This window comes from Scylla paramamosain, unplaced genomic scaffold (assembly GCF_035594125.1).
Source record: "Scylla paramamosain isolate STU-SP2022 unplaced genomic scaffold, ASM3559412v1 Contig75, whole genome shotgun sequence".
NCBI lineage: Eukaryota > Metazoa > Arthropoda > Malacostraca > Decapoda > Portunidae > Scylla > Scylla paramamosain.
This window is the reverse complement of record NW_026973740.1, coordinates 43,935-100,000: the sequence shown is the minus strand read 5'-3', so window position 1 is coordinate 100,000 and position 56,066 is coordinate 43,935. Positions and strand designations below refer to the sequence as shown.

The window sequence follows — 56,066 nt, the reverse complement described above, 5'->3', positions numbered from 1 at the left end:
CTCTCTCTCTCTCTCTCTCTCTCTCTCTCTCTCTCTCTCTCTCTCTCTCTCTCTCTCTCTCTCTCTCTCTCTCTCTCTCTCTCTCTCTCTCTCTCTCAATCTCTCTCTCTCTCTCTCTGATATTTACTGCGATGTGTTTCCCGTGGCCCCTGTGCATGGAAATAAAAGTATAATAGCGAATCAAAAAACACAGCCAAGTATCTACACATGACACAAAATACGCACGTGCACTCAGATGGGGTGTACACGTGTGTCAAGAAAACTACAAAGTGTTTTCTTTCCAAAGCTAATTTCCGTCACCCTTTTTATTTGTCATTATTTTTTGTTGATGTAGGTAATTAATTTGTTATAAGAGAAAAATGCAAAATGACAAGATAACGTCAATATTTTGTCTGTGTGTTAAGGATTTTCGCAACCTGTTTATTTATTTATTTATCTATTTATTTATGTTACTTGGTCAGACGGTACTTGTAAGAAAAAACTGATGAAAAAAAAAGAAACAAACCTTTCATCCTCGCCTTCTTTTCTTTATTCATATGTTTATTTATTTTCATTCACGTTCTCTTTTATCTATTAATTTATTTAATTATTATCATTATTATTATTATTATTATTATTATTATTATTATTATTATTATTATTATTATTATTATCATTATTATTAATTATTATTATTATTATTATTTTATTTATCTATTTTATTATTATTATTATTATTTTTTTTTCTATGTTGATGTCGTGTAGCGCATTGAAGGCATTTCTTGCCAGCGACAACGTAATCTTCCGAAGCGTACATTTCCTATCTTATATATATGCGGAGGGCTTACTTGATCTGCTACTCAGTTCTTCCAAAGCAGCGTGAACGAAGAAATTAACGGGCGCATTTCGTCACGTAATTCACTCACACGTACACAAAAATCTACCTAGGAAAGAAAACCAAGCCCACCAGCCATTCCCTAATTCTTTACGCTCTATTTTAAGCATTGTTTTTCAACCGCGTATTTTCCACTACATTAATCAACACGAGTGACTGAATATGCGCCACGTGTTCACTGACTGTTAAGAAGCAAACAATATTCCCTCCACATCAGAAGAGAACGACAAACAAGGAGATTCATTCACTGGAGCATTCATTTCCACCCTCGTGTTTCCTGTTGCATTAATCACCATGAATGAATGAATGAGTGTGTTAAAGTACTCAACTGGTCACTTCATAAAAATTCTTACTATCAAATAAAGACAGCATTAATACAGGGTGTACACGCATAGTCCTTGGTGGCTTCTTGCGGCTGAACCTATAAAAATCAAAGAACCTCTATAACTCCTCTAAATCAAGAGCAGAAAATGTGCCACAAAGATATACATGAAACACAAATGAAGCCTGGAGCTGTCACGTGTACACTTGCTGGCTTCTTGCAACTGCCCTTTATAAAAATCAAAGAATCTTAAATATAATTAACTTAACTCCACTACAATTCAGAACAGAAAATACTCTATGTACCGCAAAGAGACGCAGAAAACTGGAATTAAAATAATGACAGCCACCTGTAGACCTGCGAAATTCATGCAACTGATAATAAAAATAAAAACAAAAAACAAAAAAATATCCAAGAACGTAAACAATTCCTATTAATTCCAGAGAAATTCAAAACAGAAAACTTACCACACCTACACCACAGAAAGACGAAGACAGAGGATGTAACTCCCCTTGCCGCTCCTGCAGCCTCTCAGAACTTCCGTACAACTTGAATAACTTACTTAAAGCAAGGAACGGCGGTTAAGATCAAGTCACACACGTAGAAGATCCTCACAAGTGGTGGTGGAGAGGGTCAAGGGGAGTGAGAGGGGAGAGTAAGAGGAGGCAAGTGGAGAGATGATTGGGTACACAAGACGCGGAGAGAAAGGGAGGACGAGGTATGGGGTGAAATAATGGCTTTTTTGTAAGATAAGGGGAGAGAGAGAGAGAGAGAGAGAGAGAGAGAGAGAGAGAGAGAGAGAGAGAGAAGAGAGACGAGGGAGAGAGAGAGGGAGCAGGGGAGTCATCTAGCGGTATCACAACAAAGCACACCCACACACTTTTTCTTTCTATCTTTCTTTCTTTTTTCTTTCTCTCTCTCTCTCTCTCTCTCTCTCTCTCTCTCTCTCTCTCTCTCTCTCTCTCTCTCTCTCTCTCTTACAGCTCATACGGAAAAGGACGGGAATAATTACATTAGCGGATGCATTTAAGCCATCCATCACCGTCTCGCGGCCTAAATATTTTGCCTGGATGTTGATGTGCTTAGGAGCCTTAGCCCACCCCCTCTCCTCCCAGTGCCCAACACCCTTACCCCCATCCCCTCCCACCCATGCAAGTGCCCCAGAGCCTTCCCCCTGCCGCGCCCCCTTGGGAGTGTGAATGCCCCTTAGAGCATTCACACTCCTCCCTTCCCAGTGCGTGTAGACTTCGTCCTTCCCCCCTCGCTCTCCTCCCACCCCACTCCCAGTTCCTCAGAATCTTCCCCCCATCCTCCTATCCCCCTAGTGCGTCTCTGCCTTCCCCCTCCTCCCCCCTCTACCTCCTTGCGCGACAACACTTATCTCTTTCCACCTCCTGCCCACACCTCAGGCTGAGAGAGAGAGAGAGAGAGAGAGAGAGAGAGAGAGAGAGAGAGAGAGAGAGAGAGAGAGAGAGAGAGAGAGGAACTACACCTCACAGAACAGAGCACCATTACACAGAATTAGTAAACCTCCTGCGCTGCGTGACAAGTTATAAGAGCGACGAGGCACAGTTGGTCTCCGTGACAAGTTGTAAGAGCGACGAGGCACAGTTGGTCTCCGTGACAAGTTGTAAGAGCGACGAGGCACAGTTGGTTTCCGTGACAAGTTGTAAGAGCGACGAGGCACAGTTGGTCTCAGGAGGCAGTGTTTAGTTCTGACGAAGTGTTCTTGTTGTTCCCCTTCACGCTCTCCGCGGCCACAAGATGGGGTGGGGCGGGCGGGAATGGCTGGAGGAAGGACTGGGAGGGTAGGAAGGAAGTTAGGGAGAAAGAAAGGGTTAAGAGTGTGAAGGAATAGGGAAATGGGCAAAGAAGAAAGGGTGCTTGAAGTCAGGGTACCAAATGTGAAGGGGTGGAAGTTATGTGAGATGTGACAGTTTAAATATACTGCTCTCTCTCTCTCTCTCTCTCTCTCTCTCTCTCTCTCTCTCTCTCTCTTGAGGTGTGGATATATATATATATATATATATATATATATATATATATATATATATATATATATATATATATATATATATATATATATATATATATATATATATATATATATATATATATACTCGTATATATATATATATATATATATATATATATATATATATATATATATATATATATATATATATATATATATATATATATATATATATATATATATATATAATAATATATATATATATATATATATATTCTCTATCATTTTCTTCTCTTTTACCAACAAGAATAAAGCTACAAGGATAATGAAGATATTGCTCTCTCTCTCTCTCTCTCTCTCTCTCTCTCTCTCTCTCTCTCTCTCTCTCTCTCTCTCTCTCTCTCTCTCTCTATGTGTGTGTGTGTGTGTGTGTGTGTCCCAGTCTCCCATGCACTTGAGACTACAAATAACACTGTTAATTTTGGATCTTCCTCTCGCCGTGTCTTGAAGAATCGCCTGCGCATCACGAACGGCGAGAACTCTTGGGAAGAGGGCTTAAGAAGAGGGCTTGAGCGACACAGACAAGAAGGTGTTTGTGTGGCAGAGAGGAGACCTGCCCCCTGCTGCATCTGGGACGAGGAAGAGGAGGAGGAGGAGGAGGAGGAGGAGGAGGAGGAGGATATTTGTGGTGGGAGTGAAGAAAGGGTAGACAATATTTGGGATGATAGAGGAGGGGAGAGTCCTTGAAAGGATGTGAGTTTTTGAGGCTGCCGGAGAGAGAGAGAGAGAGAGAGAGAGAGAGAGAGAGAGAGAGAGAGAGAGAGAGAGAGAGAACAATGTCTTGATAATGTAGACAAAATACATACGTTGCTGTGTTCAGTAATAAAGGAAATAATATTCAATGACTTTAAAGACTTTTCTTTACCTGCTTGGTAAGTGATGCTTGTTGGGCTATTCTGTTGTTCTTACACGATGTACTGCAAAAATTCCATGATGGTGCACAAAAATATATGCTGCTAAGCATTCTATGATGTGAGTGTTTGTTTGTGTGTGTGTGTGTGTGTGTGTGTGTGTGTGTGTGTGTGTGTGTGTGTGTGTCTGTGTGTGTGTCAGCATCCTACATGTGTAACAGTTATGGAAATAATACTTGTAACTGCTGTCGTTGATAGTGATGTTGACGAATTGTGAAAAACACTGTGCATCTAATATTTAAAATATGAAATGTACAATGAAGGTACTATTACTTCAGATTTTATACATTTTGTTACTTTCACGTTTGCTGTTGACTGTTTTGTAGGTGAAAAGTGTTGGACTATCTTGTTGTTGTTGTGTCATGTAATGCACCGGTACAGCCCCATTCTACTGCACAACGTTTTATAAAGTGTCATGTAATGAATATCACATACTCATAGAAATTAAGAATCAAGTGATTTTAACTTAGAGTCTGTTCAGATGCTTGTAACGCCAAGGTTTAGAAGTTACAGGACATTTGAATATGAAGGTGCTAACAACTATTGAAGGGGAGGGTAGGAAGAAGGAAGTGAGGTGAGGATAGGAGCAAGGAAGGGCAGCAATGGTGGTCATTGCCATCTTGAGTGTGTTATTTTATTACACATAAAAATTTTCGTAAATAATGATAAAAATAAACTAAAGAACACAATGTATTGCTGAAGCAAATAAAAGCGTAAACATGATATACTCCATATGGCAACAACGATTAGCTGGATGTTGCGGGACAGGTCTGTGTAGTCACCTGTCCCTGGTGGGCGTTCATACTTAAATGTTCTGTAGCTTTTAAACCATAGCGTTAAAACCATCGGATCATAGAATGTCTCCGACTTAGAATAATTTGATCTTTCATTTCTGTAAATATGTGACGTTCCTCACCGGACAACCTGCATGCTGACATGAGTTCTACGTTTTATAATGACAATATACAACCTTAATTAAGCTAACTTGAAACAAAGAACAATAAACTTTTCTCAGGATAATCCGTAACTAACGATGTATGCAAGATACTATGAAAATGTGGGAAAGGTGTGTGTGTGTGTGTGTGTGTGTGTGTGTGTGTGTGTGTGTGTGTGCGCGCGCGCGCAGGGATAGATAGATAGATAGATAGAGAGAGAGAGAGAGAGAGAGAGAGAGAGAGAGAGAGAGAGAGAGAGAGAGAGAGAGAGAGAGAGAGAGAGAGAGAGAGAGAGAGACCTGCTGGCCACTAATGAAAGTAACTAGATATATATACATACTATTGATAGTAAACAACGTGGCGGGGAATAAGATACAAGAGATGAAGCAAGTTCCCCCACCTCTGACTCGTGTAATGTGCTGCCAGAAAACAGTTGAAACAATATTAACCTTGTGGAAAACACGTACATACTGATATTAGAGAACATGCAATACTTTGTAGGTCACCATGAGAGATGGATGGAGAGAAAAAAGTGGGTGGGAAGGGTGCCTGAGAAGAAGAGAGAGAGGAGGGAGAGGGAATAAAGAGGAGAGAGAAGGAGAGATGAATAAGGGAGGCGATAGAAGGAAAGAGTGAGGAGGAAAGTGGCTCGAGAAGGGCGCCTGAGGAAGAGGCGGGGAAATAATGCGAAGGGGATTGCTAGGAAAAAGAAAAGCATCACAGGCAGAAAGGAAAGAGACAGAGGGGAGGAAAAGTGGAGGAAGAACAGGGAAGCGGTCTGAGGGAGAGAGGGAGAGATGGTGCGTGGTGATACAGAAGCAGGAATGGGGTGATGGGGTGATGTGAAGCTGGGAGAGATAGGGAGACGAGCGCGGGAGGGGAGGGAGAGGGGAGATGAAGAAAGATGATGAGGTGTGTAGGGTACGAAGATAAGAGGGAATGTTTACATGAGGGAAAGAGGTGTGTGTGTGTGTGTGTGTGTGTGTGTGTGTGTGTGTGTGTGTGTGTGTGTGTGTGTGTGTGTGTGTGTGTGTGTACTCTTGTAATTTCGGATAAGGCATTCATAATCTCTGGAGTATTTCATAGCAATCAATCGCTAATGAAGGAATAGTTCGAGGACTATATAACAATAAATCGTAACCTTTGACAGGGCAATGGGATCTGAGCGCCTTAACTACACACGCGTACGCTTTCCTGTTATACCAAAATGAGGGTTCAACGTTCAAAATGATAAGCATGTAGACGAAATTTTCCTTACAATGGTCAACCTGCTGGAAACAAACCTTTCAAATACAATCCCATCTTCCCTCATACATTCATCAGGAGAAATACACAGTGCGAGGCTCAATGCAGACCACCCGAGCGGTGCCGCCTTTGTTCTTTTGTCCCTTTGCCTCCGTGCTCCAGAACTGATGCCCACACACCACCACCAATACTGACTGATCTCATTACCTGTTTGAGTGATCTGATCTAATTCAATATTAACGGCACGAGGAGGGGACGCACAGCTGGGCTCGGCCACATCACAAAGCTGATGACACAAGGAAGGCTTGGGACGGTTCCCGGGACGTGTGTTCGAGTGTAACCTTTGTGTCTTTTCAAGGATACGAGTATTTCAAAGGTAAAAACTGTAAAAAAAAAATACGCAAGATTTGTACATATAGCTGTGAAATTAAATGTTTTGCATTATTTCTATTTGAAGTGGGTGTGTGTGTATTTTTAAGTTTGTATATATATGTATATATATATATATATATATATATATATATATATATATATATATATATATATATATATATATATATATATATATATATATATATATATATATATATATATATATATATATATATATATATATATATATATATATATATATATATATATATATATATATATATATATATATTTTGCAATATGCTGTATATGTATGTAACGCAAGAAAAAAAGTGTTCTGCAGCTCCGTGAACAAGTTAATCCTGTGGTTTGTGATATTATTGCAATATCTCTATGTCTTGATTTCACCACGCGAAAATGAAGCCACATACCCTCCTCTATTTCAACCAGATGGCACCACTGCTATCACATCTATTTCTAAAGCTGAACTCTTTGCTCAGACCTTTGCTAAAAACTCTACCTTGGACGATTCTGGGCTTGTTCCTCCCTCTCCTCCACCCTCTGACTACTTCATGCCACCTGTTAAAATTCTTCGCAATGATGTTTTCCATGCCCTCGCTGGCCTAAACCCTCGGAAGGCTTATGGACCAGATGGGGTCCCTCCTATTGTTCTCCGAAACTGTGCCTTCGTGCTTGTACCTTGCCTAGTCAAACTCTTTCAGCTGTCTGTCTGTCAACATCTACCTTTACTTCTTGCTGGAAGTTTGCCTACATTCAACCTGTTCCTAAAAAGGGTGACCGTTCTAATCCCTCAAACTACCGTCCTATTGCTTTAATTTCCTACCTATCTAAAGTTTTTGAATCTATCCTCAACAGGAAGATTCTTAAACATCTATCACTTCACAACCTTCTATCTGATCGCCAGTATGGGTTCCGTCAGGGCAGCTCTACTGGTGATCTTCTGGCTCTCCTTACTAAGTCTTGGTCATCCTCTTTTAGAGATTTTAGTGAAACTTTTGCTGTTGCCTTGGGCATATCAAAAGCTTTTGATAGAGTCTGGCACAAAGCTTTGATTTCCAAACTACCCTCCTACGGTTTTTATCCTTCTCTCTGTAACTTCATCTCAAGTTTCCTTTCTGACCGTTCTATTGCTGCTGTGGTAGACGGCCACTGTTCTTCTCCTAAATCTATTAACAGTGGTGTTCCTCAGGGTTCTATTCTGTCACCCACTCTCTTCTTATTATTCATTAATGATCTTCTAAACCAAACTTCTTGTCCTATCCACTCCTACGCTGATGATACCACCCTGCACTTTTCCACGTCTTTTCATAGACGTCCAACCCTTCAGGAGGTAAACATATCACGCAGGGAAGCCACAGAACGCTTGACTTCTGATCTTTCTAAAATTTCTGATTGGGGCAGAGCAAACTTGGTATTGTTCAATGCCTCAAAATCTCAATTCCTCCATCTGTCAACTCGACACAACCTTCCAGACAACTATCCCCTCTTTTTCAATGACACTCAACTGTCCCCCTCTTCTACATTGAACATCCTCGGTCTGTCCTTTACTTATAATCTGAACTGGAAAATTCACATCTCATCTCTAGCTAAAACAGCTTCTATGAAGTTAGGCGTTCTGAGACGTCTCCGCCAGTTTTTCTCACCCCCCCAGCTGCTAACTCTGTACAAGGGCTTTATCCGTCCATGTATGGAGTATGCTTCACATGTCTGGGGGGATTCCACTCATACTGCTCTTCTAGATAGGGTGGAATCAAAAGCTTTTCGTCTCATCAACTCCTCTCCTCTAACTGACTGTCTTCAGCCTCTTTCTCACCGCCGCAATGTTGCATATCTAGCTGTCTTCTACCGCTATTTTCATGCTAACTGCTCTTCTGATCTTGCTAACTGCATACCTCCTCTCCTTCCGCGGCCTCGCTGCACAAGACTTTCTTCTTTCTCTCACCCCTATTCTGTCCACCTCTCTAACGCAAGAGTTAACCAGTATTCTCAATCATTCATCCCTTTCTCCGGTAAACTCTGGAACTCCCTGCCTGCTTTTGTATTTCCACCTTCCTATGACTTGAATTCCTTCAAGAGGGAGGTTTCAAGACACTTATTCATCAATATTTGACCACTGCTTTGACCCTTTTATGGGACTGCAATTTCAGTGGGCATATTTTTTTATTGGATTTTTGTTGCGCTTGGCCAGTGTCTTTCCTACATAAAAAAAAAAAAGAAAAAAAAACTAACAACCTTATTACCGAGTGTGTTCCATTCAGCTATCACTCCACATTATCTGACAGGCGTTAAGTTCAAAGACCAGCCACGTGCCTCAAGATAAGCTAAACCCGGGGATGCTAACACTGCAAAACCACACACACAGTGAGGCATCTTAAGGCAGTAGAGTCTCGGGGTAGGTGTTGAGTACGGCGTCTATTGCAAACATGATGAAGGCAGCGAGTGAAGCGTGAAATGCGTGAAGCGAAAGCACGGCACGCGCCATTACAGGTACACCCAGTAACGGAAAGTCTAGTCTGGCTGAGGAGGCGAGGCTGATCATGGAGGAGATACTGGCCCATGTTCTGAAACGGTTCGCTTTCCCACCATGACTATTTTCAAAGGCCACAGATGATTACCCGGATTCAAGAGTGTTTCTCTTGTTAATTATGTATAAAATATTGTTACTCTGTCTCTAGAAGCATAAAAAGATTCTTAAAAAATCCTCTACCTTCAACTATAACTTTCTGAAATTACGGAAGGTGCGGCGCTGAAGGGTGTCAGAACATGGTCCATTACCGCCTCCGTCACAACACCTGGGTCACTGCAGCCAGTCAAGGAAGTATTACTTTGATAAATCTGATACGACTTGATGCTGCTGAGGACGAGATGTTCATTGCCACCCTGTTGCTGTGGCGACTTGTGTTAGCGAGTCTTGTTCGAGGCACTGACACTGGCAAACGTCTAACACCAACAACGTGCTATAAAGAATATCAGCAACAACCAACCCTATGATATCACTAAGGAAGCTCTAATACAAATAAAATGATACACCAAAGCACATCATTAGAATATACAGCTCAGTGTGGCGTCCTCGTCTAACCGAGGTGTTATTCGTTATCCTTATTGTATACTCGTACCTATTCATTATCTGTTCTGCTCATGGCGTGTTGAAGAGGATAAGAACGATGCGACAAGACAATAGGCCTACCTGACGCTGTCTCTGTAGAATACATGGACACGTTCTAGAGCATATGAAAACATAACTGTCAGTTGGGTAGACCAGTAGGGCTATCATCCTTGTCCTTGAATTTATCTGGTATTAAACCGAAGCAAAACATGGTGACTGCACACCAAAGACAACAAACATGAATCAACAACTGTACCTCGCTCCTACTGCTGTCCGGCGCCGCCACGGAGGAAATCAGGCAAGGAACACCAGACCTGCAGCACCACACTCCCCGCTGCCGGCGCTCAGTACCCACGCCCGCTGGCTTCTCCCGGCAAAGTCTGCACCATGGAAGCTAGAGAGTTTAAACCTTCCTTGGTCTGCACTACTGTCACGTACAATTAACGATCACTACACAAACTAATAACACAGGTGTTCCATTACTGGGGTGATTAACGCGCAATTCAGATCTCCACGTAACCGCGCGACGCCTCGATCCTCAAGTGGTGACGCCAGCGCGTGGGACCTCCGCCTGGCCAATCCGAGACTCGGTTCGTCCTCGAGGTTCACTGCTTCGAGTCTTGGTCATATCTTTTCTTTATTTCCGGTATCTGGTATGCAGGGATATGCCACTCAATTGCTGTAGTGTGTATGAGGCAACAATAATATCACACGGTATACAAAGGACGTATGAGAGCATGGCAGGTCTACGAAAGGCATATCTCAGCTCGGTTTCAAACATCTACGCTGACTCGAATCCCTACCTCAAACGTCACATTGCCAGATTCACCACCACACTGTACTCCTGCAGTGTGCACGAGGCAAGGATCAGATTACACCTCATACAAAGAACATTTAGCAGCACTGCAGGTTCAAGAAAGGAGAATTTTAGCTTGGTTTCAAACGGCGATCCATCACGACCCGAGTCCTCAACTTAAGGCGTCACTTTGCCAGATCCACCACCACACTGTATAATGTAGTGTGTAGATAAGATAAGATAAGCTTTATTGTCACACTGAATACATATTCAACATGAAATTCTTTATGGCCTCCGAGCTCTCCAAAAGATATAAAACTTAATTTTAAAAAGTAAATAGTGTTATATTAAAAGTGTAGTAAGTTAGCTATGCTGAGATGCTAAATAGTTATACAATTTTATACTCTTTGGAATAAAAGAATTTTTAAACCTATTTGTGTGTAGCCTTGGGACAGCCAACCTTTTGCCTGATCTAAGGAAGACATAATGTTGATGCAGTGGATGGCTTACATCACTCATAATCTTTTTCATGTGTTTCCTTACATAAGTGTTATACAATTCATCTAATAACACAGTTTTTGCATGAAGTTTACCAGCAGTTTTAACAATTATCTTCATTTTGTTCTTATCTCTACATGTTAACTTTCCATACCATATTGTAATGGGGAATTTTCAGAACGAGTGGTTGTCACCAGGTGGCAGACCAAACCTTTCTCTCACATACAAGTAATATCAGATATACCTACAGTGTTATTCTATTTGCATGAAGATGCAATGGGCTTATATAATATTTTTTTTTTCTAGGTAATCCCTTCTAAGTAGTAACACAAGTAAAATCAAACTCTTTTCATGAACAAATGTATACAAGTTGATTTTCTAGTGAATCGGCATTTAGGTTTATTTGGTCATCTTAAGATTTCCAAATGAATACACTCTTGATTGGAAACGTCTTAATCTAGACGACAGTAAACATAAAGGCAACATGTCTGTGACAGTCAAAAGTTCAAAGTACATACATCTCCTTCCTAGTTTATGGAAACGGCAATTTTAATAAAAAAAAAAAACTGGCAACTCGAGTGTCCTGGCGATAGTAATGCTGTATCTCTAACCAAAACAAACACCTGACTCGGCCGCGCTCTTGAACTTAAGAAACACGTTGTTGGACAAGAAGTTGAATGTTGGTGCGGTGCCCATCTCCACTACGCCCTAAGCAATGGATTACGGCAGCTGGACACTACAGCAGCACCAGGATCGCCTGAGAGATGTTTGTTTTGGTTCTCGATTACTTTGCCTTGTCGCTCGCTTCGTGAGAGGGATGCTAAAATACCCTAAAAAAAAAATAAATAAATAAATAAATAAATAAAAAAATAGAGCCATATATCACGATGTTAGTGAGTAGGTTGTGTCATGCTATATAGTAGAGTGTGATTTTTTTTTTTTTCGTCCAAATCAATAGTTTTTATACTTGTAATATGCTTTATTCAAGATAATGCTAGCAGTTTACTCGATAATCACACACAAAAAATAAATAATTTGACCACATTCTGTCAATATTATCCATACCGGATATTGAAAAGTCGATACATCATTTCAATAGTATCATGATGATCAATGTTCTGTGCATCTTTACGCACCTGGGATTTACTACAACAATATTTTAGCTCTCTTTCCTACAGTTAGATGAGCACCAACGACATCTAGTGGTTGAGTTCAGAAAACTCCCCATTGAGAAACACAAGACTGACTCTACCACACTTATAAAATAGTGATAATATTGTCCGATCTACGTGAGTATTTCTCACTATTCTAAGAAAAAAATACGCTGTTGACATTTGTTATAAACCTGTTGTGAATTTCCAGATCCTGTTAACTTTTTATCAATTACCACACCTAAATATCTATATTCCTCCACTCTTTCAGCCTCTTCATTAGCTATAACAATTGTGTCAGGTACTCTATATGAGCTGTATTATGATCACCCACTTGCTGCTTGCATATCGAAATAAACGTTGAGTTTTCTTGGCATGCTCGTATGGCGACGATTTCTCCCTGTCCAGATCTGCCTTTTTACTGGTCAGATGTACACTGTCAATTGTTTCCTGTTATTGCTTGCCACCTTAAATATTGATTGCACTTCATATATAGATACAACAAAATTCATTTGTCACATATACGTTGATTGCTCGGGAGCTGCGGATTTTAAGCGAAGAACCGCCATCACTATCCATTGGTCTTCACTGTGTTGAGGCTGTCGCTAACTCACGAAATTTTATCATCGGGCCCCCTTCAAATTGATTTTCAGGATCCGCCCCTGTCTGAGTGCAGTGAAGGTGCGGCGCGAAGACGTTTCAGAATATTGTTATACATGGCGGTGCGTGCGGCGTGAGTCACGGGGCGCGGCTGAAGGCCGTGAAGGAGGAAAGGGTTCAGGGATGGAGTTAAAGGGGAAGGAGTAAAGGGATGGAGTGAAAGATAAGGGGGTTAAGGGTAAGCTGTAAGAGTTGGTGGATTAAGAAGGGAGGAATGAAAGGGGAGCAAAGGGGAGGAATTAAGGGAAAGGAGTCAGGGTTTTGGAAGGGGAGGGCAGGGATGGGTAGGAAGGTAGAGGAGTGGAGTAATTAGAAATAGGTAGAAATTAGGAAGGGAAAGAGTTAAGAGAGAGGTAATAATGGGAAGAAGTAGGAAGGAGAGAGAGGTAAAGAAGGTACTTTCTCTCTCTCTCTCTCTCTCTCTCTCTCTCTCTCTCTCTCTCTCTCTCTCTCCCTGTAACAGACAAAAATTAGTGTAAAAGAATACGGCACGTGGGCGATTTAAGCAGTGAGAACGAGTGATATTTCCAGTGAACGTTGATAATTGCACATGATGAACAGTGACGCTAAATTATAAACACTGGCCAAGGACAACAACAAATTAGAAAAAAAAAAAAAAAAACGTCCAATGGAGTGCCAGTCCCAAACAGGTCGAAAGGGTTATCCAAAATTACAACATAAGTGTCTTGAAACCTCCTTTTTGAAAGAGTTCAAGTCATAGGAAGGAGGAAATACAGAAACAAGCAGGGAATGCCAGAGTTTTACCAGAAAAAGGGACGAATGACTGAGGTACTGGTTAACTCTTGCACTGAAGGTTAATGAGTAGCATTGATAATACAAACCACCAACACTGACACCAAACGATGAAAACTGATCACAAAAAAAAAAAATAATAATAATAATAATAATAAAATAAATAAATAAATGAATAAAATCTCTATGAGCTTTGAACACTGGAGATATAGACAATGAACACTGATGGCAGATGATGAATGCTGAGGCAAATTTTATCCATGCAATATTTGGTCGTAAATGTTCATTTGACGAGTGGCGCTGCTCGTGTTGCAAAATAAATAGATGAGTTAACATTTTGTGCAGTGATATCTGATCTTTTGAGATGGATGAGAGGCGTTACTTTTGTGGTTCAGTACAGGTAAAAATTAATGTAAAAAACGAATATTAGATTTATTTGTTTATTTTGTATTAATTAATTCAACCAATTTACTTCAGGTGTTGCAGGAATGGTAGACTTTTTTTTTCATTTAATTAACTGGTGTAGGTGTTTATGAATGATGGTGACGTGCGTGATGGTGATGGCGGTGATGGTGGTGGCGGTGGTGATAATGATAACAAAACTGTATAACGATATCTGCAGCCGAAACTCATGTCGTCTCCATACTAACACACACACACACACACACACACACACACACACACACACACACACACACACACACACACACACACACACACACACACACACACACACACACACACACACACACACACACACACACACACACACACACACACGATAAAAGAAGCAGGGAACAAAAGAGCAAACATAAGACAGCCGGCAAATAGACACAAGAAACAATAAATCAGGTAACAAAGGAACGAAGTAAAAACAATTATTTACAAAAAACTCCACGAGAACACTTGACTGGCTGGAGAATAGAAGGACGTGAAATATTAAACAATGGCGGCTAATGATCAACTATGCCACACAGACAGACAGACAGACAGACAGACAGACAGAGGGCGACGAAATAACACATAATAGCAAGACCACACTTCCAAAAAAAAAACATTGCTAAGGTATATAGAAAAGAAAGTGTTAGGAAAAATAACTTGAAATCTCATCGGAAAGTAAATTTTTGCAAACGGCGCCCTGATGGTTGAGAGGAGAGGAAATGACTCGTAGTCTGCACCAAGGGAAGGGACGAATGTGTCAAGGAAAATTAATAGGAGGAGGAGGAGGAGGAGGAGGAGGAGGAGGAGGAGGAAGGAGATGAGATAGGACGATAATAATAATAATAGGGTAAGAATGATGAAAAAGCGCCAATCACTTCCATTCCAGTAGAGGTAATGACGTATTCCTTAACACACACACACACACACACACACACACACACACACACACGAGAGAGAGAGAGAGAGAGAGAGAGAGAGAGAGAGAGAGAGAGAGAGAGAGAGAGAGAGAGAGAGAGAGAGAGAGAGAGAGAGAGAGAGAGAGAATCGCCACATTAGTTCCAAAACACTGCTATAATTCGTCAAAATTTATGGCAACTCCCTCCTCCTCCTCCTCCTCCTCCTCCTCCTAATACAGTGTGTTTTAAAATGGAGTGGTAGGTGGAGAGGAGCCTCCTGCTGTATTACCCTTCATGCTTCCTTCTCCTTGTGCTGAGAGAGAGTGACCGTCAATGGAATGTTACCGTTAATATATATAGGACCAGTTATATTATTGTCATCCTCCTCCTCTTCCTCCTCCCCTTCCTCTTTCTCTTCCTTCTTCTCTTGTTCCTCCTGCATATGTGAAGGCGTGACCTGACCTGACCTCCTCTTCCGCACCTTTCTGCCTTCCTTAGGTGACCTATCTGCCGCAGTGCCTAGCCGTCAGGTCATTCTGTGTGTGTGTGTGTGTGTGTGTGTGTGTGTGTGTGTGTGTGTGTGTGTGTGTGTGTGTGTGTGTGTGTGTGTGTGTGTGTGTGTGTGTGCGTTTTGTTTGTTTGTTTACTCCTCGTATTCTTCTTCTTCTTCTTCTTCTTCTTCTTCTTCGCTATCGTCATTATCATCGTTTTCTTCCTTTTCTTCTCCTTTGTTGTTGTTTTTTGTTGTTGTTGTTGTTGTTGTTGTTGTTGTTGTTGTTTTTCCTGTTTCCTTCCCTTTTCTCCTCCTCCTCCTCCTTCTCCTCCTGTGCATAGTCTCAGGCCACCCTTGGACAAGGTGTTAACCTGGTAAGTCCCCCGGGCCAGGGTTACGGTGAAGCCACTGGGCAGCAGCAGTGGTGGATTGGACTGCAGGCAGATGATCCCTTGACGGGACAATGGCTGGAGTTCCAAGGTCCTAGTTAGCTGGACCATGCCTTAGCTTTAGTTAGCTGGGGGCTGCGGTTTAGAGAAGTGTGGCGGTCTCTACACTAATTTAGCCTCCCTGGGAACCAGTTGTTGATGTGAGTCACCCGCCTCTCCCTTGCTAATGGCGGTCCTTTCATCTCTATCCTTCATAATGACTGGTTCTCATTATTTTTCCATCCTTCTCTCATACTATACAAGGAATATTTCAGTTTCTTGGTCTCTCTGGAAGTGCGTCTGATAGTCTCTAGAGTCGGTGGAGAACACCTGGCGACAGGTGCCACCGGCCAGGCCTCGCAAGGGTCGCAGAGGTGTGTCAGACGTGGCTGAAGGTGGGGTTGGGTGCTGGTTCCGTTCCCCCATCTTGCCCACTTTGCCTAGAGTGACTACGCCGGCCCCACTCTATGGGACAGAACTGTGAGGACAATAGCTGCAAGCGCCGGGTTGTGAAAGTCTCACTCGTGTCCGAGACTCTAGGCAAGCGATTGGTCTTTATGGTATTTTCAAGACCCTGTGGGAGCTAACTCCCAGTGTTGGAGGCATCCAACACAGCAGTATCTGATTTCCATGCATAAACTTTTCATTTGCTCAATTTATGGTCACATCTTATCTGAAATTTCGAAAGTGCTCTGATTAATCAGTCATGCCTTCTCTTCTCAGACAATGCGAAGCCTGTCGTGGCAGGTTTGCCCCTCAGTATTTTAGAAATTCTTCTGCCTGCAGGTTGTGTCACCTCAATAGCAAGGTAGAGAGACTCAACGAGAAATACGAGGAGAAGTGCAAGCAGTATGAGGACGTCGTGCAACAGCTAGAAGCACTAAAAGAGTTCGTTGTCTCTAATACAGGTTGCACCTCCACAGATGTTGTTCCTGCCATCCCTGACAGACCTGCCTCCTCCACTCTAGGGGCTCCTGCCCGCCCACATGCTGAGCTTGCAGAGTCACCATTCATATTAGTCAAAAATCGTGCCACCACCACTAATGTTAAAAACTTTTTGCCCATCTCAACACACAACAGGTACCAGATCCTAGCTGAAGAGGAGGAAGATGCACAAGAGACGAGACTGGTCGGAGACTCAATAGTCAGAGGTCAGCTCTCTGAGTTCTGTGGCAGGGCTCGTAGGACACGTAAGCGTCTGTGCATGCCTGGTGGACGCTTAGACGACATCACGGCAGCATGTGACGAGGCAGCCTGCGGATCTAACAATAACACCCTCTTTATTATTCACGCAGGTACAAATGATGTTGAAAACACTAGGTCTGAAGAGCTCATGGAAAAGTTCAAGAAGATGATACAGCGCTTCAAAACTAAATCCAATAATATTATTGTTTCAGGTATCCTCCCCCGCATCAGGGCACCGGCTGTCTTCTACAACAGAGCCTTCAGCACTAACAGCCGTCTCCGTTCTCTTTGCACAGAGGAAGGTGTAGACTTTGTTAATCTATGGGACAACTTTTATAATAAACCTTCTCTATTTCAGCCGGATGGTTTACACCTAAATGGAATTGGAGCAGCACGACTTGGTAGACTCCTTAGTAATAAAGTTTCTATTTTCAGACCAAAAAACGACCAGCAAGATCGTGTAGCCCCAGGCTCTTAGTAGCCTCCTCGCGCAACCCAACCTCCATGTGCAACACTATAAAAGCTTGCCTAATCAACGCTCGCAGTCTTAGAAATAAATTTTCAGATTTAGAAACCCTGGCAGCTGTAGAAAACTACCACATTATTGGTATTACTGAATCTTGGCTGAACTCTGCAAACAGAGACTTTCTTGCAGAATACAACTTGCCAGGTTATGAAATGTTCAGCAGTGAAAGAAAAGACAGGATAGGTGGCGGTGTATTGCTATATGTAAAAGCCAGTCTTCAGCCAACCATACTAAAAACCGAAAAGATTAACAATATAGATTCAGTCTTCTTGCATTTAAGAGTACGTTCTAAGAAAACTGCTATAGGTCTTATTTATAGGCCTCCGGTTCACAATGTTTCCTCCGATAAGAATTTACAAGATCAAATCACTGAAATAAGTAACACTTTTGATACAGTCATCTGTGGAGACTTCAATCTACCTGTTAACTCATGGGGAAATCCACTTAACTCTCACTCTGGTCACGACTTGTATAATAATTTATTAGAATGTTCCCTAAAGCAACACGTTCAAGGACCCACACGAGGTGACAACATATTAGATCTTGTTCTTTCAACAAACGATGACTTAATATCTAACGTTAATATTGGTCCTGAATTTAGTACAAGTGACCACAAGATTGTCTCCTTTAACATCAACCTTCAAGCATATAAGGACATTGTTAGCAACGAAAAAGTTTTCATATATAAAAAAGGAGACTACGACAGACTCAGGTCAATTCTTTCTGTCGCAGATTGGAACGCTGAACTTGGCGAAAGTAACATTGAGGAATCATGGGCGAAATTTAAGTACATTTTAGAAGATGCTGTGAAGACATGTATCCCTATGCGTAAAAGACGTCCATGCAAGAGAAATAAACCTAAATGGTGGACAAACAAGATTGAGTCACAACTACTGCAGAAAAATCGTGCCTACCGTAAATATTTGTCCTCTCAGAATGAGGCTGATAAACTAGAATACGACAGACTCCGACGCGAATCAAAAAAGCTCATTAGACAGAGTAAGAAAAATCTAGAAATGTATATTGCAAGCATTGCTAAATCCAATCCCAAAGAATTTTACAGTTACGTTCGAAATAAAAAAGTCATTACATCTCACATTAATCACATTACACTAGATAACGGTAATTTTGTCACCGGAGAAACTCAGATCGCGGACACACTGAATGATTATTTTGCTTCAATTTTTACAGAGGAAAATACTCATACAATCCCCGAACCACTCCTTATGCTCCACAACATAACCCCCTTAAGTGTCTGCGTTTTTCATGAAAACGAGATAATCAAAGTAATTGATAAGATGAAAACTGACAAAGCCCCCGGCCCAGATGGTATTGCACCACGTGTCTTGAAAGAAACTAAATTCCAAATTTGTAAGCCCCTTTCGTTGCTTTTCACCAAATCATTTAACTGCGGTAAGGTTCCCGAGGATTGGAAGTTAGCTAACGTTACCCCTATAGAAAAGAAAGGCGATAATTCACTTCCAAGTAACTACAGACCTATCAGCCTTACATCTGTAGTATGTAAACTAATGGAAACAGTAATTCGCAATAATTTAGTGAACTTTCTAGAGGAAAATGATTTAATCAATGACTCGCAGCATGGCTTCCGAAACAGACGTTCTTGTCTAACTAATCTGCTTGATTTCTTTTATGATGTTTTCACCATGTACGACGAAACAAAGGCAGTAGATATAGTGTATCTAGATTTTCAAAAAGCTTTTGACAAAGTTCCCCATAAGCGGCTACTAGCTAAATTGAAGTCACATGGTATAAATGGAAAACTTCTCAATTGGCTTGAAGACTGGCTGTCTGAGAGAAAACAGCGCGTTGTTTTAAATGGTAAATTTTCAAACTGGCGAGAAGTTCTAAGTGGTGTACCACAGGGATCAGTGCTCGGCCCTGTTCTTTTCCTTATTTACGTTAATGATATCGATGAGGGTCTCACCTGCAAAGTATCTAAGTTCGCTGATGATACAAAAATAATGAATAAAGTAGTCACGTTTGAGGATAAAAGAAAATTACAATCTGATCTTGACCACTTAGCCACTTGGTCAGACAAGTGGCAGATGAGCTTCAATGTAGATAAATGTAAAGTGTTGCACATTGGTAATAACAACGATCACACTGATTACTTAATGAACGGTACCGAGCTTCTTAAGGTTAAGGAGGAAAAGGACTTGGGTGTTATAATTACCTCAGACCTCAAGTCAAGTAAACACTGCTCGGAAGTAGTTAAAACAGCAAATAAATTGGTTGGGTTTATTGGTAGGACTTTCGAATTCAAATCAGAAGGGGTAATTCTCACATTGTTTAATACACTTGTCCGACCTCTACTTGAGTATTGCGTCCAGTTCTGGTCACCCCATTACAGGAAAGATATAGACAAGCTGGAGAGAGTCCAAAGAAGAGTTACCAAGTTGATCCCACGACTGCGGAACAAGCCTTATGAGGAGCGCTTGAGGGAACTCAACTTGTTCAGTTTAGAGAAACGGCGAATGCGAGGTGACTTAATTGAATTGTTTAAGATGTGTCGGGGCTTTGATAACGTAAATGTAAACAACTATCTCATCATTGACAGTTCCAACACCACTCGAAATAATGGCTACAAGATTATAGGTAAGCGTTTCAGATCAGACGAGGCTAAGTATTATTTCTTTAATAGAATTGTAAATGTCTGGAACTCTCTCCCAGCACATATTGTCGATAGTAACACAATAGAAACTTTTAAACAAAGGTTGGACAATCACCTCGCAGCAACCCCTCATATAACGTACTTTGCGCCTACATAAAATGTTTTTTTTAGTTAGTTAGTGTAGTGAATAGTATAATTTCTCTTTCATCCTTTCCTATCACATCTTAGCCTTTCCTCCTCCCTATACTCTCCTGTTTTTCCTTCCTTGATCTCTAGTGTCCTCCATCCTCTAACTCTTAGAATCTGTAGTGGTAGTGGTAGAATAGACACACAGACAGCCTCGTTAGGCCCAGTAGGGCTGTTGCTGTCTGTTCTTTCCTTTGTATTTCCTTTGTATTTCCTCCTCCTCCTCCTCCTGGTGTCCTGGCGTCGGTTGGTGTTCATTAAGCAAGAGAGAATCATGCATTAATTCTTTCATGCCCTGCATGGATGCCTCCCTCTCTCCCCTCTCCCTCTCCTCACTCTCTCTCTCTCACCTCTCCCACTCCCTCTTCCCTCCTCCCTTTCTCTTCACTTCCTCTCTTCTCTCTTTTGCACTTTTTTTTATATTCTGCCCTCGATTCGTTTGTCTTCCTGTTTCCTTTCCACTCTTCATGTAAAACTCATTCTTTTCTGTTAGTCTTTGCGCTTTGTCTGTCTCCATCTTTACTTTTCTTCCTTTTCTTTCTTTTCGTTCATTTGTTATTTCAGTATTTTTTTTCTTTTTTTAACTTTTTTTTGTTTCTGCTTTCTTCCTTTTTTCTTTATTTTTCTTTCTGCCTTTCATTTTCTTACTTTCTTTCTTTCCTTCATTTTTTGGTGTGTGTCTGTTTCCTCTCCCTCTTCGTTACGTGCTTCTCTCTTTCACACCTATACATTTGCTGCCTTCTCGTCTCCCTCTCCTACTCCTTTCACCGCCTCCAGTTTCCTCGTCTGTCTCTTTCCTTCCCCTCATTCGTCCATCTTTCTTACTCACGGACGCTGCTCGAGATTCTCTTTTCCTTCCCTGTTCATTGTTTCCCTCTCCTCTTTTCTCTCGTTTTGCTTTTCATGTGTCCTTTTCCTTTCTCTTTTACGTATCACTTACTCCTTTCATCATTCGTCTTCCGTTTCTTTTTTTTTTCTTTCCTTCATCCACGTCCCTTCCTTTCTATATTCTTCTATGCCTCTTTTCCTTTTTCCTTCTTCTTCCTGCCCATGTCATGTTTTCCTTCCCTTTCTTCCTTCCATGTTCTTCCTTCTTCTTAGTCCTCTTCATTTCTATTTTCCTCTCACCCTTTCTCCTTCCTGTCTCTTTTCCTATCTTTGCCATCTCTCTCTCTCTCTCTCTCTCTCTCTCTCTCTCTCTCTCTCTCTCTCTCTCTCTCTCTCTCTCTCTCTCTCTCTCTCTCTCTCTCTCTCTCTCTCTCTCTCCTCTCCTCTCCTCTTCACTCCTCTCCTCTCCTCTCCTCTCCTCTCCTCTCCTCTCCTTCCCTTCCCATCCCTTCCCTAAGCCTCTCCCACGTGCAGTCTCGGCGCCAACTCTCTCTTTGTTAGCTCATAAGTTAGAGAAACCCTTAAGTGAGTGGCTGCAAGGTCCCTTTAGGGAACTCAGGTAAACTCCTTCAAGTATATTACAAAGAGCGGTACGGTACGTCTGTGTGTAATATCTGTCGGTCTGCCTGTCTGTCTCACGTTTCCACAGCCTTGTGGTCGAAGTTGGGGATTAAGTAAACTGAATTCAACGAGAAATGGTCGGGAATCTGTACGTAGAAAGTAAAGGAGTAGAGAATATTTGAGTCTGGCTAAAGTTAACGGAGAGAATTTCGTTTGTAGTTAGAAATAATAGGTAAACAAAAACAATACAAATAGTGATAATAGTTAATTTTGTATTCCTTACGTAGTCTTCTGTTTTTGTGTCTTCCTGACTCTCCTTTTTTTTTTTTTGCCGTCAAACGCTCATGCATATAGAAATTATCATAGAAACAGTAACAAAGAACGAAAAAAAAAGAATAAGAAGAAATAAAACTTAGAATAGATGATCAACTTCCGAATCCTTCAATATTCACTCACACTGTCTTCATAATTATCCTTTTTTTTTTTTTCTGGGCGCGTGTTTCCTTCTCTCCTTAAGGTATAATTTAGCCATCCCCTTCCTGAGCCATGTATCCTTCCCACCCTTCTCCCTTCCCATTGCATTTCTTTCTGACAGCTCATTAATTACTGTCTATTTTTAGCTTATATTTCCTGGGCAGTATTTAGCAGCCCTGTCAGACCACCACTTACACCCACCATCAACTTGCACCCTCACCTCGCACATCTGTCACCAAGCATTCGCCTCTCACCACCAAGTCATCCATACTTCCTCGGTGTTTATACTTATTCCTTACTCGTATAAATGAATTGATAGGTACATACATACATACATACATAGATGGACAGATAGATAGATTAACTGATAGGTATATGGCTAAACAAACGTATAAGTAGACAGAAAGATAGATGGACGGTTAGACAGGTTGATAGATAAATTGACTGATGGATAGATGGCTAAACAGACAGACAGATAGATAGACAGACAGACAGATAGATAGACAGACAGACATAGTTAGACAGCTAGACAGACATATAGACAAACAGATAAAATAGATTGTTAGACAGACAGACAGATAGATTATTGGCCACGGCTTTAATTATAAACTAGTACATAACAATTTATCTTATATCACGAACGAAGGAGGTTGGCAAAAGTTCAAAATCTTTACAGACTTAGTCCAGACACCCACTCATGTAGTCACGTCCACGAGTCGAGTAGCACAACACACTCAGTGCCACTGTTTAGTATTGATTCTCAGTCTTGTATCTTCTAATCTGCTGAGTCTCCTGCTGAAACTGGACAACTGAAAGAGAGACGAGAGGTTCACGAAGATAAAAAAAAAAAAGAAAAAAAAAAGTACATGAAGACGAAATGAGGGTAGAAAAAAAGAAAAAAAAGTAAGGAAGAAGAAAGAGAAATAGAGAACACAGCAATAGCCAGTACTAGGGAAGGTTGGTCATGACTTCTGACCACTACTGCACCACGCCCTTGTCACACCCACGTACACCACACCTGCCCTCCTCCTCCTCCTCCTACTTAAGTCTGCCTTTGATTCTTTGCCGCTCATTCTCAAAAAGAAGAAGAAAAAAAAAGTATCACATAGTAAGTGCGAGAAAATAGTTTTCTGATTACTACTGCACCACGGCCTTGTCACACCAGCGCACGCCTCACGTACACTCCTCACCACACCCAAGTCTTCCCACGATTCCTTACCGCTCGTTCAGAAAAAAAAAAAAGAGAAAACGCTAACTACACGGGAAACAAGTAAAGCAGATTATATACTCGACTTTTTGACCGCAACAGCACCACGTCCTTGTCACACCCACGTTCTCCACACCACACTCAAGTTTCCCCTCGTTTCCTTACGGCTCCTTACCTTTTTTTCCCCGCACGTGATGGCTATTTTTAACCAAGTGGACAGGACGTTACATGGCTCTGTCTTGCACTCCGCTCCTCCAGGCAGGCAACGGCACCATCGACCGCTACCACCACTACTACCACTACCACCGCCACTGCTAGTACCAGGCCCCTCGGCGACAATATATTACCTAGTCCTCGCACCTCATGTTTTTTCTCCCTTTCTTTACTTAACTTTTTGCTGTTTCTCTTGGTGGTGGTGGAGGTGATGGTGGTGGTGGAGGTGATGGTGGTGGTGATGGTGGCAGTGGTGCTGGTGGTGCTTTTGTTGTTGTTGTTGTTGTTGTTGTTGTTGTTGTTCTTGTTGTTCTTGCTGTTGTTGTTGTTCTCTTCCTTCTCCTCCTCCTCCTCCTCCTCCTCCTCCTCCTCCTTTCCAATCTGCACCTTCTTTCTCCACCTGTCTCCGTTTCTCCCCACGTGTTTCCTTTTCTTCCTCATTCTCTCTCTCTCTCTCTCTCTCTCTCTCTCTCTCTCTCTCTCTCTCTCTCTCTCTCTCTCTCTCTCTCTCTCTCTCTCTCTCTCTGCGGCACTCACAGCGAGGACCCTTACTTCACTTTTTGTCAAGTTTATATTTTTTGTAATATTTTGTTTGATCTTATTTAGTGCCGAGTGAGCTGAGCGGCTCGAGCAAAGGAGAGAGAGAGAGAGAGAGAGAGAGAGAGAGAGAGAGAGAGAGAGAGAGAGAGAGAGAGAGAGAGAGAGAGAGAGAGAGAGAGAGAGAGAGAATTGCTTTTTCATCATTAATTTTTATTATGCATTATTATTATTTATTTATTTATTTTTTTTTTTTCCATTGATGGAACCCATACTGGCGATCAGATAGAAGGTTGTGAAGTGATAGATGTTTAAGAATCTTCCTGTTGAAGATAGATGCAAAAACTTTAGATAGTCAGGAAATTAAAGCAATAGAACGATGGTTTAAGGGATTAGAACGGTCACCCTCTTTTTAAGAACAGGCTGAATGTAGGCAAACTTCCAGCAAGAAGGAAAGATAGATGTTGACAGACAGAGCTGAAAGAGTTTGACTAGGCAAGGTGCAAGCACGGAGGCACAGTTTCGGAGAACAAAAGGAGGGACATCTTTGGAAAGAAATGGGATATTGCTAAGTTTGAGCTTATTTTTTTTTTTATATTATTATAGATTTGTAGCTTGGCATTATGTTAATAAGATTATTATTTTGTTATATTTTTTTTAATCAATCAGGTACTTATTTTATTTATTTATTTTTTTTATTTATACAATTATTTTATATATATATATATATATATATATATATATATATATATATATATATATATATATATATATATATATATATATATATATATATATATATATATATATATATATATATATATATATATATATATATATATATATATATATATATATATATATATATATATATATATATATATATATATATATATATATATATTATTGTATTATAGTCTTTAAGTAATAGTTGATGTTATATATAAATATTTAATTTTACATAGATGAACTTTTCATATATTTATTATATAAGATGAAGATTTTATATAATTCTTTAATTATATATAGAAGTGATTTTTTTTGGTTGAGAAGGTTAATTTATATATGTATTTATATATAATATAATTTATGTAATCATTTATTTATATATGCATGTTTCTATATATATAATTAAAAAAAATCTTAAGTAGCTAATTGCAAATATTACTATTTTATATATTTAATGATTAATTTGGAATTGTTAAAAGTTTGATTATTTCTTGAAGTTCTCATGATCTTACTGAATTTGTATCAGAGTTTATGTAAGTAATACTTAGTACTTTAAGATTAATATAATAAGAATGTTGATGTTAAGAGATTTACTTTTATCAAGTTTAATTCTCAGCATGTAATATTAAAGAATTTAGGAAATTAAGATTAAGCCTAAGTAATATTGTGGCAGCAGTTGCAGTTATACTCTAAGGTTGAATGAGAATATATTGGTTTAATGTTAAATGGATATATATATATATATATATATATATATATATATATATATATATATATATATATATATATATATATATATATATATATATATATATATATATATATATATATATATATATATTTGGAGGAAAAGGCAGTAGACACCTGCCGAAACGATAATTACTCCCAGTGAGGTCTAAAGCACTGTTCAGGGGGTGCTGTGAACTTATCATTAAACCCAGCTGTGACCTCACTGAACGTTTCCCTTTGTGTCTCACAACACAAGGGGGCAATCACAGCCTGCCCTCTAAAGACAACTCTCTTCCTCCACACAAAACTACAAGCACCTAATAACACACACACCCTTCACTCAAAAATTTTAAAATCATGGCGACTCCTACACCAGCCTCGGAGTCCCCATCTGGGGAGGGGACCATAAATGTCCCCAGGTCGGACTGCCTTTCCGTCGACGACCCTAAGTGTCTTGACACCCCCCTCAACCTTTTCTTCATTAACTTCTGCAACATTCGCGGTCTAAGATCTAATTTTCAATCTGTAGAACACCAACTCTCCTCTTCTAAACCTCATCTTCTTTTCCTCACTGAAACTCAGGTGTCTGAGGCAACTGACAGTAGCCCCTTTTCTGTTCCCTCCTACTTTCTCTATCTTCATTTTCGATCCAAAGCTGGATGCTGCGTTTATGTGCGCAATGACTTAACCTGCTCTCGTGCCCACGCTCTTGAATCTTCCGAGTTTTCCACCATCTGGCTACGACTACAGAGTCATTCTCATACTAAATTTATCTGTGCTGTATACCTCTCTCCTAACTCCTCTGACTATAAGAAATTTTTTGACTACTTAACTTCCAAAGTGGAGCACATTCTGACCCTCTTCCCTTTCGCAGAGATCTCCATTCTTGGAGACTTCAATGTTCACCACCAGCTTTGGCTTTCCTCTCCCTTCACTGACCATCCTGGTGAACTAGCCTACAACTTTGCTATCCTCCATGACCTAGAACAATTGGTGCAACACCCTACTCGTATTCCTGACCGTCTTGGAGATACGCCCAACATTCTTGACCTTTTCCTGACCTCTAATCCTTCTGCTTATGCTGTTGTAGCGGGACACAAGTCACCGCTCCTAGCACTCCGTTTTCTGTTATATATTCACCCTTCCGTTTTCACTCTCTCTACTGCACAGACTTTTGTCTTTCATCTTTTCTATCCTCACTTTTTACATATCTTACTTGTACACATTCTGTGCACGCTCTTTGACACATGTGTTACACATCTTCTCAATACATCATATTACTCCTTTCTTCACACAGACATACACACACACATTCACTCTCTTTTTCCATAATTTAGTGTAAATCATTTTTTATGTTTAGTAATTTTTGTATATATTGTTCATGTTTTTGCTGAATAAAACAGTGAGAGAGAGAATACCCAGGCTAAGTTTCCTTTGCCAAAGCTACACAGTTATGACACTGGAAATTGTTACCCTTCAAGGACTAAACACTGCTATGACCAAGAGTCATAGTTGGGAGCCTACACTTCTCGCTTGAGCGAATTCCGGGCGGCCAAGTAGCACCTCACTTTCGCTACAATTGGTGACCCCGTTGTTTTTTTTTCCGGATTGAGCAGCCAAGTCCACCCTGCTGCTATCCTCCAACCACCTGGCCAAGGCGACGCCGTCGGCTACGGGCGAATCTTCCGGCAGGTGCCCCTTCGCCGGTGTCGCCGCCTCCAGCAGCAGACCCCGGCCCCTGCCTCGACGCCGCCACCCCGCCGGCCGCCGCCCCCAGCCGCCCGTATGCCGTCCCCAGCCGCCCGTATGCCGCCCCCCGCCGCCCGGCCGCCCTCACGGCGCCCCCCCCCGCGGCACTCTCCAGCTGTCCCTCGCCACTGGCCAGCAGTCTCTCCCAGTCGCGGACGCTCCTCCACGTAACTCCTGCCGGCCCCTCCAGTTTCCTGCTGTTACCTGGAGCCCTCCCACTGGCCTCGTCCCGCCTCCATCTACAGCTCTTCATTGGGGATTACCTACGGTCCATCGCCCAGGATTAACACTGTCATCCGTGGATTACTTACAGTGCGGTGCCAAGGATAACGTACAGTTCGTTCAGTGGTGAGTGAAGTGACATTGCCCCAATTCGGCATCTCTCACCGCTGTGGCACCCGGTCACACCGGCGCCTCACGCCTTCACTCCTCACCGCTGTGGCTCCCGGACTTTCCGGCGCCTGTAGTGTACTTTACACAGTCACGTGGTGGTCCACTCAGCACAATGTATGATGACGTCGACTCTGTAGCCTCCAAGCAACTTGCTGAGCTCGTCTCACAGCTTAGACTTGAAGTGAGTGATCTTCGGAGAGAGGTCAAAGAACGCTTATGCTCACGTTCGCGTCCTTCCTCCAGACACCACTTCCGGCGCCACCAGCGTTCAAAGAGTAAGACGCCGGAGACTTCTAGTTTCTGCTACTACCATGAAGAGTTCGGGAAAGACGCAAGAAATTGTAAGGCTCCCTGCACCTTCGCCAAGTCTTTAAACCCCAACAGCGAGCACTAGCGGCGCATAGTGTTCGCGACACCTCGTCTGCGCTACTGAAGTTGTATGACCCTCTCTCCCGGACCAAGTTCCTCATCGACTCTGGTGCAGACGTCAGTATCCTCCCTGCCCCTGGTGTACACCGGACGTTGCCTCCCCTCCTTCACCTTCACGCCGCCAATGGTACGGAGATTCCTGTGTACAAGCGACGCACCTTGCAACTTCACCTGAACCTCCGCCGTACCTTCGAGTGGACGTTCTACGTAGCAGCTGTCACGCAACCAATTCTAGGTGCTGACTTCCTCCGACACTTCGGTCTCCTAGTGGACATCAAAGGTCGGAAGCTGCTCGATCCTCTCACCTCTGTCACAACAAAGGGACAGGTCACTCATGGTGCTAGCACACAGATCTCCCTCGTCAAGGCAGACCACCAGTTCTCCTCCCTGCTGAAGTCCTTCCCTACACTGACGCAGCCGTACTCAGCCAGCAAGCCGGTCACACACCACGTCTCGCACCACATCGAGACCAAGGGACCTCCTACCCACGCCAAGGCCCGCCGCCTAGCTCCAGAGCGCGCCAGACAAGCCAAGGCAGAGTTCGAGTCCCTCATTCAGCAAGGCATCATACAGCCCAGCTCCAGCAACTGGTCTTCCGCTCTCCACATCGTGCCTAAGAAAAATGGCGAACTACGACTATGTGGAGACTACCGCGCTCTCAACTCGCGCACCGTCGAGGACAGGTACCCAGTGCCTAACATCCAGGAGTTCTCTTCTCAGCTCTCCGGATGCACCTACTTCTCGAGGATCGACCTTGTGAAAGCTTTTCACCACATCCCCGTCCATCCAGCGGACATTCCGAAGACTGCTCTCATCACACCCTTCGGATTGTTCGAGTACGTCAGGATGCCCTTTGGTTTGAGGAATGCCGCTCAAACCTTTCAACGCTTCATTGACGAAGTCCTTCGAGGTCTCCCCTTCTGCTTCGCGTACATCGACGACCTCCTCATCGCCAGTCCTGACGCAGAGACGCACCAACAGCACCTCCAGCAAGTACTCACCCGTTTGCAAGACTACGGGGTGCAAGTCAACGTCGACAAGTCTGTGTTTGGGGTCCCCTCCATCACCTTCCTTGGCCACACTGTCTCCTTGGAAGGCATCACTCCACTGCAAGAAAAGTGCGAGTCCATCCAGAACTTCCCCAAGCCTACAACACAGCGCCAACTCAAGCAATTCCTGGGGATGCTGAACTACTACAACCGCTTCATCCCCAGCTGCTCACTACTTCTTGAGCCGCTCTACGCGATGATCAAGCCTTGCAAGAGAGGACAGTCCATCTCCTTAGTCTGGACTCCAGCCACTGAGGAAGCTTTCACAGCAGCAAAACAAGCTCTCAGCTCCGTCTCACCTCTCAGCTTCCCTGCCCCAGATGCCATCATCTCTATCGCCACAGACGCTTCTGACATCGGCATCGGAGCAGTTCTACAGCAGTATGTCGACGGAGGTTGGAAACCGCTCTCTTTCTTCTCAAAGAAATTTAACAAGGCGGAATCCAAGTATAGTACTTACGACAGGGAACTTCTCGCCGTCTACAAGGCCATCAAGCGTTTCCGGTACTTCGTGGAAGGTCGCAACTTCCATGTATACACCGACCACAAGCCACTCACTTCGAAGTCCCTGCACATCAAGACCTCCTGTTCACCGCGACAACTGCGTCACATTGACTTCATCTCGCAGTTCACCACGGATTTGCGCTACGTCAAAGGTGAACACAACGCCCCAGCTGATGCTCTCTCGCGCAACATCTCTGCTGTGTCATCTTCTCCCATCGACTACACTGCCATCGCTGCTGACCAGGCCAACGATGAAGAGCTGCGGCAACTCCAAGACAACCCCGCACTACAGATGAAGAAGATACAACTCCCAGGAACCACAGTGCACGTTTACGCTGACACTTCCACCGATTCCTGTCGGCCCTACCTGCCGAAGACCCACCGGTATCGTGTTTTTCGTCAGCTGCACGACCTCTCCCACCCTGGCATCCGAGCATCTCAGCAGATGATGACCTCACGCTTCATCTGGTCTGGCATCAACAAAGACGTCAGGCTGTGGACCCGCACATGTGTCAAGTGCCAAGCCTCCAAGGTGTGGCGACACACACGCTCTCCTGCGGCCGCCTTCACTCCAGTCTCTTCATGGTTCGACCACGTGCATGTCGACCTCGTTGGACCACTACCCTACTCTGACGGTTACCGGTACCTTCTCACCTGCGTCGACCGCTTCACACGCTGGCCGGAAGCTGCACCTTTGGCTGACATCACAACGGACTCCGTCGCACGTGCCTTCATCACTACTTGGATCTCCAGGTACGGTGTCCCTCTCAGCCTCACTTCTGACCGTGGCAGCCAGTTCGAGTCCAGTATGTGGAACAAGGTGATGTCACTACTAGGCATCCAACGCTTCAGAACAGCCAGTTACCACCCGCAGGCAAACGGCACCGTTGAGAGATTCCACCGTCAGCTGAAGTCTTCCTTAGCTGCCTCTGCCACACGTGCAGACTGGTTCCAGGCACTTCCTCTCGTCCTCCTTGGCATACGGACATCACTAAAGGAAGACCTACACCACTCCTCCGCCGAGCTCGTTTATGGTACCAAGCTCAGGTTACCTGGCGAACTCCTAACTCCTGCACCTCGCTCTACTCCTTGCAGCGTTCAGGACTTTGCTGCCAACCTCTCTGACTTCATGCAGCGTCTGCAGCCTGTCCAGCCTCGCACATCTCCCTCCAAGACTTTTGTCAGCCAGGATCTGGACACTTGCACGCACGTGTTCGTCAGGGTTGACGCTGTGAAGAAGCCCCTGCAGCAGCCCTACCAAGGCCCCTTCAAAGTCCTGAGCAGGAGAAAGACGGTCACTGTGGACAAGGATGGTAAGGCTGACACCATCTCCATCGACCGAGTCAAGCCTGCCTACCTCCTTCACAGTGACCCGGCCGTCATAAACTCCATCGGCCAGAACGTCGTCACCAACACCACTCGGCACAAGAAGACGGTTACGTTCCTCCTCCCTCGTCACTAGGGGGGGAATACTGTAGCGGGACACAAGTCACCGCTCCTAGCACTCCGTTTTCTGTTATATATTCACCCTTCCGTTTTCACTCTCTCTACTGCACAGACTTTTGTCTTTCATCTTTTCTATCCTCACTTTTTACATATCTTTTTTTTTTTTTTTTATGTAGGAAGGATACTGGCCAAGGGCAACAAAAATCTAATAAAAAAAAATGCCCACTGAAATGCCAGTCCCTTAAAAGGGTCAAAGCAGTGGTCAAAAATTGGTGGATAAGTGTCTTGAAACCTCCCTCTTGAAGGAATTCAAGTCATAGGAAGGTGGAAATACAGAAGCAGGCAAGGAGTTCCAGAGTTTACCAGAGAAAGGGATGAATGATTGAGAATACTGGTTAACTCTTGCGTTAGAGAGGTGGACAGAATAGGAGTGAGAGAAAGAAGAAAGTCTTGTGCAGCGAGGCCGCGGGAGGAGGGGAGGCATGCAGTTAGCAAGATCAGAAGAGCAGTTGGCATGAAAATAGCGGTAGAAGACAGCTAGATATGCAACATTGCGGCGGTGAGAGAGGGGCTGAAGACAGTCAGTTAGAGGAGAGGAGTTGATGAGACGAAAAGCTTTTGATTCCACCCTGTCTAGAACAGCAGTATGAGTGGAACCCCCCCAGACATGTGAAGCATACTCCATACATGGACGGATAAGGCCCTTGTACAGAGTTAGCAGCTGGGGGGGTGAGAAAAACTGGCGGAGACGTCTCAGAACACCTAACTTCATAGAAGCTGTTTTAGCTAGAGATGAGATGTGAAGTTTCCAGTTCAGATTATAAGTAAAGGACAGACCGAGGATGTTCAGTGTAGAAGAGGGGGACAGTTGAGTGTCATTGAAGAAGAGGGGATAGTTGTCAGGAAGATTGTGTCGAGTTGATAGATGGAGGAATTGAGTTTTTGAGGCATTGAACAATACCAAGTTTGCTCTGCCCCAATCAGAAATTTTAGAAAGATCAGAAGTCAGGCGTTCTGTGGCTTCCCTGCGTGATATGTTTACCTCCTGAAGGGTTGGACGTCTATGAAAAGACGTGGAAAAGTGCAGGGTGGTATCATCAGCATAGGAGTGGATAGGACAAGAAGTTTGGTTTAGAAGATCATTAATGAATAATAAGAAGAGAGTGGGTGACAGGACAGAACCCTGAGGAACACCACTGTTAATAGATTTAGGAGAAGAACAGTGACCGTCTACCACAGCAGCAATAGAACGGTCAGAAAGGAAACTTGAGATGAAGTTACAGAGAGAAGGATAGAAACCGTAGGAGGGTAGTTTGGAAATCAAAGCTTTGTGCCAGACTCTATCAAAGGCTTTTGATATGTCCAAGGCAACAGCAAAAGTTTCACCAAAGTCTCTAAAAGAGGATGACCAAGACTCAGTAAGGAAAGCCAGAAGATCACCAGTAGAGCGGCCTTGACGGAACCCATACTGGCGATCAGATAGAAGGTTGTGAAGTGATAGATGTTTAAGAATCTTCCTGTTGAGGATAGATTCAAAAACTTTAGATAAGCAGGAAATTAAAGCAATAGGACGGTAGTTTGAGGGATTAGAGCGGTCACCCTTTTTAGGAACAGGTTGAATGTAGGCAAACTTCCAGCAAGAAGGAAAGGTAGATGTTGACAGACAGAGCTGAAAGAGTTTGACTAGGCAAGGTGCAAGCACGGAGGCACAGTTTCGGAGAACAATAGGAGGGACCCCATCAGGTCCATAAGCCTTCCGAGGGTTTAGGCCAGCGAGGGCATGGAAAACATCATTACGAAGAATTTTAATACGTGGCATGAAGTAGTCAGAGGGTGGAGGAGAGGGAGGAACAAGCCCAGAATCGTCCAAGGTAAAGTTTTTAGCAAAGGTTTGAGCAGAGTTCAGCTTTAGAAATAGATGTGATAGCAGTGGTGCCATCTGGTTGAAGTAGAGGAGGGAAAAAAGAAGAAGCAAAGTTATTGGAGATATTTTTGGCTAGATGCCAGAAATCACGAGGGGAGTTAGATCTTGAAAGGTTTTGACATTTTCTGTTAATGAAGGAGTTTTTGGCTAGTTGGAGAACAGACTTGGCATGGTTCCGGGCAGAAATATAAAGTGCATGAGATTCTGGTGAAGGAAGGCTTAAGTACCTTTTGTGGGCCACCTCTCTATCATGTATAGCACGAGAACAAGCTGTGTTAAACCAAGGTTTAGAAGGTTTAGGACGAGAAAAAGAGTGAGGAATGTACGCCTCCATGCGAGACACTATCACCTCTGTTATGCGCTCAGCACACAAAGACGGGTCTCTGACACGGAAGCAGTAGTCATTCCAAGGAAAATCAGCAAAATACCTCCTCAGGTCCCCCCAACTAGCAGAGGCAAAACGCCAGAGGCACCTTCGCTTAGGGGGATCCTGAGGAGGGATTGGAGTGATAGGACAAGATAAAGATATGAGATTGTGATCGGAGGAGCCCAACGGAGAAGAAAGGGTGACAGCATAAGCAGAAGGATTAGAGGTCAGGAAAAGGTCAAGAATGTTGGGCGTATCTCCAAGACGGTCAGGAATACGAGTAGGGTGTTGCACCAATTGCTCTAGGTCATGGAGGATAGCAAAGTTGTAGGCTAGTTCACCAGGATGGTCAGTGAAGGGAGAGGAAAGCCAAAGCTGGTGGTGAACATTGAAGTCTCCAAGAATGGAGATCTCTGCAAAAGGGAAGAGGGTCAGAATGTGCTCCACTTTGGAAGTTAAGTAGTCAAAGAATTTCTTATAGTCAGAGGAGTTAGGAGAGAGGTATACAGCACAGATAAATTTAGTATGAGAATGACTCTGTAGTCGTAGCCAGATGGTGGAAAACTCGGAAGATTCAAGAGCGTGGGCACGAGAGCAGGTTAAGTCATTGCGCACATAAACGCAGCATCCAGCTTTGGATCGAAAATGAGGATAGAGAAAGTAGGAGGGAACAGAAAAGGGGCTACTGTCAGTTGCCTCAGACACCTGAGTTTCAGTGAGGAAAAGAAGATGAGGTTTAGAAGAGGAGAGGTGGTTTTCTACAGATTGAGAATTAGATCTTAGACCGCGAATGTTGCAGAAGTTAATGAAGAAAAAGTTGAGGGGGGTGTCAAGACACTTAGGGTCGTCGACGGAAAGGCAGTCCGACCTGGGGACATTTATGGTCCCCTCCCCAGATGGGGACTCCGAGGCTGGTGTAGGAGTCGCCATGATTTTAAAATTTTTTGAGTGAAGGGTGTGTGTGTTATTAGGTGCTTGTAGTTTTGTGTGGAGGAAGAGAGTTGTCTTTAGAGGGCAGGCTGTGACTACCCCCTTGTGTTGTGAGACACAAAGGGAAACGTTCAGTGAGGTCACAGCTGGGTTTAATGATAAGTTCACAGCACCCCCTGAACAGTGCTTTAGACCTCACTGGGAGTAATTATCGTTTCTTGTACACATTCTGTGCACGCTCTTTGACACATGTGTTACACATCTTCTCAATACATCATATTACTCCTTTCTTCACACAGACATACACACACACATTCACTCTCTTTTTCCATAATTTAGTGTAAATCATTTTTTTATGTTTAGTAATTTTTGTATATATTGTTCATGTTTTTGCTGAATAAAACAGTGAGAGAGAGAATACCCAGGCTAAGTTTCCTTTGCCAAAGCTACACAGTTATGTCACTGAAAATTGTTACCCTTCAAGGACTAAACACTGCTATGACCAAGAGTCATAGTTGGGAGCCTACACTTCTCGCTTGAGCGAATTCCGGGCGGCCAAGTAGCACCTCACTTTCGCTACACTGTCACCCTTTCTTCTCCGTTGGGCTCCTCCGATCACAATCTCATATCTTTATCTTGTCCTATCACTCCAATCCCTCCTCAGGATCCCCCTAAGCGAAGGTGCCTCTGGCGTTTTGCCTCTGCTAGTTGGGGGGACCTGAGGAGGTATTTTGCTGATTTTCCTTGGAATGACTACTGCTTCCGTGTCAGAGACCCGTCTTTGTGTGCTGAGCGCATAACAGAGGTGATAGTGTCTGGCATGGAGGCGTACATTCCTCATTCTTTTTCTCGTCCTAAACCTTCTAAACCTTGGTTTAATACAGCTTGTTCTCGTGCTATACATGATAGAGAGGTGGCCCACAAAAGGTACTTAAGCCTTCCATCACAAGAATCTCATGCACTTTATATTTCTGCCCGGAACCATGCCAAGTCTGCTCTCCAACTAGCCAAAAACTCCTTCATTAACAGAAAATGTCAAAACCTTTCAAGATCTAACTCCCCTCGTGATTTCTGGCATCTAGCCAAAAATATCTCCAATAACTTTGCTTCTTCTTCTTTCCCTCCTCTACTTCAACCAGATGGCACCACTGCTATCACATCTATTTCTAAAGCTGAACTCTTTCCTCAAACCTTTGCTAAAAACTTTACCTTGGACGATTCTGGGCTTGTTCCTCCCTCTCCTCCACCCTCTGACTACTTCATGCCACCTATTAAAATTCTTCGTAATGATGTTTTCCATGCCCTCGCTGTCCTAAACCCTCGGAAGGCTTATGGACCTGATGGGGTCCCTCCTATTGTTCTCCGAAACTGTGCCTCCGTGCTTGCACCTTGCCTAGTCAAACTCTTTCAGCTCTGTCTGTCAACATCTACCTTTCCTTCTTGCTGGAAGTTTGCCTACATTCAACCTGTTCCTAAAAAGGGTGACCGTTCTAATCCCTCAAACTACCGTCCTATTGCTTTAATTTCCTGCTTATCTAAAGTTTTTGAATCTATCCTCAACAGGAAGATTCTTAAACATCTATCACTTCACAACCTTCAATCTGATCACCAGTATGGGTTCCGTCAAGGCCGCTCTACTGGTGATCTTCTGGCTTTCCTTACGGAGTCTTGGTCATCCTTTTTTAGAAACTTTGGTGAAACTTTTGCTGTTGCCTTGGACATATCAAAAGCCTTTGATAGAGTCTGGCACAAAGCTTTGATTTCCAAACTACCCTCCTACGGTTTCTATCCTTCTCTCTGTAACTTCATCTCAAGTTTCCTTTCTGACCATTCTCTTGCTGCTGTGGTAGACGGTCACTGTTCTTCTCCTAAATTTATTAACAGTGGTGTTCCTCAGGGTTCTGTCCTGTCACCCACTCTCTTCTTATTATTCATTAATGATCTTCTTAACCAAACTTCTTGTCCTATCCACTCCTATGCTGATGATACCACCCTGCACTTTTCCACGTCTTTTCATAGACGTCCAACCCTTCAGGAGGTAAACATATCACGCAGGGAAGCCACAGAACGCCTGACTTCTGATCTTTCTAAAATTTCTGATTGGGGCAGAGCAAACTTGGTATTGTTCAATGCCTCAAAAACTCAATTCCTCCATCTATCAACTCGACACAACCTTCCAGACAACTATCCCCTCTTCTTCAATGACACTCAACTGTCCCCCTCTTCTACACTGAACATCCTCGGTCTGTCCTTTACTTATAATCTGAACTGGAAACTTCACATCTCATCTCTAGCTAAAACAGCTTCTATGAAGTTAGGTCTTCTGAGACGTCTCCGCCAGTCTTTCTCACCCCCCCAGCTGCTAACTCTGTACAAGGGCCTTATCCGTCCATGTATGGAGTATGCTTCACATGTCTGGGGGGGTTCCACTCATACTGCTCTTCTAGACAGGGTGGAGTCAAAAGCTTTTCGTCTCATCAACTCCTCTCTTCTAACTGACTGTCTTCAGCCTCTCTCTCACCGCCGCAATGTTGCATATCTAGCTGTCTTCTACCGCTATTTTCATGCTAACTGCTCTTCTGATCTTGCTAACTGCATGCCTCCCCTCCTTCCGCGGCCTCGCTGCACAAGACTTTCTTCTTTCTCTCACCCGTATTCTGTCCACCTCTCTAACGCAAGAGTTAACCAGTATTCTCAATCATTCATCCCCTTCTCTGGTAAACTCTGGAACTCCCTGCCTGCTTCTGTATTTCCACCTTCCTATGACTTGAATTCCTTCAAGAGGGAGGTTTCAAGACACTTATCCACCAATTTTTGACCAGTGCTTTGACCCTTTTACGGGACTGGCATTTCAGTGGGCATTTTTTTTTATTAGATTTTTGTTGCCCTTGGCCGGTGTCCTTCCTACATAAAAAAAAAAAAAAAAAAAATATATATATATATATATATATATATATATATATATATATATATATATATATATATATATATATATATATATATATATATATATATATATATATATATATATATATATATATATATATATATATATATATATATATATATATATATATATATATATATATATATATATATATATATATATATATATATAATTTTAGGGTGAGCCTGAAAAATAAAGAAGTGAAATCAGATTATTTTTTACATGAAAATTATGTCATAAAATTAAAGTTGAAGCAATAAGGAATTGTATTTAAACAAGGATTAGACACACTATTATACCAAAAAGTAGTTTTGTAAGCAAAGTATTAATAGTTATGTTCTTAAAATATGAAGAATTTGTCGGTGATGTAGTGTTGTCAGAGGAACCTGTTTTTGAATGGATACACCACGAAGAATCTTACTTAAGTTTGTACATTAGTACGTATACCAGCATTATTAGGTCATTTTTATAGAATTAATTACTAAATAAATCATCAATAATGTTGAATGTCTTAGAATAATTTAGATCAAGGTGCAGCTAATGCTTAACTTAAAAGGGGTTTCAATGAGTTTTATTTTGTAGGGAAAATGAATTTAAAGGTTAATTAGAAGGAGGATTTGATTGTAAAGTAAGTTTAACATGTTTGCTAGATGTAAAGTGTAAAGCATGTACATATCGCCCGTCGCTTTCATTATTAAGATGAGACAAGTCGTAACACAGTAGGCTTACTGGAAAGTGAGCCTGGATAGGAGAATCAAAGTACAGCTAAAGTTAGTATAGCGTTTCAGTTACGTTGAAAAGGTTTATTATATATTTAAGGCTAGGAGGGACGAGCTTCTTAGCACTTAGAAAATTAATCAATAGGACAAAAAAATTAAAATAATGTTTTTTAGGCTTAAAAGTAGCTATGAAATTAGTGTTCTAATTTAGATTTAGGAGAAAGAAAAAAATTTATTTATGTCTTTGATAAAGTAGTAGAGTATTGAATTTAACGTAAAATTTAAAGAAAGAATGAGTGTATTAGTAGAATGAATATGTAGAATGATTTGAGAAAAATGAAATAAAGAGAATGAATTATAATAAAATAATGGAATAAAAAAAGGAACTCGGCAAAGGTTATTTCTTGCTTGCTTATCAAAAATATGTCTTTCTGAGGTTGTTTATGGTGCAGCCTGCTCAGTGACAGGAAATGTTCAATAGCCGCTGTGTCTTGACCGTGCACAGGTACCATTATCATCACTTTGTTAATTGGAAACTTGTAGGAATGGTTGGACAAAGAAAAGTCTGTTTCTTTTATCAAAATTGAATTTAACTTGTAAGTGAAAAGGCCAAGATTTTCTAGAGGGGCGATAAGACCCTATAAAGCTTTATAAAATTAATAAGTTTGATGAATTAAAAATAATAAAAATACACTTAAAAGGTTTATTTGGTTGGGGCGCTAAGGGTATAAATGAAAATAACTGCTATTGTAATTGGACAATTATATGTGATTAGAGTTTGTAAATGATCCTTATATTAAGGATTAGAAGAACAAATTACTTTAGGGATAACAGCGTAATTTTATTTATTTTATTTTATTTTATTTTATTTATTTATTTATTTATTTATTTTATTTTATTTTTTTTTTATTTATTTATTTATTTTTTTGAGAGTCCTTATCAAAAAATAAGTTTGCGACCTTGATGTTGAATTAAAATGTGTTCAGACCGGCGAGAGTCAGGGCGGTTTCTATCTTCTGGAATAAAAAAAAAAAAATAAGGTTAGGTTAGGTTATAACAATATAACAAATAATTAAAGTTAGTAAAAATAAACAAATAAGAAGTATTGTAAGAATTATTTTTTGTAGGCGTTCTAGACTTTCTGACTGGATATACTTTATATATTAAAAAAAAAAAAAATGGCCTCCTCATCTGTAAATAAAGACGTAAAGGAATAATCAAAGTACCTCAGCAAAGTGTCAGTATGATGCGGCTGCTTCGAATCCAACATGATGATTACATGAAAAGTGACTAAAATATAGACATAAAAAAAAAATAAATAATAATAATAATAATAATAATAAGTAGAAATGAGGTTCCAATAATTACATGAAGACCATGAAAGCCTGTAGCTGCAAAAAAAAAAAAAAAAAAAAAAAGTAGAGCCAAACGCGGAGTCAACAGTAGTGAAGGAGCTTCAAAAATACTTGAAAGCTTGAAGAAGAGAAAAATAAAATCCTAAAACATTTGTAAGGCCTAGTCTTTGAATGGCTTGCCTATGACTAGATTCTATAATAGCATGATGAGCTCAAGTTACGGTAGCTCCTCAACACAAAAGAATAGTAGTGTTTAATAAGGAAATTTGAAATGGGTTGAAAGGTTGAATACCGTAAGGTGGTCAGTTTATCCCAATTTCAATCGTTGGGGCTAATCTACTATGAAAAAAAAAAGCTCAGGAAAATGAAAAAAAAGAAAAAATAATAATATTTCTGAGGCAATAAATAAAATTATTCTCCATCGTAAGCCTTTTTCTACTACAGAGGTATGGAGTCCTTGGAATGTACCTTCTCGAGTAACATCATGACATCTTTGATATATGGTAAGGAGAATAGCAACAAGTCTTAATAACAAAAGAAATTATGTTATATTGGTGAGATCATTTAATTAAACCTGTATTTGATATTATTGCCCTAATAGAACCAGTTAAAGGCCGTGGTCTTATATCTTCAAAATGGTAAAAAACCGTGAGATGATGTCATTAGTTAATTTCTCTGGTATAAAGAGTTCGTAAGACAGCAAAAACATAGGACTGAATAATTGCAACAGCTCATTCTAAGGTTAATAGTAAAATTTGAGAAGATAAGTCTTAGTAATAGCTTAAATCCTATGCATCTTTCTGCCATTTTAGAAGTTAGTAGTAAGTGGAATTTCTATATAAGAGTGATCAGCGGGTGGGTGTGAGTGGTTTCATTCAACTGAAGAGGCAGGAAAGGGGAGAATAGAACAGGACGATTAAAGCTTCTCAAATGATAATTATAAAAAAAATTAATATAGCAACAAGGTATACTATAGATCCTTTGGAAGAAACAATATTTCATGTTACGTAGGCAACATGAAATATTGTTTTTTCCATAGGATATTGTTGTGTAGGCAACATGAAATATTGTTTCTTCCATAGGATATTGTTGCGTAGTCAACATGAAATATTGTTTCTTCCATAGGATATTGTTGCGTAGGCAACATGAAATATTGTTTCTTCCATAGGATATTGTTGCGTAGGCAACATGAAATATTGTTTGTTCCATAGGTTTCTTCCATGAAATATCGGCGGGTAATCAGAGTAACGTCGAGGTATTCCGTTAAGTGCTATGAAATGTTGAGGGAAGAAAGTGATATTTACACCGATGAATATGACAGTAAAGTGGATTCTTATTCGTTTAGGGTTAAGTGATAAGCCTTTAAAAAGGTGGAATCATTGTACAGTACCTGCACAAATACCGAGTACAGCCCCTATAGATAAAACACAATGAAAATGAGCTACAACGTAATAAGTATCATGAACAATAATATCAATTGATGAATTTGCCAGGACAACACCTGTTAAACCTCCAACAGTAAATAAATAAAGAAATAAAACCTAAAGCTCATAATATCGAGGGACTATAGTTAATTTGTGTTCCAAGTAGGGTTCTAAGTCATCTGAAAATTTTAATACCTGTAGGAACAGCAGTAATTGTTGTGGCTGATGTGAAGTAAGCTCATGTATCAACAACTATACCTACTGTAAATATATGGTGAGCTCAGAGGATAAATCTTAAAATTCCAGTAGCCATTATAGCACAGATCATACCTAATGCACCCAATGATTCTTTTTTCCTGAATATGGAAATTACTCCAAAGGCTGGTAAAATGAGAATATAAACTTCAGGGTGACCAAAAATCAAAATAGATATTGATATAAAACAGGATCACCACCTCCAGCGGGGTCAAAGAAAGATGTATTAAGATTTCGGTTAGTTAAAATCTTAGTGATTGCTCCTGCTGATACAGGTAAGGATGAAAGTAAGAGAATGGCAGTAATAAAAACAGTTCATACAAACAAAGGTATTTGATTTATTCTTATTCCAAAGGATCGTATGTTAATTACAGCTGTTATAAAACTAACTGCTCCAAGAATTGAGGACACACCAGCAAGGTGAAGAGAAAAAATACCAAGATCAACTGATGCTCCTGCATGGGCAATAGCTGCTGCTAGAGGAGGCTAAACAGTTCAACCTGTACCACCTCCTCTTTCCACTATACCTCTTATTAGAAGAAGAGCTAAAGAAGGAGGCAAAAGTCAGAATCTTATGCTATTTATACGAGGGAACGCTATATCAGGGGCTCCTTATATAAGAGGGACTAGTCAATTACCAATTAGTTATTGGTATAACTATGAAGAAGGTTATAACAAAGGCATGGGCGGTAACTATAACATTGTAAATTTGATCGTTGCCGATAAATGTGCCTGGCTTTCCTGATTCGGCTCGAATAATTATACTTAACGAGGTTCCTACTATACCAGACCATGCTCCAAAAATGAAATAGTGTACCAATGTCTTTATGATTTGTAGAAAAGAATCATCGTTGCATAATAAGATGGCTGAGAAGTGCAGGCGTTACATTGCAAATCTAAAAACAAGGTAAACACGAGGGAACGCTATATCAGGGGCTCCTTATATAAGAGGGACTAGTCAATTACCAATTAGTTATTGGTATAACTATGAAGAAGGTTATAACAAAGGCATGGGCGGTAACTACAACATTGTAAATTTGATCGTTGCCGATAAATGTGCCTGGCTTTCCTGATTCGGCTCGAATAATTATACTTAACGAGGTTCCTACTATACCAGACCATGCTCCAAAAATGAAATAGTGTACCAATGTCTTTATGATTTGTAGAAAAGAATCATCGTTGCATAATAAGATGGCTGAGAAGTGCAGGCGTTACATTGCAAATCTAAAAACAAGGTAAACACTTTCTTATTAGGTTCTATAGTAAAATATAAATAATATTAGATTGCAAATCTAAAGATGTGTGGAAACACTGGAATTTACGATTTTGAAAGAGGTTTTTTTTATTGGCTTTGAAGACTTTTAGTTTAATATAATTTAGAATCCTAGGCTAAAAATGGAATAGGAAAACATATTCCAAACATATTAATGAAAGTAACAAAGATTAAGATAGGAGAAAATGTTAGCAATGGTTTAATTTTAAGGGAAGTGGTAAATGAAGGAAATTAAAATGGCATTATTGGAACAAAGAGACGTAGATAGAAATAAAGAGTAATAAGACTTAAAAAAAAAGAAGAATTAAAAGAGAGAAAATTATTATTTTAGAAGAAAGTAGTTGAATTATAATTCATTTAAGTGTAAATCCTGAAAAGGAAGGAAGACCTAAAGATAAGAAATTTATTGGTAAAAAAAAAAAAAAAAGTTTTAGGGCAATCTTCCTTTTGTTTTCAATTATTATAACGGAAATTGATGAAGACTGAGTAATAAAGAGTAAAATAATCACAGAGCCTGAAATAAAGGAGTAGAAGATAAAGTAAATGAGTCATATTATATCACTGATTGATATGACAATAAGTATTAAGATGTATGGTTAACTGAAGAGAAGGCGGTAAGTTTACGTAGTTTTGTAACATTTAAGCCACCTAAGGCTCCAATTAAAGAAGAATTATGTGCTGCTAAAGTAATTAAGGTTACTAAGTTTGAAGAGTAGGTTAAATAGGGAATTCAAAACATAGGAGCTATTTTTTTGGATTGTTAAGAGAATAAAAGCTTGAGGTCAAGACAATCCTTCAATAACTTGCGGAAGACAAAAATGTAACGCAGCTGAAGCAAAAAATGTAACGGACCTGCTCACAATTTTAAAAGTAAAGATATACTAATTAAAGAATAAGAAAAGTCATTCGAGTATATATATATATATATATAGAGAGAGAGAGAGAGAGAGAGAGAGAGAGAGAGAGAGAGAGAGAGAGAGAGAGAGAGAGAGAGAGAGAGAGAGAGAGAGAGAGAGAGAGAGAGAGAGAGAGAGAGAGAGAGAGAGAGAGAGAAAATTAAGATAGTAGATGCTAGAGCTTGAATTAGAAAATATTTAATTGCAGCTTCAGTTAGATACGGGCATAATTTAGTTACAATGAGAGGAATAAATGATAAAAGATTTAGTTCTAGCCCGAGTCAAGCCCCAAACCAAGAAGGAGAAGAAATAGATGAAAAAGATACCTGTTAGTAAAGTACAGAATAATAATAGGTAGGAAACTGGAAAGGTCATTAAAAAGAGAAAGGTTGAAGCTTTCATTTACGGGTTATGAGCCCATTAGCTTAGTTAGCTTATCTTTGAGAATATCATTTGTTGGTGTATAGCGCACATAAAGTTTTCAATTTTAAAGAAGCGGTGTAAATTCGCTATAAATAATATAGGTATAAGAAATACATAATGAGCTCTATCAAAGCTATCCTTTTAAGTCAGGCACTATATTAACATAAAAACAGATTAAAAATCAAATAAAAAATGCTTAAGAAACAAAGTAGTACAAATAAGAAAACGATTGAAAAAATAAATGAAAGAAAGTGATACATAGGAAAGACTAATTAATATAAGAGGACGAAAATATTAAAGTGATATTTGAAGTTTATATGAATAGAATGTGTATTTCTCTCAGTATATATATATATATATATATATATATATATATATATATATATATATATATATATATATATATATATATATATATATATATATATATATATATATATATATATATATGCATTTATTTTAATTAAATTTATTTATTAAAAAATATATTAGTTAAGAAAACTTATATAAATAAAGATTCGTATATAATATTACCTTCTTCTCACTCTAATAAAAAAGAAATCTCTGCGGTCTCAGGTCTATAAGCCTTCTGAGGGTTTAGGCCAGCGAGGGCATGGAAAACATCATTGCGAAGAATTTTAATAGGTGGCATGAAGTAGTCAGAGGGTGGAGGAGAGGGAGGAACAAGCCTTGAATCGTCCAAGGTAGAGTTTTTAGCAAAGGTTTGAGCGTAGAGTTCAGCTTTAGAAATAGATGTGATAGCAGTGGTGCCATCTGGTTGAAATAGAGGAGGGAAAGAAGAAGAAGCATAGTTATTGGAGATATTTTTGGATAGATGCCAGATGTCACGAGGGGAGTTAGATCTTGAAAGGTTTTGACATATTCTGTTAATGAAGGAGTTTTTGGCTAGTTGGAGAACAGACTTGGAATGGTTCCGGGCAGAAATATAAAGTGCATGAGATTCTGGTGATGGAAGGCCTAAATACCTTTGGTGTACCACCTCTTTATCATGTATAACATGAGAACAGACTGTGTTAAACCAAGGTTTGGAAGGTTTAGGTCGAGAAAAAGAGTGAGGAATGTACGCCTCCATGCCAGACACTATCACCTCTGTTATATGCTCAGCACACAAAGACGGGTCTCTGACACAGAAGCAATAGTCATTCCAAGGAAACTCAGCAAAATACCTCCTCAGGTCCTCCAACTAGCAGAGGCAAAACACCAGAGGTACCTTCGCTTAGGGGGATCCTGAGGAGGGATTGGAGCGATAGGACAAGATACAGATATGAGATTGTGATTGGAGGAGCCCAACGGAGAAGAGAGGGTGACAGCATAAGCAGAAGGATTAGAGGTCAGGAAAAGGTCAAGAATGTTGGGCGTATCTCCAAGATGGTCAGGAATACGAGTAGGGTGTTGCACCAGTTGCTCTAGGTCGTGGAGGATAGCAAAGTTGAAGGCTAGTTCACCAGGATAGTCAGTGAAGGGGGAGGAAAGCCAAAGATGGTGGTGAACAATGAAGTCTCCAAGAATGGAGATCTCTGCAAAAGGGAAGAGGGTCAGAATGTGCTCCACTTTGGAAGTTAAGTAGTCAAAGAATTTCTTATAGTCAGAGGAGTTAGGTGAGAGGTATACGGCACAGATAAATTTAGTATGAGAGTGACTCTGTAGTCGTAGCCAGATGGAGGAAAACTCGGAAGATTCAAGAGCGTGGGCAAGAGAGCAGGTTAAGTCATTGTGCACATAAACGCAACATCCAGCTTTGGATCGAAAATGAGGATAGAGAAAGTAGGAGGGAACAGAAAAGGGGCTACTGTCAGTTGCCTCAGACACCTGAGTTTGAGTGAGGAAAAGAAAATGAGGTTTAGAAGAGCAGATGGGTTGTTCTACTGATTGAAAATTAGATCTTAGACCGCGAATGCTCCAGAAGTTAATGAAGAAAAATTTGAAGGGGCTGTCAAGAAACTCAGGGTCGTCGTCAGAAAGGCAGTCTGACCTGGGGACATTTGTGGTCCCCTCCCCAAATGGGGACTCCGAGGCTGGTATTTGCCTGTTTGCTTGTCTGTTTCCATATTTGTCTATATGTTACCTGTCTGAAACGGATTTTCGTTTAAACCTATTTAAGTAAAAGGAATACCATTAATCGTCAAGGAATAATGGTTAGATTTTCAGGCGGATCTAGACCCGTGTGCGCCTCCAGAATGTTCCTCAGATTGTCGCGTGGCACAAGTCTGCGGAGAATGTTTGTCACATTCCGTGTTATTGAAGCGCGATGACGGAGGTGTGCGCTCTCAGCCTCCTAGCTCCTAGAATTTAATCAAAAGAATGCGCATATTATTAAACACTAAGTTCCCACAAGGGTTATTTTCAGAAACCACAGAGATGATTAGTCGGGTTCTGACAATGATTTTTTTCCTCTTTTTTTTTTTTTATCATTTATTTTATTTATTTACTTATTTCTTGACCTGAACCACATCTGAAACAATATGCCGTGAGTTGCATTGGCCGTCCCGAGTAAAACATTGCAAATTGAGGAGTCGTGGCGCGTCAGCTCAAGACCCAGCTGGTGGAGTGTGTTGTTGTGGCTGGCTCAATGGGCTCAGGGGCGCCGTGTGGCATGTGAACCTCGCCTCTATTGTGTCTTGCTTGCAGACATCAGGATTGGATAAAACCAATTCCACAAATTAAACTATTGAACACGCACACACACACACACACACACGAATACACACAAATATGCAACAGTTATCGGGTGGTTTTCGATAACACAAAAAGACACATAAGTCATGAATATGTAGTAAACTCTCTCTCTCTCTCTCTCTCTCTCTCTCTCTCTCTCTCTCTCTCTCTCTCTCTCTCTCTCTCTCTCTCTCTCTCTCTCTCTCTCTGTGTGTGTGTGTGTGTGTGTGTGTGTGTGTGTGTGTGTGTGTGTGTGTGTGTGGGGTGTGTGTGTGTGTGTGTAATAATAGCATTAATAAAAACGATAAACTGCTTATTACGGAGGCAGTAGTGAACATTTACATATAGATTGGAGAACTTAACAAAATGAATAAAGAAATCTAAAGTAAGGCTGTGTGTATATGTGTGTGTGTGTGTCATTCGTCCATACGTCCCTGTGTTGACCGGCCTGCAACACTAATGGAGAGATTAATGAAGTGACTGGCTGAATGAATAGCGTCTGGAGAATGCCCTGTATGGGGAGGACGTGCGTGGATGTTCTATATAAGTGGAAGGCATTTTTCCATCGTGTATTTTGTCATGATCCTTCTGGTGACCTTGAGTGAGCCCCATGTCTTCGCGGCGATGGTTCCCTTGTTCAAGTGTTTTTAAGTCAAGGTCGAAGTATTGATTCTGTTACCATGAGGAGTGTTGTATTTCCAGGCTTCGTGCACTGGAGGGAAGGTAGTGTTTAGGGTGATTATGATAATAATAATAATAATAATAATAATAATAATAATAATAATAATAATAATAATAATAATAATAATAATAATAATAATACGTAGCAGCAATTCACGGGATAGGCACATCATCATCATCATCATCATCATCCACATCGTCATCACCACCACCAACAAAACCAGCAACACTAGCCACACTAACATATTAACAAATAAAAAAAAACGCCATTTAATATATATATATATATATATATATATATATATATATATATATATATATATATATATATATATATATATATATATATATATATATATATATATATATATATATATATATATTTTTTTTTTTTTTTATGTAGGAAGGACACTGGACAAGGGCAACAAAAATCTAATAAAAAAAAATGCCCACTGAAATGCCAGTCCTATAAAAGGGTCAAAGCAGTGGTCAAAAATTGGTGGATAAGTGTCTTGAAACCTCCCTCTTGAAGGAATTCAAGTCGTAGGAAGGTGGAAATACAGAAGCAGGCAGGGAGTTCCAGAGTTTACCAGAGAAAGGGATGAATCATTGAGAGTACTGGTTAACTCTTGCGTTAGAGAGGTGGACAGAATAGGGGTGAGAGAAAGAAGAAAGTCTTGTGCAGCGAGGCCGCGGAAGGAGGGGAGGCATGCAGTTAGCAAGATCAGAAGAGCAGTTAGCATGAAAATAGCGGTAAAAGACAGCTAGATATGCAACATTGCGGCGGTGAGAGAGAGGCTGAAGACAGTCAGTTAGAGGAGAGGAGTTGATGAGACGAAAAGCTTTTGATATAAGCATTATAATGTACTATTTCATTAAAAACTCCCTTGAAATCCACAGTAACTTCCAGCAGAGAGTGTTAGAGGTTGTTGAGATCAGAAGTGGAAATGTTTTCAATACGAGCCAGTGACACAAGACTTATAGCGTGACTCAATAGACCTGTGTTCTCTCACCACGACTATTTTCAAAGACTACAAATCTGAGCAGCCAGGATCTCCAGACTGTTTCTCCTTTTAAACGACCACACCGCTTCTCGTCCGATCAGCGAAGTTAAGCAACGTTGGGTCCGGCTCGTACTTGGATGGGTGACCGCCTGGGGACACCAGATATTGTTGGCATTCCAACATTTATCTCCCGCAGTCAGGATGGCCGAGCGGTCCAAGGCGCTGCGTTCAGGTCGCAGTCCGGTCTTCCGGGCGTGGGTTCAAATCCCACTCCTGACAATACCTTTATAAATCTAAAATGCCTTGTGTCAAGGCGGCGTGCTGAGATGGGTAGAAAAGTGACGAGACAACCGTAAACAATGAGTAGTAATAAATGAAAAAGCATCCAACTGGACTGACGTAACAAGTGGGGTGCCATAAGCATCAGTTTCACAGTAGGTACACATTAAACAACGAAACTCTGGTAGGTACATGGTACGAGAAAGATTTAGGAGTTATAGTTAGCTTTTAACTCCGTCTAGGAATACAATGCATAGAGGCCAGAAACAGGGGAAATAGGGAACTAGGATTCACTTTTAGGAGTGTTAAAAGTAGAAGGCCGGAAGTAATATTAAAGTTATACTTGGCACTGGTCAGACCTCATCTCGACTACGCTGTACAGTTCTGGTCCCCACATTACAGGAAAGATATAGGTCTATTAGAATCAGTACAGAGGAGGATGACTAAAAGAATACAGGGGATGAGGAGTATTCCTTACGAGGCGAGGTTGAAGCTGTTAAATCTACATTCTTTAGAGAGACGTAGGTTAAGAGGAGACCTGATAGGAGTCTTTAAGTGGTATAAGGGTTATAACAAAGGGGTTGTAAACAAAATTCTTAGGATCAGCAACCAGGATAGAACAAGAAATAATGTGTTCAAGCTTAAAAAAAATTAGGTTTAGGAAGGAAATAGGAAGAATCTGGTTCTCGAATAGAGTGGTGGATGAGTGGAACGAACTCAGTAATCATGTTGTTAGTTCTAAGACATTAAGGAGCTTTAAGTGAATATTAGACAGGTTTATGGATGGGGATGATAGGTGGAAATAGGAAAGTATATTTCATACAGGGACTCCCACGTGTAAGCCTGATCCTTTCCTGCAGCTTCCCTTATTTATTATGTTCTTATGTTCTTAATGTAGAAGTCTTATTAATCTTTCACTAGAACCATAACAAGAAAAAAAAAAAACACTAAAAAACATGTACAGCTTCAACAGGAGCTTTTGAAAGTAGTGGACGTGCCGCGCAGAAGTGGATCAGATTATGGTCTTTATTCTGATGAACAGACACCCTGCTCGCCACTCGTCGCCCTGATGGTGATAATGATTAATAATGACACCAAGTCAATCTCCACCTGTGCCATCCACCCACCTCCCTCCTTCCACGCGAGAGACAGCCACGCAACCTATCCGCCCTCGCCAGGATTGATTAATGAGCTTGTGACAGGAAGCATCTCAGGGGAAGGAAAGACGTGATCTCATATTCCCTGATGGTTCTGTCTGTGTGTGTTCCTCTTAATGATGCTGGTGATGGTGGTGGTGGTGGTGGTGGTGATGGTGGTGGTAGTGGTAATGCTTATTGGTGATGGTATTACTTTCTTTTCCATTTATGTACATCTACTATCATTACTATGTTCACTACTACTACTACTACTACTACTACTACTACTACTACTACTACTACTACTACTACTAGTACTACTACTACTACTACTACTACTATAAGTCATTAATGTTACACAGTGCTTTCTCGCAACTTTCCTTCCTATTGTTCCTCATTTAATTACGTCAGCGGTATGCCATTTAACTATATCTTCCTCCTTCTCCTCCTCCCCCTCCTCTTCCTCTTCCTCCTCTTCCTCTTTACATTCCTTACCTTCTCTCTCAGCCACATTGACATACGTGGAAACCCTTCTACAAATTGTAACACACACACACACACACACACACACACACACACACACACACACACACACACACACACACACACACACACACACACACACACAGACACACACTATCATTCACTCCTGCAGTATATTTGAAGTTTCTCATGCATCCATTTCCTTTTCAACTCTCTCTCTCTCTCTCTCTCTCTCTCTCTCTCTCTCTCTCTCTCTCTCTCTCTCTCTCTCTCTCTCTCTCTCTCTCTCTATGGATATTTCAAGCGTTGTGAGTTACTTGAAATTGCTGGTGAGGGAAGAGGGAAGGGAAGTTCTTTAGTGACAGAGAACAGTGAAGAGTGCTGAGGGCTGCTGAGTGGCGGGTGGTCAGCGTTGGTCTTTTGGAGAGTTTGGCGTGTAACAGGAGTGAAAGTTAGCAGAGGAAACATGCATATAAAAATAAAACTGATCAAGAAAAGTGGAAGCGGCGTTAGTTAAAGACTGGAGCGTTCCTCATCACGTCACGGATTCACTTCAAGAGAAAAAAAAACCCAAGAAAGGCAAATGATGATGACGAGAACGAGCAGTCAGCTCACGACGCGCAGCTGAAACTCGATAATGTTCAATACCTGCCGTGAAATTAACTCATTTTGTGCCGCTGCCTCCGCCCTTGACAACACCACGGCTCAGCATCCAGGAAACCTCCCCTACATTACCAATAAAAGACGCTAGGAAGGAAATGCATGCTTTAAGGTTGATGTGGCAGGCAACGCTGGTATAATAGAAAACACACACACACACACACACACACACACACACACACACACACAGTAGGCACAGTGTGTGTCGCAGGTGCCTGCATCAAGCCCATTCGTCTGAGAGCTGCGCTTTGTCAGAGAGTATGTGATAGTCGTTCTTCATGCAACTTAAGAAACTCAGTTAGTGTGGTCTTGGTGCACTGGTGGTGATGGCCCTCGAGAATGTGTCTGGCGAGACGAAGATGTGGCGTTTGGTGTTATAAGTGTGTGTGTGTGTGTGTGTGTGTGTGTGTGTGTGTGTGTGTGTGTGTGTGTGTGTGTGTGTGTGTGTGTGTGTGTGTGTGTGTGTGTGTGTGTGTGTGTGTGTGTGTGCCTGTGTTTTAATTAGTGTTTTTCATGGAAGCGTCTTTAATCCACGTGTGGTGTGTGTAGGATACAAATGACATTCACGTAGCCAGTGGTTGCATTGGTGAAGCAGAAGGGCGTAGCTGTCAGACGTCATCACCTACATGGAAATGTTGACCAGTGTTTAGAATTACTGGCTCAAGTGACTGCTCTTGTGTCATAGGAAAGGAATTACATCAAGCATCACGAGGAACAGTAACGTTTTCATTACTGCGTGACTCACACTCGTGAAAGACAAACACCCAAACAAGTAGCTGTAATTCCTCGCAGACGCTCTGCCCGCCACTCGCCTCCCTGATGGTGATAGTGACGAATAATGTCACCAAGTCAATCTCCACCTGTGCCATCCACCTGCCTCCCTCCTTCCACGCGAGACAGCCACGCAATCTTCCATCCGCGACAGGATTGGTTAATGAGCTTGTGACAGGAAGCATCTCAGGGGAAGGAAAGACGCGACCTCATATTCCCTGGCGGTTGTCAGTCACTCTCCCCTTTCATGAGCCTGTGATGTGTGGTGGTGGTGGTGGTGGTGGTGGTGGTGGTGGTGGTAATATTTGTTTGAAGTAATATTTGTTGTTAATATTTGTTTATTAATGGTACTAACTGCCTTTTCAGTCACCTACAGCAACAAGAACAAGAACATTAACTACTACTACTATGCTACTACTACTACTACTACTACTACTACTACTACTACTGCTACTACTATCACTAAAAACCACCACCACTACAACAACAACTACTACTACTACTACTACTACTACTACTACTACTACTACTACTACTACTACTACTACTGCTGCTGCTACTACCACTACTAATACTACTACTACTACTAATAATAATAATAATGATAATAATAATACTGCAGGTATAAGTCATACATGTAGATAATAGGGGGAGGAAGTAAAATAAGCCTTGGAGAGATGCCGGCTCAATAACGCTGATCAAGAAGGTAGATAACTGGCAGGTTTTCTGATGAAGCGGATCATTAGATAAAAAAAAAGTTTTCATCACGTCACTGAACACCACCCACAACACAAGCCTCAAAAACTCGCAGTCTCACCTCAGTGCCTCAAGGTAGGAGTTAAGTTATAGAGGGGCATTAACAGTTGTAATCTGTGTCTTGTGTTGATTATAGAGGGATGGGGAGCCTTGTTGTTAGCTCTGGAAGGAAAGGAACTGTCCGTTAACACAGTCACTTCACGCCTATTATCTACAAAACTCACTGGTGTGTGCATAGAGCTTAAAGATGTTACACTACTACTACTACTACTACATTACTACTGTTACTACCACATGTTAACTATTCACCTGTCTTCTAATCTCACGTGAAATATACCCGATTGACTGATTAGCAAACGATTGGGAGAGGTAATAAGGGCGATACTGAGAACTGTGTGTGTGTGTGTGTGTGTGTGTGTGTGTGTGTGTGTGTGTGTGTGTGTGATCAAGATCCCCTCATCTTGACCCGCGGGACTTGAGTGGGTTTGCATAACGCCATCATCCTGTGTAATACATCTGCCTGACTGCGCTTGTAACGACAGTCCCAGGCTGTTTGTCTTGTGCCCTTTGTGTTGTGTTAAGTAGGTCTTGAGAGAGAGAGAGAGAGAGAGAGAGAGAGAGAGAGAGAGAGAGAGAGAGAGAGAGAGAGAGAGAGAGAGAGAGAGAGAGAGAGAGAGAGAGAGAGAGAGAGAGAGAGAGAGAGAGAGAGAGAGAGAGAGAGAGAGAGAGAAGAATCATCTATTTGTATATCCATCCATCTATCTATCTATCTATCTATCTATCTATGTATCTGTTTCTTTTCGTATCCTTTCTTTGTACCACAGTAAATGTAATCCAGGCTGAGGGCGTGGAATGAATGGAGGGAAAGCACTGAATACCTCTCGGCACAGTGACAAAAGATACTTTCTGCTCCAGGAAAACTAAGAAAGTGCCTGGTAAAGTATTAGAAGCGAGTGCATGTTTGGCAGCGCTGCTTCTTCCTGGAAAAAATGCGAAGGGGGAATGTAAGAGAGTGAGAAAAAAAAAAGAAAGAAACTGAGAAATACGAGTAAGTTGTCCAACATTCTTTTCCTTTTTGTCCCTCAGCCTCGGCCGCGGACAGCCCCGTGATGGTCAGCCCTCCAAGTGTGCTCATCTTAGCAAGGCCTTCCTCTCCCAGACTACCAAAACGGTGTGTACACGCTGAAAGCAACACCTGCTCGCCCACCTCCCACTGCCACCCCACACCCCACTCACCCACCACTGCACCACTTCTCTCCTTCATAATGATCCATCATTTTTCCTCACCACCTGCTCCACCCCCTCCTCGCCACTCAACACTTCTCTAACAGCCACCTCGCTTCTGAGTAAATTCCACCCATAAAGATTACTCTCTGCAAACGTAAATTAAAATAATTCCCTACATCATAAAGTTCCCCTAATGTAATAACACAATGTGTCTTAACCTAACCCAACTTGATCTAACGTAACCTAATCTAACCTGACCTAGATCTAACCTTGCCTTAGTTTACCTTACCTTACCTTACCTTACCTCACTTCACCTCATCTTACCTTTCCTTGCCTAGTTTATCATGAGATCGTAACTTAACACGGTAGTCACTCGTATTTTTGGGAAGAGTTACTTGAAGGGAAATCTTGTTGATGCAATGTTCACGGAATTTTATATAAGAACTTAAACATCACACACAACCACCTCATCTCCGCCACACTTCCCAGTGATAAATCGTAACACTTCCTTCTTAGCCGCAGCGCCTCTACCATTCAAACACCTGCTCCTCACTCACAACTCCCTAATATACATCAGTGCATCTCATTACCAACCACCACCTTCTCTTTCACAGATACTCCAAGCCACTTGCAGCTCACGTCTCTGTCCCCACGTCTCCACACACACACACACACACACACACACACACACACACACACACACACTCATGCCCGTCCCTCACCACCCTCACCACCCACTGCCTGCCACTCACCTGCCACCCTCCGCTCCTCACGATTTACAACACGTCCATCACCGCCTACCGTCTGTTCCTCTCCTTCATCAAACCCACCTCGCCTCTCAGCCTGTCACTCCGCACTGTGCTCACACTTCCTTATCAATCTGTACCATCGCATTAATACTTTTTTCATACATGACTGGCCTAGATATCAGATTGGATAAGAAGTAACGGGTTCAACTCTGATTAAGCTAGATTTGAAAATGAGATAGGAGGATATTGGTTCTTAAATTGGATGGCAAGGCTGGAATACATTTTGTTACGAGGTTATTAGTTAGAACAATTAAAAAAAGAAAATAAGAGAAGATTAGACAGATTTATGAATGGGAATGATGGGTATTCAAGTTTTCAAGTTAATATTACTTAATTTCGAGTAGGAATATATGTTTAAGTCCTAACGAGATTGTTTAGCTATATTACTTTTCCTAAAATAAGTGGAATATGATAATGAAAGGAGACACAAGATGAAACAAGAGTACGTATTACGCCAACGTTCTGCTGTTGCCTTTCTTGGAGAGAGTTAGGTTGATGCCATTCACCTGCCTTACCTGTACAACACTTACAGCCGCAGTATTCGAGGAAACTAGCTACAGAATAAAGGAAAATAAAGGCGTGATCTAATGGTATAGTCTTGATCAGAAGTCGAGTAGCACACAGCATTTCTTTCCGTAGTGTTTTCCTTCAATCCCAAGTCCACTGATCTAGTAAGAATCAGTCAATTATCAGATTTATTTCTTTCTCACTTAAATTTACAAGTACATACTGACTTACTTTGGTACACGGCTTGATTTTGTAGACTAGCCCTTCTTTTGAACTTGTCAGCATATCAAAAGACTTACGGTTCAGGATACACATTATGGGGGAATGCAACAAGTCAGGTGACCATAACTACTGTTGCTGGTAGCGGTGGGTATGAATGGCTGCTGGCACGGTGATGTATATGTGCACCTAGTTTGAGTGGACACATGCATTACACCTGAACTACCACGTGTTGGCTCACTGGCTTCTTGCAACTTCTCTTACGTTCTTGTGACGGAGGGTGAAAATAAGAGACCGCCACGTGTTGACTTTCCAGTTAGCGACCCCTTGCACCTTCCCTTACGTTCTTATTACGGGGATAAAACACTTCCGAGTCTCACTAACTCCAAGATAAGGGATCTCGGAATTGACAATGGAGAGGACGATTGAAGGGGACGACGGGTACTGACTCCGCCTCCTCCTCGTCGTCTTAATGAGGCTTTTCGATTTACTGAGTGGTGTAGGGGCGGGTCACGGCTGGTCCTGAGGGCCGCGGCTCACTGTTTCATGGTTACCGTATCCCATATTTGCTTTCAACACCATTGCCAGTTTGGTCTCTCTCTCTCTCTCTCTCTCTCTCTCTCTCTCTCTCTCTCTCTCTCTCTCTCTCTCTCTCTCTCTCTCTCTCTCGGATTAATGGAGGTGAAGTGTATATTGTGTTTGTCCTTGAATGTAATATTTATCATGTTTTAAAAGGTGATGTGATGTTAAAGCTTTCACGTGTTTGTCAAGAGAATATTAGTAAGTATTTTTCTATCACTTTCTATTTATTTTATATAATTATTCTGCTTATCTATCTTTTTTTTCTGCGTATCTGTTGGTCTGTTTATCGAGATCTATCTATCTATCTATATCAGCCTATCTATCTATGTCTACCTATGTCTTTCTATCTATCTGTCTTTCTATTTGTTTATCTATATCTATCTCTATAT

At 41.4% G+C, this 56,066-nt stretch overlaps 1 protein-coding gene, 1 long non-coding RNA gene, 1 other non-coding gene and 1 pseudogene across 3 annotated transcripts; 1 reads left to right on the top strand and 3 right to left on the bottom strand.

The window, feature by feature from the left end:
- Positions 1–38,996: 38,996 nt before the first annotated feature.
- On the bottom strand, positions 38,997–54,410 carry LOC135098697 (uncharacterized). Its single transcript, XR_010267280.1, has 3 exons — positions 54,313–54,410; positions 52,395–52,495; positions 38,997–39,277 (listed from the first exon to the last, which is right to left on the bottom strand). It is a non-coding gene; the product is annotated as an uncharacterized LOC135098697 (long non-coding RNA).
- On the bottom strand, positions 41,461–42,417 carry LOC135098702 (cytochrome c oxidase subunit 1-like; annotated as a pseudogene).
- LOC135098701 (NADH-ubiquinone oxidoreductase chain 2-like) lies at positions 43,152–47,489 on the bottom strand. Its single transcript, XM_064001096.1, is given in 3 exon segments — positions 43,152–43,267; positions 43,691–43,790; positions 47,466–47,489. Coding segments are annotated over 3 exon segments (240 nt in total).
- On the top strand, positions 48,444–48,527 carry Trnal-cag (transfer RNA leucine (anticodon CAG)). The gene has a single exon. It is a non-coding gene; the product is annotated as a tRNA-Leu (tRNA).
- Positions 54,411–56,066: the final 1,656 nt, after the last annotated feature.